The following is a 72,089-nucleotide window of genomic DNA, read 5'->3' on the forward strand; positions in this document are numbered from 1 at the left end:
GTAGTGATATAAAATTTCCCTAAATTGATATACAGATTTAACACAATTCTTGTCAAAATAGGTGCAAGATTTTTGTCACTATGGATAATATTATCCTAAAATTTATATGGAAAGGCAAAGTAGCTAGAATAGCTAAAATAGTTTTTTTTTTTTTTTTTTTAAAGAATAAAGCTGAAGAATGAGTCTTCTAAGTCCAAGACTTATTATATGGTTATAATAATCAAGCCTGTTTGGTATTGTCAGAGGTTTAGAATCATTGGTAAAATGAACAAACTATAAAACCCAGAAATAGATCATACAAATATGACCATGTGATTTTTAATACAACTTTATCGATATAAAATTCACATACCATACAACTCACTCATTTAAAATTCACAATTCAATGAATTTTAGTACTTTCACCCTCTTGCTAGTGCACTTCAATAAACTTTAGAATATCTCCCTCACTCCAAAAAGAAATCTCCTATCTGTCCGTAATCACCCCTTGTCTTGCCCTATCATTCCCAGCCCTAGGCAACCGCTAATCTATTTTCTGTCTCCATGGATTTTCCTCTTCTTGACATTTTAGTTAAAATGAATCATACAAAATATGATCTTCTCTCACTGCTTTATTTTATTCAGCATATTGTTTTTTAATTGCAACCAGCTTGTAGCAGATAATAAAATTTCATTCTTTTTTATTGCCCAATAATATTCCATCTTACAGCTATACCACATTTTATTTATCCATTCATCAGTCGATGGACATTTGGGTTTTTTCCACTGTTTGGCTATAATGAACCACACTGCTATGAACATTCGTGTACAACTTTTTGTGTGAACATATGTACATTTGTACATATGTACATATGTACATATGTACACAAAAGAACATTTCTTTTGTGTCTAGACTTAGGAATTGCTGGGTTATCTGGTAAATCTGCATTTAGACGTTAGGGAAATGGAAAGTAAAACCACAATGAATTATTAGTACACACCTATGAGAATGGTTAAAATTTAAGAAAAAAATAGTGAAACAAATGCTGGCAAGGATGCAGAGAAACTGGATCACTCCTATATTGTAGATGGAAATGTTAAATGGGACAGCCATTCTGGAAAACAGACAAGTTCTTATAAAGCAAAAATGTAGCTACCATATAACCCAACAATTGTACTCCTGAGTATTTATCCCAGAGAAATGAAAACTTACGTTCACATAAAAACCATTGCAAAATGCCTATAGCAGCTCTATTCATAATTGCCAAATGATGGGAACAACCCAGATGTCCTTCAATGAGTGAACGGTTAAACAAATGGCAGTATATCCATACCATGGAATACTATACCTCGTCAATCAAAACAAACTGTTGATGTAGGCAACAACTTGGATGAATTTCCAGATAATTATGCTGAGTGAAAAAGCCAGTCTCCAAAGATTTCATACTACATGATTCCATTTATATTACATTGTTTAAATGATAAAATTATTGAAATAGCTAATAGATTAGTGGTTACCAGGATATAGGACCAAGGGAGTCCAGTGGGAGTGGTAGGGAAGTGACTGTGCCTATAAAAAGAAAATTTGAGAGATCCTTGTGTTGACAGAAATCTTCTGTATCTTGAATGTCTCAATGTGAATATCATGACTATGTATTGTTTTACAAGATGTCACTTTGGAGAAAACTGGATAAAGGATACACAGGATCTCTCTGCATTGCCTACAACTACATGTAATGTTAAAATTTCCTTAAAATTTAAAAAGTTTAATGACAAAAATGTAGATTGTGTATCCTTCTGTGTTTGAGTAGAGTGCCTATAAGTATAATTTTGATGAGGTTGATTGGTGTTATTTAATTTTTGACTTTCCCTACGATTTCCAACTCACTTGCTCAATCAATTACTGAGCATGAAGTGTTGAATTTACTACATTTGTAGATTTCTTCATATCTCTTTCAAATATACCAATTTTTGAAAAACGTGTTTTGAACCTCTATTGTTACTCAATGCCCCTTGAGATAGTCTCTGTTCTGAAATATATTTTGCCTGATATCAATATATACTCTTCAATTTTTCTTTGTTAGTGTTGTATGATATATCTTTGTCTATTCTTTCATATTTATGCTACCTCGATCTTCGAGTATAGAGAGCATAGGGGTAGATTTTGTTTTTATCCAATCTGATAATCTCTGACTTTTAGTTCGTGTATTTCGACTGTTCATTTTTAATGTGATTATTTAAATGTTTGAGTGAATAGCTACCAATTGCTAGAAAGTTGTTTCTGGCAGTTTCCTACTTGTTACTTCTGTTTTGTTTTTCTTTTTTCCTTGTTTTCCACCATGTTTTGTGTTTCATTCATCATTTTTTAATGAATTCATGGAATCTTCATTATTGAAGCATTATTAAAATATTTTTCTTAATATTTACAATATATACATAACTTCCATTACTCATAATCTATTTTCAAATAATACCACTTCATGCATAGCATAAGAACCTTATATCATACTCCTAACTCTTCCCTCCCATTCTTCATGCTTTTTTGTCACACATTTTTTTATGTTATCAAAATACAATATATTGACAATATGTTTTCTTTCTTCAATAACTTATCTTTTAGGATAGTATCGGCAAACTATAGCCTATAGGCCAAAATCAGCTCACCACCTGTTTTTGTGAGTAAAGTTTTATTGGAACACAGACGCAGTCGTTTGGTTTTATATAATATATGGTTGTTTTTACGTTACAGTGGTAGAATTGAATAGTTGCAACAAAAAACATATGACTGGCAAAGCTTAAAATAATTTTTATTTTGCCCTTTATAATAAGTTTACTGAACTTTGTTTTAGATAAATTGAAAATAGGAAAATAAGGAATTTTAAGTTTATTCATTCTATTCATTTTGTTACTAAACATCAAGATCTAGAGGCTCTATTTATCTGCTCCAGTAGAGGTACCAAGTCTGGCAAGGCAGCTGCAATTACATCTACCATCTGTTCAATTTTATGGTGACTCTGTAACAAACACCCACAATAAAAATCATTTTTTGTGAGGAAGGACAACTGGTGAATTGAATGTGACTATTAGAGGCAATTATACTTCGGAACTGGAAAAATAACCATGAAACTCCTTGTGAAAAAGCATTAGACCTATTCTGAGGCATGCTTGACCCAAAATGCCAATTTTCAACTGGTTTTTTAGGCCTTTTTGTAACGGGAGAGTCACTATATAATTCTGCTTTTTGAGTACTTAGTATTTTTCATCTCAGAAGCTTTACCTAACAGTTCTTGAAAGTCTGAGTGTTTTTCTTTTCCCAGGGAACATTTATTTTGGCATATATTCTAAAGCAGCCTGTAGGCTACTTTAGAGAAAAATTGGGAAAACACTTACTAAATAGGCTCATGGCGATATGCCAATGTCATTCTGCAGAAAGAAGCAGACTCTTCTTTAACCAATAGATACTGTGTTCATGTACTAGGTGAGTGACTAAGATTTTTTATTTTTCATCTGACATCATCTTTCTGCTTGAAATTCCTACAAAATCATCATCATTATCATTATTATAATTATTTATCATAATCATTATCTACATCACTGTTACACGTGTCGAGCACTGCAATACTTGCCTATGGATTTATCCGCTAATGGTTACACCATCATCGTCTAGCTTTTATCACAGATTCTTATTGATCAAAACATTACGATTTCTACTCCAGGCTTGCTCAATATTTTAGCAATTACGTTGAGCTTACCTCTGATTCTGTAGATCCTACCACTGATTACAAAATGCAGCATTTTGTCATCTGTCCTTTAGGAATCACATCATCCTCCTTGATGCTGCGAATCCTAGTTTCATGGCAACATCTTCCATTGTCAACTCCCATCTCAGAGGTGAGATTCCACATAGCTATTCAGTGATGAAAGTGCCCTCCTCAACATTTCTTAACAGATACCTCAGTAAACAGAATATCTCATAGGCCCTCAAAAGGAACAGAATCATATGGTGGTTCTAATTCCTACATAGTAAATTTTTTCTAGCATAAACACCTCCCTAAAACATCTAACTCTTCTCTAAATATCAAACCAAGAAAAATCTGCAACTCCATCTAATTTCTAAGGCCTTGATATGTACAGTTTTTCAGGAACCATTAAAATAGATTATTAGGATTGAATCTCAGTACACTTTATTTAGTTATTTTTTACTTTTTTATTGAAGCATAATTGACATACAATGTCTTATTTGTTTCAAATGTACATCATAATATACATGTTTAAGTACATTTATATCATTATAAATATATATAATTTTATACTTATATATTTTAATTTATATTTATATGTAATTTACATATATAACTTATATTATTATATATTTTAATAATATATAAATATATATAATTACACATATATAACATATATTTATATACACTACAGAATGATCACCACAATAAGTCTAGTTACCATCTGTCCTCGTATAAAATTGTTACAGTATTATTGACTGTATTCCCTATGCTGTACATTACATTTCCATTACATTTATTTTATAACTAGAAGTTTTAATCCCTTTTGCATTTTTATGCCACTCTCCATCCCCATTGCACTCTGGTAACCACCAGTTTGTCTCCTATATCTATGAGTCTCTTCCTGTTAGGTTTTGTCTGTTCATTTGTTTGTTTTTTAGATTCTATATATATGTGAAATCATGTGACATTTGTTTTTTTTCTGTCTGACTTATTTCACTTAGCATAATACCCTCTAGGGTCATCCATGTTGTCCCAAATGGCAAGATTGTATTCTTTTTTTACAGCTGAGTAATATTCCGTTGTATATATACCACAATTTCTTTATCCATTCATCTATTGAAGGTTACTCAGGTTGCTTTCCTATCATGGCTATTGTAACTAACACCCACAGATCATAGGGTTACATATATCTCTTCAAAATAGTGTTTTTGTTTTCTTCAGATAGATACCCAGAAGAAGAATTACTAGATCATATTGTAGTTCTATTTTCAATTTTTTGAGGAATCTCCATAGTGTTTTTGATAGTGGCTGCACCAGTTAACATCCCCACCAACAATGTACAAGGATTCCCTTTTCTCCACATCCTTGTCAACACTTTTATTTATTGTCTTTTTGATAATAACCATTCTTACAGGTGTGAGGTGTTATTTCATTGTGGTTTTGCTTTGCGTTTCCCTGATCATTAGTGATGTTGAGCATCTTTTCATGTGCCTGTTGGCCATATGTATGTCTTCATTGGAAAAATGTCTATTCAAGTTCTCTGCCCATTTTTAATCAGTTTGTTTGTTTTTTTTTGATAAGTTGTGTTAGTTTTTCATATATTTTGGATATTAGCAACTTATTAGATGTATGATTTGCAAATATCTTCTCCTATTGAATAGGTTTCCTTTTTGTTTTGTTGATGGTTTCCCTCACTATGCAAAATATTTTTAGTTTGATATAACCCCATTTGTTTATTTTTGCTTTTGATGTCATTGCCTGAGGATACCAGTTCAAAAAAATATTGCTAAGAGCGATATCAAAGAGCTGACTGCCTATGTCATTTTCTAGGAGTTGTGTGGTTTCAGGTCTTACATTCAAATCTGTAATCCCATGACACTTTATCTATAACTGGCCAGATACTACATAGAATGAGTTACCAAATGTTAACTATCCCATATTCAGTCTTCCATTTCATGTAACTTGCATGACACCCTCAAGATTAGCATATACGTTCTTGGATCCTTTCAGTAAACAGTAACTTGATGTGAAATTCTTTTGTGTTTAACTCTTTTATCCCAAAGCAGACATGATACTTCCTCATTTGTGCTGTGCTGAGGTTCAAGGGATGGATCTTTGTAATCTGCTAACTTGTTCTCACAAATTGCCTTGAATTGGCTGTTAATTTTCCCTGTTTAATCATGCTGTTCATAATACCTTCTAATGCAGTTTAAAGAAAGTAAACCATTTCACAATGATTATAATTTTTATTACTTACATTCACTTCAAGTAACAACTATTGTACATTCCAATGCCTCATTTTTAACCCACACCGCCTCTCAATTAACACAGGGAAATCTTTAGCAAATATTATACTATTGCAGGCCAGTGTTTATCAATATCCTACTTACCACCAGCAATAGGCTCCTTGCTGCTAAAAGCAAAACCTCTTTCTGAGTACTGGCTTTCTAGGGCCACTATGGTTCCGTTTGTCTTCGTATAAATTCTCCGTAAAACAAAGCCTGACTCAGTAAAATCCCATGGAGTAAAATCCCAGGAAGCAGGAGTGAGGGACAAGGGAGAGATAAATGGAAGGAGGAGAGTCGATTTGAGGGTACGTTCTCTAGTTCATGGGTTGTTTAATGTAACTGCTCATTTTATCTTGTAGTAACATCCCCAAGATGCCACATAATCTACACCTCAGAAATGTAAAGACTAAAGATCTATCCACTCGTCATTTTTCTCGTTTATAATATATATTCTTTATCATAAATTTTATATTTAAGTACTTCCAGGAATTGAGGCCCGATTCAGCAACTTTTCCTGAATTGGAAAGGGTATCTCAATATGTTAAGATCATTGGATCTCCAAGAAATTTCACCAATGTGTTAGGCTCCTGAATGATCAAGGGATTTATTTAAAACCCGCTAACATGAAAGTGTTTAATCAAGTGTCTAGATACATTATTCCTTCTTGTTCACCAGATCCCGTCAGCATAATGTTCTAAGGAATGACAGGGAATCAGAATCCCTGAGGACCACATTAGAACTAACGCATGGAAAGTTGATGAAGCCTTGAAGCAGAACAGTGTATTACTATCCTTGCCAGCTGAAAAGACACAACTTCTCATGGCCCTTACTGACAAGATGGAATAAACAGCATTTGTCAAATCAATAGCTACATGCAAAATATTAGGAAATATGTTAATTTTATCCAGCGTTGAAGAACACATGGAAAAGCAACAGCAATTGGACACCACTTGATTAAGTTTGTGATGATAGAGTCACTACTCAAGATCAATCTGTCTTTCACAAAGCTAAAAGAGGCAAGTTCAATGAAGATGTTGTAGGAATAAACATTTTAATGTCTTAATGGTAGAACTAATCCCTGCAATTTGTTCATGAATATGATATTGCTTTCTGTGATAAGTTAAGAGACCATATGGGCCCACCATGTGATGGACACAACTCAAATCTTCATTGATTCCATGACTTTCATAAGCTCCTACACTGACTAGTGAACCACAGTGGCATTTTTCCTCTCCAGATATTAATGTAGGTTCAGGACAAGTGTCCAGTAATCTCCCAAGACTCTACCTATTCCCCTTCCCAATGCACAGTATGGATGGCAAATTATCACATGTCCCTTCAGGAAGACCAGTATGTATTTGGCTGTTTAGCAGGATCCTTCCTTAAGAAGACACAGCCTCCACTTCAAGGGCTCTAGTTTACAGAATTGTCTCAAGATTGAATTCAGGAAACACGGTTTGACAGCAAAAGTTCCTGATGTCATTCTGACATACAAAGAATAGCCAAAACAGATCTTTTCCTGGTTTCCTAGGTTCTCCTCATGAATATATTTATCATAGTCATTATGAAGAGAACATTTTCTAGTTCTTCTGAGGGTGCAGTTAGGGGCTAGTGGAGCAGGTATTCCATGATAAAGCCACTCTAACATTCTATGCTCCCTGAAGCCATTAGAAACTCTCCTTTACATTTTTTTCAATGAAATTGCGGCATTTCAGTTTCATTTACTGAAGGCCGTCTTTGAGTCCCGTTTCAGTCAACCAACCAAACAAACTGTTGGAGCCACTGTCAAACACATTGAGTCCAAAATCTCTATTTAATGTCCTCATATTACAATTCAACCTCATGCAATGTCATGAGGTTTCTTCTTTCCAGATCCAGTACTCTTATATGTGTTCTCCAGGTTGCATAAAGGCATAAAGTGGCAAATGCTTGCAACTTTTTGGTTAGTATATTTTACTCTCTGGAGCCTGCTGGCATTTGTGCCCATCAATAGGTCTAGAATTGTGCTCTCTCTTAAAGTAGACAGTAGCCATATATGGCTATTGAAACGTGAAATGTGACAAACTCAACTGAGGAAATGAATTTTAATATTTATTTTAATTAATTTAAGTTTAAAATCTAAAGCAGTATAAAATATTTTTCAGATCAATAAAATGTTTTGCTTTGTTTTATAAGGCTGTATTTCATTTTAGCTATTGAAAATTTAGTGTACAAAATAAGATGTGTTTTAAGCGTAAAAGATTGGATTAAGAAGATTTACTTTGAAAATTTAAAGGGTGTAAAATATTTCATTGATTGATATTTTGTATAGATTTTCTGTTTAAATAATTTGTGGATATATTAAGTAAGATTAAATATTCTATTTAATTTCACTGTTATTTTTTAGCTTTTTAAATGTGGTTACTAGAAAATTTTAATTACACAGGTGACCCACATTTCATTTCTAATACACATTATCAATCTAGAAGCAATGAGGGAAGTAGGAGTCATTCATGGGATAGACCAGCAATCCACTTTAAGTCAGCTACCTTATGAGAGGCTATTACATTTTCTTCAGATAAGGGGAAACTATCAATCTCAGACAAGTTGATTTGGCAAAACTCAGGATTTGCTTCTTTGGGGTCTACTCACATAACGCCATTCAAATTTTAGAATTCTATTTCTTAATAAATGGCCTAGTAGGAGATGAATATTTCTGTAGCATGGTCCAAAATTCTTTCTGCTTCCTTATCTGGACTTTCCACTGGGAATTTAGCACACTGAGCTCATTATTTCCTTTCTTCAGGTCCTCTAGTTTGTTCATCACAAAAAGCCAAATCCATAATCTCTTTATCCATATTAAAATCTTTGGCAGAAACACTTGGACACTCAAAGTCTTGTTTTCTTTAAGCACCTGGCTACAGAGGTCTAAAGGTGATAATACACATAACTGTTTTGTCACTGCATTCCATGTGCCACCACGTCCCATTTACCAATAATAGCAGGGGCCTTAATGTCCTTAAGGCTAATCAGATAGGGAACCAACTCCAAATTCTCATTCTCAAGAATTTGTTGCCAAGGAACAACTTTTGTTACCTGTATTCATGTCAGTTAGAGTTCAGCGAAGGAAGCAGAAATTACTACTAGTATTAAGGAATAAAGAATTTATTTCAGGAATTAGCTAGAACTGTGGAAGGACCTAGAGAAGAAAAGATCTGAAAACAAATTTACTAACCAGATTAGGCATGTACGACTGACTTGGTGTTTGCAGAAAGCCAGGTACATTCAGCCTCTGGGATACATTATAAAGAACATGGGTGTAGTAATTTATAGAAAGTGGTTTCCTATTCACGGTTACTGACTCTGCGTATTTGCAATAAAATATCTGGTCAGGGATTCATGATCATTTTTGGTCACAAGGGCTGGCAACCATGGAGAGCTTGACATGGAGCTGAGGAAAGTGAGGAGAAATTAGAATCCTCTGGGATCACTGAGTTTATCACTGCCTGTGAATAAATATTGAACCACAGAAAATAACAGCTGCTGTTTCACATTTGCTCCCACAGTTGACGCATATTTCTTATGTGATTAAGTCTAAACTGGAAACTTATAGAGAGGGGAATTCTGGGGGACAAAATGTTAGCTTAGCTAAACAGTCACAGTACAAAATCATCAGGGAACATTTTATCATCTGTCCTTATCCAAGGGAGGAGATTAATTAGTTCTCCCTGAATAGTTTAAGAAATGGATACATACTTTAATTGATAGTAAATGAATCAAGGAATACATTAACTCAAAATTCCATCTGAGTATTTTTAACTATGGCAAAGTGACAGCATTTTTTTTTTTTTGCAAATTATTGAACAGAACAAAAAGAGAGTGAGAAAATTGTAGAAGGATAATCAGCTTTCAAATTTGTTAAAATATATTCTAATTCTGTAGTGATCAAAACATTTTATGATACTGGTGAAGAAAAAGCAGACTTGTATATATTGAAATTTAATTTGAGAAGGAATAAATATAAATTCTGAAGTGATGAATTATTAAGCAAACTATGTTATAAAAATAGGTTAGAAATAGTAACAGAAAAGTATTTAATTTTCTTACTTTACATTTTGCACCAAAATGAATTGCATTTAGATTTGAATTAAATGTGAAAAGGAACACAAACATACATACCAACAATTAAATAGATGTTGGAATGTTGATATATAATAAAGCTATGCAGGAGCCCTATGTATAGAAGTGCTGGAAGGCTGTGCCATAAATATTATTTTCAGGGTTGATTTCATTCAAAAATTTATTCTACCATATGAAAATAAACTTTAAATATAAAGACTTTATAGGAACGTGTTAATATGATTTGTACTCAAATAATTCACGCAATGAAATTTTAAGAAGCTAAGCAGAAAATCTGGGGAGGGGGGAAGAAAATTATAGTAAATAAAAAACACAATACAAAAAAGTAAGAACATGACTTATTTAATCAGTAACGTACCATGTAACATTCCATTTTTAAGTCTAGAAACTTTAGAAATGTTTAAAATATGCACAAAAACTTCATAAAGATGTCAACAGTGATTCTAAATTAAAAATAATTAAATGATTATGTATATTATCAAAGATTAAAGGAATATAAAATGCAAATGAAAGATTCTGCTACATTTAAAAGGGAAATAACTGTGTCCCATATGTGTCCACATAGATAGATCTCTAAATTTAATATTAAGTGAAATAATTTTCTGTGAAATGATACACAGTACACAGTGCATTATCATTTACATGAATCAAAAATTACAATTTCAAGCCCCCTCAAAATTATTAAATTTGAAGTGATAGACTCTAAGACAGAGAAAAAGAAAACATTTCGTAGTCCTGCCTGTCTCTGAGGATAAGAAAAAAACTAGAACTGGACTGCAGTTTTAGTCATAGGTCATTTTAACTCAAATGTCTCTTACGTCTGATTAAGATAATATTTAAGTTAAATAAATCATAATAATAATGTTTTTTAATCCCATGTTAAGAGAACAAACGTACCTGTTATATGTTTCCTTGTCTTTTGTTAAACCGAGGGAAAATAATAGAACTTAAAAGTTGGGGGAAAAAAGCAATGTTAACAAATGTAATGACAAAAAAGATCATGGCTTGAACTATTCATTCTCACTCAAAGTTTACTAATGCAAACAGTTCTTGCTTCCACAATAGGAATTGGTCCTTGAACTTGAAATATTATGAAGATTATTTAAATTATAGAATCAATAAGGAGTGAAGATCAAATCCCCTGGAATGTAATTCAGCAGAACTACATTTAGACAGAAAAATGTCTTCCTGGCAATGACACACCAATTTTTCTTGCTGGATCATATACTTGGTAAACAAAGGACGTCAAAATTCCCATTTTTTAGTTAAGACACAGAGCACTTGCTCTCGTATCTGTTTGGTCCTCACCCCATAAATGACAGGGTTGAGCGAGGGTGGGATAACCAAATACAGGTTGGCAACAAGAATGTGAACATAGTGGGGTATGTTGTGTCCAAATCGGTGAGTAAGGAAAGAGAAGACTGAAGGGATGTAAAAAACACAGAGGACTGCAACATGGGAGCCACAGGTGCTTAGTGCTTTTAGTCGTGCATCCTGTGATGGGAGGCAGAAGACAGCACGGAGAATGGAAACGTAGGAGATGCCAATAAGGATTAGGATCAGAAGAAAGACAGAGACTACAAAGAGCCCATAGATAGCATTGATGCGGATGTTTCCACAGGACAATTTTGCAATGCCCATGTGCTCACAGTAGGAATGAGATATTATATGAGCCTGACAAAAGGGTAGGCGGTAGATGAGATAGATCATGGGAAGTGTGAGAAGGATGGGAAAAATTACAATGTATAAACTGATGCCCATTAACACCCAGGATGTCAAGATGGTCGTGTAGTGGAGTGGAGCACAGATTGCCACATAGCGATCAAAGGCCATGGCCATCAGGACCACAGCCTCCATGCCAGTGAAGGCATGGATCAAAAACATCTGGGTGACACAAGCTCCAAAGTTAATTTCATGGGTGTCAAACCAAAAGATACCCAGCATACGGGGCACAGAGGTTGTAGAAAGGGCCAAATCAATTGTAGAAAGGATGGCTAGAAAGTAGAACATGGGCTCCCGGAGGGTCTGTTCCGTCTTGATGACTAGCAGAATTGTGGCATTGCCCAGTAAAGCCACAAGGTAAACAGAGCAGAAAGGCAGGGAGATCCAAGCATGGACCTCTTCCAGACCTGGGATTCCAATGAGGAAAAATGTGGCTGGGTGAAAAATGCTGCTGTTGGGATAAAACATCTTTCCAAACAACAGAGTAGGAGAAGTTGTCACTCCTAGAAGGAGAAAAAAAAATTCTGATAAAAAGTGGTTCTGAAAATGATAAGCTTAATGCTTCAATATGTAGTGAAGATGAAAAGAATTGTAATTTGGAAGGGCTTATTAACATAATTTTTTATTCTACATTGAGCCATACTCATTTGAATGTGCCGATCTCAAGGAATTTAATTCTTATTCATTTTAATCCTAATTTTTTTTTAACATGTAAGGGTCATCAGCAAGCCCATGGCAGAGTTATAAGACATAAAACTTGATATTCAGTATGGAATAATTTAATATGCCCCATAACTTTGTGAAGTCCCTGTCTGAAGAGAGACATGTGAAAAGTCAAGGATACATATGGAAATGCAAAAATAAATCCCAAAGGAGACAGGCAGATAAGAAAGTAAAGTTACAGGCACAAATGTATAAGGCACTTCCATAATTAGAAAATGCAGACATTATCTAATGCTTCAGTCATCATTTATGGACGTAGAGACAATACCAAGATCAAGCCTAATATTCTGTCAAAATGATAGAAACAGTATATCAGAGATATACAGTATCACAAACAAAAGCACATTCACTCTGGGATGCCTGCCGAGGAGCACACACCGACTGAGTCATACCCCTGTATACTTGAGAGACTGCAGAAAGAAAGATAATAATAAACCTTTTGTAGATCTTCATTGATGTCTCTATTTTCCCAAGACCGTGACATTTCATAGTGGCTCATTTTTGTGTTATGGTAGTCATGGTTTCTAGTGGTAATTGAAAGCTTCTTCGTTCATGCTTCAGTCCACATCAGTACCTCTGAGAAATCCTGCTAATTTTACTACTGCTACAGACTAGCCTGCACTGGGTTCACTCCCTCTGCCTGATTAAGTCACTGGAAAGGTGAGTAGAGGACAACCTAGAAGGCTTCAGGTGGTTATAGACCTGACGAAGGCAATTCTGAGTAGCACAAAAATGTATGGCATAAGAAAATCTAATTGGAGAGAGAATTACTTAAGTAATTACTCTATTACCTAAAGGAAATAGAGAAGGGTGCTTTCTCAATGGCTTCAAAATGATGAATAAGCAATCAGGCACTCATAAACTCAAATGATGAAAAAAAGGGACTTTCCTGGGTCTCCAACTTGAGGCAGAGTGGTTCAAGCTCAGCACAAAGTAGCACATACTCCTGTTTTTATCCTTTATATAGCTCCGTATTTCTGTGGGTAATATATCAGGGTAAAAAAAAAATAAAATAAATGTTATATCCAGCTAAGATTAGATGAAATAAAGAGACAGAGAGAAAGAGAGAGAAAGAGAAGAGATGTATTTTGCAATGCCTCCTTTATTTCTGTGTTTTAAAAGCTGAAACTTCCAGGTAATGGCTGTGGCCCAGTGGCAGGATATTGGCCAAGAACAAGCCTTCTAGACACCCTGATGCCCACCTTGGGTTCATCTCTGGAAATAAACTCTCAGTAATATGCCAATGCTCACCTCAGACTTTCATCAAGCTTCCCAAGTCCTTTTCATTCCCTATAATCCATAGCTGAAGCAGAAATTGTACTTTATCAACCAACTACACAATCATTTGGTAGAAAGATTTTAAATGCCTTGGATCTTCTAGATATTTTCAAGGATACCCAATGTCCATTTAAAAGTTGCAGGTTTTTCCCTCTGTTAGATTCAGAAATTAGACTACATGATGTATACCATGTTAAGACCAGCAGTTCTTAGCTACCTTTGATCGTCTCTCTTTCATTTAACTGCAATACATACCTAAATCAAAAGAAAATTCACCTGTGATGCTTCATTCTTCCACAAAAATAGAGAAACGAGGAAAAAAATCAAGCAGCAAAGCTCTATGGCCCTTTTTTTTATACTATCTATGGAAAGTAATTTTATGCTAAGGTTGCAGCTGCTTATGACATCGGAGAAAGTGAGTTAATTCAGTTTTATATTGTAACGGTGCCCTGGGATTGAAACCTCTGAGATTGCTGATGAAACTCATAAACTATGATTTAGAAAAACAGAATCCCAAGAAAAAGTGACAGGGGTAGGGATTTATATAGAAAAAATTACAAATGTGGAGCAAAACCACACAGATATTATCATTTATATATGGCATAAAGACAGATACATTTCATCTCCTTCTAAGTTATATTTTGTACCCAAACTCTATGGGTTGTTGTTTCTAGCTAAATAATATGTAATCCATATTCTAAACTCAAACATAATTACCAGGCAGATGTTGACTATTTTAATTTATCTTGCACTGATTTAGATCTCATTTTTCTTAATCCAAATTCAATAAAGTATTATATTATTTAGCTTGAACCTCAGGTATATAATGGAGTGCTTTCTTCAAAGTTATGTTACTTACCTGTAGATAAACATTTTATTTTAAGACAAATAAAAGATATAGGCTCAGGTATAGACAAGATGGCATAGACTAATTTTACCTTGCTCCTTTCATCTAAACACTCTGACCATGGCACAAGAGACAAACAAAGGAGAACTCTGCAAGATGGCAAGATGAGGTGAGTCGGTTTGAGACTCTAAGACCAGAGGAACAGCACACTTGCAGGGCATGTCGTATTCCCCCATCCAACTGAAGAAGACCACCCAGACCCACTGTTTCCTGACTCCTGAATTAGAATAGAATGCAGCCTATGTAGGCTCATTCCTTCTCAAATAGCTAGAGTTGTTTCTAGGTATGTATTTAAATTTATCTATTTTCTATTTTGACTTTTTAATATACCTTTCATGACTTTTTACCTGTGTTACCATCTGGGATCATTTTTCTTATCCTGAAGACCTGTTGTTATTATTTCCTTTAATACAGTTCTGCTGGCATAGAAGGATCTCAGCTATTGTGTATTTGACATTGTTTTTATTTTAAATTTAGTTTTTTTATTTTAATTTTTTAAAATTATGATAGCTTTTAAGAGGTATAATTGACATATAAGACATTTTTCAACCTTGAATTGTACAGTTTGAGAAGTTGTGACATATTTATACACCGGTGCAACCATCACTACACAATTAAGGTGATACATCCCATACAAACATATTTTGATGTCACTTTGTAATCCTTCCATCCTGTCTGTCTCTGGCCCATTCCCAGGTCACTCATCTGCTTTCTGTCATTATATGTTAGTTTAGATTTTCTATAATTTATCTGAATAAAATAACACAGTATGTATTGTTATTAAAATGACGGCTTTATTGAGATATAATTTATATACAATGAAATTCACCCTTTTAAAGTGTACAATTCAGTGATTTTTAGCATATTCACAGAGCTGTAAAACCATTACTCTATCTAGCTTTAAAATGTTTTCATCACCTCAAAAGAAACACTATATCCCCTTTGGTAGTTGTTCCCTAGTGTACCGTCCCCAGAGCTAATGATAGCCATTAATCTATATTCTGCCACTTTTGATTTTCCTATTCTGAACATATCATACAAATGGAATCATACAATATGTGACTTTTTCTTATGCACAGCATAATGTATCAAGATTCATTCATTTTGTAGTATGTGTCAGTATCTAACCCCTTTTATGCCCAAATAATATTCCATTCTATGGATATAATGCATTTTGCTTACCCATTCATCAGTTAATGGGCATTTGGGTTGTTCCCACTTTTGGGCTATTATGAATAATGCTGCTATGAACATTCATGTACATGTCTTTTTGTGGACATATGTTTTAAATTTTCTTGGGTACATTCCTTGGAGTGGAAATGCTGAATCATATGGTAAGTCTACATTTAACATTTTGATGAACAGCTGAACTATTTTCCAAATTGGCTGAACCATTTTACAATCCCACCACAAATGTTTAAGGATTTTAGCTTTTCACGTCCTTACCAACGCTTGTTATTATCTGCTTTTTAAAAAGTTTAGCCACCCTAGTGTTTCTGCATTGTTATCTCACTGTGATTTTTATTCACAATCCTCTAATGACTAATGATGTTGAACATAATTTTGTACGCCTTTGTGCCATTTTATATCTTCTTTGCAGAAATATCTGTTCAAGTCCTTTGCCCATTTTAATTGGATTATTTGTCTTTCGGGTATTTAGTTGAAAATGTCCTTGACATATTCTTATATAAGTCCCTTATCAGATGCATGACTTGCAAATATTTTCTCCCATTATATGGGCTGTATTTTCAATATCATGATGATTTTCTTGATGCACAACATTTTTTTAATTAAAAAAAGTTCAATTTATCAAAGTTTTTCTTTTACTACTTTGGCTTCTATGTCATATCTAAAAACAAAACAAAACAAATGCAAAACACCTTTTGGCCTATTCCCAAATCATGAAGATTGCTCCTTTGTCATTTTCTAGACATAGACATAGACGTAGCTCAAAGGTTTCACAATTTAGTTCTTATTTTGAGCTCTAAAATCAATTTTGAATTAACTTTTGTGTATGATATAAGGGTCCAAATTTATTCTTTTACACATGGATATTTAGTTGTCTCAGCACCATTTGCTGAAAAGACTATTCTTTTCCCATTGAATTGTCTTAACACACTTGTCAAAAATCGATTGGCCATAAACATGAGGATTTATTTCTAGAATGTCAATTATTTTACACTTTAGCTATGACTATCCGTATGGCAGTAGAGCAGTCTTAATATTGCAGCTTTGTATTAAGTTTTAAAATCAGAAAGTAAGTCTTCCAACTTTATTATTTTTCAACATTTTTTGGCTACTCTGAGTTCCCTGCATTTTGATACTGATTTTAGAATTAGCTTGTTAATTTACACACACATGTACACACACACACACACAAAGAGCAGGCCAAATTGCATTGAATCTGTGGATCAATTTAGTGAGTATTTCAATCTTAACAATATTAAGCCTTCATATCCATGAACATGGAATGTCTTTCCATTTATTTAAATCCTTTTATGTTTTTTTCAATGCTTTGTAGTTTTCAGTGTGAAATTTTTAAATTTATTTACTTAAATTTAGTCCTAAATATTTTATTGCTTTTATTCTATTGTAAATGGAATTCCTTTGTTAAATTTAATTTTCAGATCTTTAACTGATATTGTATAGAAATGCAATTCATTTTTATATATTGATATTATAGCTTGTAACCTGCTGAAGTCATTTATTAGTTGTAATATTTTTATTGTGGGCTCTTTAGGTTATTCTATGTACAAAACCATGTCATACTCTAATGAAAATATTTATACATATTCCTCTCTAGTATGATTGCTTTTCATTTTGTTTTCTTACCTATTGCCCTACCTACAATGTGGAGTAGAAGTGGTAAGAGCAAGAGCATGCATCCTTGTCTTGCTCCTTATCTTAGGGGGAAAAAATTCAATCTTCACCCATCAAATGTGGTGTTAGTTTGGGATTTTTGTAGATAATCTTTATCAGGTTGAGGAAGTCCCCTTCTGTTTTTCATTCTGAGTTTTTATCATGAAAGTGTTTAGATTTTGTCAAAATCTTTTTCTGTATCTATGGAGATGATCACATGGTTTAATCCTTTATAATACATGGATTGATTTTACCATATTAAATCAATATTGAATTCCTGCTATAAATTTCACTTAATTATGTTTTAACACCCTATGATATGTTGCTGGATTAAGTTTGCTGGCATTAGGCTGAGTATTTTTTGTGTCTGTATTTATAAGAGGCATTGCTCTGTAGTTTTCTTTCTTGCAATATCTTTGTCTGGTTTAGGTATCAGGGTAATAATGGCCTCATAGAATGAATTGGGAAGTATTTTCTATTCATACGATTTAGAAGAGTTTGTGCAGTATATTGAGATATTAGTTCCTCCTTAAGCATAAAGTTAAATTCATGGTGGAGATATCTCGTCCTGGGATTTTCATTGTGGCAAATGCTTAATTACTAATTCAATTTGTTCACATTTTAAATGGCTATTCAGACTTTACTTTTCTTCTTGAGTTATCTATAAAAATATTTTGAGATAAACAAAAACCAACTGATTTCTTTGCTAGCCAACCTATACAACAAAATATACTACAGGACTACTACCAACTGATGGAAAATAACAAAAATTTTTTAATTGGTCTAAAGAAAGAAATGAAGATCATTATAAATGTCGAATATTTGTATTATCTTTTTCAAACACTGAATGAGATTTGTGCACAAAAATTTTTATTATACTGTTTTGAATGATTGCAAAAACAAAATAAATACTTAAATGGAGAAAATAGTATGCTCAATCAAAGACATTATTATGTTTCCACTAAAATAAAAATGCATTAGAGATCTACACATAATGTACACACGTTTATTTATAAGTATACATGAAATACAACAATATATGATATAATTCCAATAAAAAGTCAATCCTACAGAAGAATGTATTGCAATAGCATCACAATATCAAAACGTTTTTGGGTCACTCCAATATAGATAACATTATTTCCTGTCATTCTAATTTATGGAGTTTAAAATGTTTAAATAATGACCATATAACAGGTGAACAATGCAAACTATCATAAATAAATATTTATCAATAAAAATTCACTTCACTCAGTCCTGTTGTCAAATCAGTTATGATACAAAATTTGGTTTCCCATGCTTTTAACAAATGTGACTGTCTCTGTCATAAAGTTGGCATTTTGTGTAGCTATTGTCTTTCCTGAGGAAAAGCTCTAGATAGACAAAAAACAAATGATTCATATATATGACTTCAAAATCTATAGGACAATTATTAAAGGGCAAGTGTAAGCAGCCTAGCATATATCTGCAAACACAAGGGGTAGTTGTATGTCAAAGGATGGATATGCACGTCTCTCTATGTCTTGAGGTTTTCCAGCCAGAGGCAAGAAGAAACGATGGGCAAATTCTCCAAGAATTAGGGGGAGTTGCACAGTAGTGTGACCACTACATAAAAATCTATACTCTAGTTGGGTTTTGTGGTGGACACCAAGGTGTGGTATCTGTAACCCCCTTTCAGATCTGAAGTACTCATTCCTCCAATACTGGGAATGTGACTGAGAGCCCTTAGCTGAGTCCCTCTTTGGTTCTTCTCTTGCCTAGTGAGAACTTCCTGACCCAAAATCAAATCCCCCTCCCAGGAGAGCCCTCATCATGCCTGGTTGATGAACAAGTATAAAAGCTCACTTTTTTCACCCCAATTCAGGACAGCTGTGAAGGGCCACTCCAGCTTCAGAGATTCCTGTATAAACATCTGGCTGATGCTTTGTTTCCACTTCATCACAAATCATTTTCTCCTTCTTTCCTCATCCACCTCACCCAACTTTGAGAGCAAAGCGTTAGTTTTCTAATGCTGCTGTAACAAAGTACCAGAAATTTAGTACCTTAAATCAACAAGAATGTATTATCTTGCAGTTTTGTTATTAGAAAGCTAATGTATTTCTCACTGGGCTAAAATCAAACTGTCAGCAGGTCTGCACTCCTTTCTGGAGACACTAGGGCAGAATATGTTTTGTTGCTTTTTTTCCACCTTCTATAGGCTGCCCACATTCCTTAATTCATAGCTCTCTTCTCCATTTTCAAAGCCAGCAGTGAAGAGCTGAACCCTTCTCATATGGTATTACTCTGACTTTGCTTTTTTCATCACATCTCGTCCCCTGATTCTAATTCTTCTGCTTCCATTGTCCCCTTTTAAGGACGCTGGTATTACATTAGTCCCACCTGGGTAGTCCTGGATACTCTCTCTATCTTAAAGTCAACTGATGGATAACCTTAACTGCATCTGACACCTTAATTTTTCTTTGTCATGAAACTTAACATATTCCGAAATTCTGAAGATTGGGACATGGGTATCTGTAAGGGGGCATTGTTCTGCCTATCACAACACCTGAGTAAGCTTCCTACATGCAAATCTCCATCTCAGAGTATCCTTTCTAAGAAATCCAACCTGCAACGTCTTTGAAGAGTCTAGCATGCAATCACAACGGCAAAGAAAAACTTACAGTAAATAGTCCCCAAACATTCAAAGATTATTTATAAAATTTAAAAAAATAGTTACAAGATAGTAAGAAACTGGGTGAAATAGAATTAAAAATAAACCACTTCAAAACTTTAAAATACATGTAGTTAGCAGCCTGAAAGAGATGAGAAATGAGAAAGCTTGAGAGAGAGAGAGAGAATTACAATCATGAAAAAAGCATTGGTTTTTATGGAAAGGAATAAACAGAAAATTTAAAGGTTAAAAAATAATTATGTCGAGGAACTGAAGAATAGAATGAAAACTATTGAAAGTAAAAATACGTGATTCTCATGTTTGTGTAATCCTTGCCTTCTCTACACCAGCCCTCTTTTCCTTTATGACAGCTCACTTTGGTCAAATTGTCACCCACTATACCCATATACTCGTGCCCAATCTTTATGTTGTAGTGCCACAAGTGCTCAACTCTGTCCTATACGAAGTCAGACCTTAGCAGATCTATGACTGTGTGAAGAAAATATTACTACAGAAACAAGGAAAGAAAAAAGAATGACACAATATATATGAGGTTCACTATGCAATTTTGTGAAACTTAATTCAGTGAAATGTCTTCTCATGAAAATTATGTTAAAATATATATCTATATTGGCTCTCTTCTGTAAGTATTTAAATTAATTTAATTGTCCTCTGCTTTTCAGACCACTGTTCACAATATCTACTGCTGCCTATAATTTCATTTAGCAGGTTATATCATTTTTCTCTATTCTTTTCAATATCTGGTCGATATTTTTATTTCAAAAATTTTAAATTCATCCATTGTTGCTAGATTAATTGATGTTTTAAGGAGCTTCTTTCTTCTCCCAATATAATTATAATCGTTTTCTTAATGCCTAGTTTCGTAACTGTAGGATGCTGGAAATAAAATGATGACTATACCACTTTTCCCGGCTTTGTGGAATTTACAGAGTTTAAATTAGGCAGTAAACTCAACTCATAAATATCCATCCTTTTTTCTTCAGCCTTTAATATCTTGAATTAAATTTGTCTGAACTTACAAATGTCAAAGAATTTATATTTAAAGCAATCTGACAATTTTAATATTTTAAATACACTACTAATTTCATGCACATTTAACATAATTATTGTTATTTTTCTATTAAATTTGCTATCTTATCTTTACTATCATTTTCATCAACCTAAGCTATAGATCTTTCACAACAAAAATTTTCTTATTTTAATTATTTTTTTATTATTACTGTAAGTCCCATTTGCTTTACTTTTACACATAATTTTACAATTACTTTAGCCATTGCCATAAAGATGCCCATGCAACTTATCATATTTTAATATAAATTGGCAGTCTTACTGCATTCTGTTAACGAAGGATCTTAGAAAAATGTTAGTCCATTTATTTAATTTCTGACATATAATACTACTGGTTTAATTTAGTTCTTATAAATTTTTAAACTTACACACATATGGTTATTTTTTTGAACAGCCAAAATTAATTTGAATATTCCCAAATATTTACTTTTTTATCGCTATGCCTTCCTCCTTACATCTTCAAAATTCCATTTGTAATGATTTTACTCACGTCTGAAGAATAAACTTAAATATTTCCTTGATGCAATATTGCTCGTGATGAATTTCCTGGGTTTTTTTTTGTCTAAAATAACTTTATTTTTTTTTTAAGATAATTTAGACGGTATGGAATTCTAAATTACTTGTTTTTTTTCCAGCTTTATGAAAGCATGATTGACAAATAAAAATTGCCTATAGTTAGCTTTTACACTGTGATTTTTTAAAAGTGTACACGTGATGATGCATATGTTATGAAATGATAGCCATAATCAAGTTAATTAACACAACCATTAGCTCACCTAGTTACATTTTGTTTTTTGTAGTAAGAACACAAGATCTAATCTCTTTAGCAGATTTCAAGTATACAATACAGTACTGTTAACTATGATCACCATGCTGTACAAAGATCCCCAGAACTCATTTATCTTATAATTGAAATTTTGTACCCTTTACCAATATCTCCCCATTTTCCCCACTCCCTAGCTACCATTCTGCTCTCTGGTTCTATGAGTTCCACTTTTTTAGATTCCACATAAAAGTGAGGTCTTCCAGTATTTGTTTTTCTGTATCTGGTTTACTTCACTTAGCATAATGTCCACTAGCAAAGATTTCCTCCTTTTTATGACTGAATCATACTCCATTGTTTATAATACCACATTTTATTTATGCATTCATTTGACAATGGACACTTGAGTTGTTTCCATGTCTGAGTTCCTGTGAATAATAATGCAATGAACATGAGGGTGCACATATTTCTTCAAGCTCCTGATTTTATTTCCTTTGCATGTATACCAAGAAGTGGGATTGCTGGATCATAGGGTAGTTCTATTTTAAAATTTTTGAAGATACTCCATACTGTTTTCTATAGTGTCTGTACCAATTTACATTCCAACAAATGTTATACAAGTTTTCCCTTTTCCCTTCACCCTTGCCAATACTTGCTAATGCTTGTCTTTTTGATAGTAGCCATCCTAACAGGTGTGGGTCATAGCTCATTGTGGTTTGATTTGCATTTACCTGATGATTAGTGATGTTGAGCACCTTTTTATATACTAGTGGGATATTTCTACATTTTCTTTGGAAAATTGTCTATTCAGGTCCTTTACACATTTTTAAATTAGATTCGTGTTTTTGCTCTTGAGTTATACGAACCCATTATATATTTTGGATATTAACCCTTCATCAGATATATGGTTTGCAAATAATTTCTCCCTTTCTATTGGTTATATTTTCATTTTTAAAAAAATTTTCCTTTGTTGTACACAAGCTTTTGAGTTTGATATAGTCCTACTTGCTTATATTTGCTTTTGTTGCCTGTGCTGGCATATCCAAAAAATCATTCCTAAGACCAGTATCAAGGGGATTTTCCCCTATGTTTTCTTCTAGAAGTTTTACAGTTTCTGGTATTACATTTACACATTTAATCCATTTTGAGTTAATTTTTTGTGAGTGGTTTCACTCTCTGACTGGTCTAAAACACCATGAGGAGGAATTCAAAGAAATTTCCTATGTTTTGACTCTAGATAATCAAGCATGTTAAATGATTATTGCCTACGCAATTTTAGATTGGTTATAATAAGCAAAAGTTGAAGTTTCTCACGTGCTGCTTATTTCTGAATGAATATTTTCAGCACCGTTTCAAGAATTTGCTTGGTCTGAATTCCATAGACAATAGGAATAATTTACATGTAGCAAAATCCATAGAACTTTTGTGTACAAATTAATTAATTTTGACAAATAAATGTACTCATGTAGCCAGCATGTAAATCTGAGTATGCATCCTTCTATTACCCCAGGAAGTTTTCTCACACAACTGGCCCTGTCTCCCAAGACAGGCAAACACAATTCTGATTTTTATCACTGTAGAGTTTTCTCACTTGTTCTTGAGATTTAGATATATTGAAGCATATAGTATGTGTAGGTTTTCCTGTAGCTTATTTTCCTCAAAAAAACATTTTTTCTATTTATCATGTTGTAATGTGTATAGTAGTTCTTTCCTTTTCTATTGCTGAGTAATATTTCATCATATTAATATACCCCAATGTGTTTATCTGTTGTCCTGTTGAAGTGCGTTGGGGTATTTCTCCTTTGGCAGTATTGTGAATAAAGTCGCCATGATTTCCAATATTGGCTTAGTTCCATTTCTCTTGACTAAATGCCTAAAAGTGGAATTTTTAGTTCACAGGAAAGGTATAGCATAATGTACATTTAACACCATATTATTTTTCATCTGCACCATCAAATTATTAGATTTTCAGTTGTTCCCTATTTGTGTTGTCACCACTTTATATTATCAATTTTTTGTTTTAAGGTGCCAATCTAGTGGGCATGAAAAGGCATTTTATTAAAGAGTTAATTTGCATTTTTCTTGAGATTAAACTTTCTGGGCACGTTTTCTTCGTTTATTGGAGATTACCTATCTTTTTTATGAGTACATGTTCGAGTTCTTTGCCCACATTTTCATATTTTTTTTAATCTCTTAATAATTGAATTATAGACTATCTTTATAGAATCTACTTACATGACCTTTGTCAGAATTATGTATTATAAACATTTTCCCCCTGTCTATGGTTTGCCCTTTCCTTTTTTAAAAGTTTCTCAATGGAATAATATATTTTAATTTTGATAAAATCCAAAGTATCTTCCTTCATGTGCCTTGCTTAAAAAATATTTTCCTACCAGAAGGTCTCAAATATATTGTCTTATTATTTTCTCTAGAGATCTTATAATTTGAATTTAGTAATTAGATTAAGTGCTTGGATTTATCTCAACAAATGTTCAGTTTTTATTTATCTCAAGAAATGCTGGGGCTGGCCCCGCGGTGTAGCAGTTAAGTATGCACGCTCCGCTGCTGGTGGCCCAGGTTTGGATCCTGGGCATGCACCTACACACTGCTTGTCAGGCCATGCTGTGGTGGCGTCCCATATAAAATGGAGGCATATAAGCACAGATGTTAGCCCAGGGCCAGTCTTCCTCAACAACAAAGAGAAGGATTGGCATGGATGTTAGCTCAGGGTTGATCTTCTTCACATAAAAAACAATTAAAAAAAAGAAAAGAAATGCTCAAAACCTACATATAATTTGAAGGCAGAGCAAATGCAATTACTGATGGTGTTGGTGTGGCTTGTGGGACAAAGAAAGGGATCAAGTATGAGTCCATGGTTTATTTTCCTTAGGACATTAGAAACGGAATAGTAATGATCAATAATTAAGATGCGAAATATAGGAGTGTTATGTGTATTTACGAACATTAACAATAATAGGCTTTCATTTATAAGTGAGGTTAAAAAATGCCTCAGAAAAATGTGGAGTAGAAGAATTGATTAAATAGTAAATATGCAATTTTACTTTCTTTTAAACTTGTTCCTTTATTTATTCATGGCTTAATAGTATTTTATAATAATAAAAATTATATATGTTCAACACCAAACATTTTATACAATTAACAAAATTTCTAAAAAAATAAATTCTCTTGTCTAGGAATAAAACTTAATGTCTTGTAAATTTATTGTGAAAATAATATTTTCTTGATATTTTGTATATGCTATACAATTTTATAACTTGAATTTTTTCACTTAAATCATGAAAAAATTCCAATGCAAGTAAAATATCTTAAAATAATTTATTAAAAATGATAGAGATTATTACATTGTTACATAGTTGTAAAAATTAAATTGTGGAATCACGTTGGGTGGTTTGGAATCCAGGCTCTATGTCTTATTAGCTGTGTGACTTTGGGCAAAGTACTTTATGTCCGCATGTCTCATTTTCCTTAACTATCAAATGGAAATAAAAATAACACCTAAACCACAGGATTGCTGTGATAATAAAATGAAATAAAATATGTAAAGTGTTCAAAACTGTTCCTGATACACAAGAGCTCTAAAAGCGTTAGCTATTCTATGATTTTGAATATTTTTTTATTATTAATTGCACATTTACGGTCATATTGATTTCAAATATACTATGTTTTGAGACCATCTCTAAATTTGTGGGCCCCTCTCTCTTACTCTTGACCAATAGTCTTCAGAATGCATCATGTACTTCGAGCATATTAGAGTGTCTGCTTATTTATAGTTTTAACCAAAAATACAGCAGGAATAGATTTTCCAATTAAATTTGAGAATAATGTAAAAGCAATAATGGTCAATCAGCTCCAAAAATAGCAGTGGTCTCTGAAACAATTAAATTAATAAAAGCATCTTACAATTTTAGTCAGTATGTGTCACATGCGGTGTTAACCTTACGTTCATATTATTTATTTTCTCATAAAAATATAATTTGCCTCCCACTTACACATGAGAGAACACCCCAATTTATAGACCTAGTTATTATAATTCTTTGACATAGAAAATAGGTGGTACATGATCTGATCTAAACCTTCCCTACCAGCTTTGGTCCCCACTTCAATCTCTGTATTAACTACCTGCTCTACCTTATATCTGAATTTGCAAAAATAAGGTTTTATCAAATCTGTCTGATCACCCTCATGTTGTTTTCTCTTCTTGAAATGCCTTTGTGTACCTAATAGAAAAGTAGCCTTGAGAGCCCATACCAGTCACTAACTTATGATACCTGAGCATGTATTCACTCCCTGAATAGAAATAATCTCTTCCTATCCAGAGACTTGGGAGTGTTTTGTAGATCTTTATGATTCAGTCTCAACAGATTTTATAGCAGAGAGTCTCTGTTTTCTTAACAAACACATACCCAATTTTTGTGAAACAAATTACTTTTACAGCCAAAGTGTATAAATAACATCAGGCGATTAATAACTTGTTTTTTGTTTGTTTGTTTGTTTTTTGTGAGGAAGATCAGCTCTGAGCTAACATCCGTGCCAATCTTCTTCTTTTTGCTGAGGAAGACTGGCCCTGAGCTAACATCCGTGCCCACCTTCCTCCACTTTATGTGGAACGCCACCACAGCATGGCCTGACAAGCCGTGTGTCTGTGCCCGCCCGGGATCCGAACTCAGGCCGCCAGCAGCAGTGCACGGGCACTTAACAGCTACGCCCCAATAACTTGTTCTTAAAAGGAGGAGAGAGAGATATTTGATGCAACAACAGTGTATCCATCATTGGCTGCCAGACGAACAGTGCTTCTATAAACCGGTGTTTTTAGTGAGATAATTATGTACTAAATTTTAAGCATAGTGGATTTCTAGTATCTGTAAGAATGCATTTTAGTTCTGCTTAGTCCCCTGTCCCCCTGTCTTTAATTATACTTCCTGTTTATAATTCCTGCACTAATTCATTAAATCAACTACATGATAAAATGAATAAGAACAAAACTGTTTATACTTTGAGAGTAAATGGAATGGAGTACTAAACTAGTGTGGAGGGGCAGGAGAGGGAGAGAAAGCTATATGGTAAGACACATTGAAGCACGCTGACAGGGAGAAATTTGGAGGAGAGAGAAAAAGCAAGAAAAAGAATAACAGAAGAAGAAGGAGGAGGAAAAGGAAGAGGAGAAAAGGGGAAGAGAAGGTGAAGGATAGATGGAGGAAAAGAAAGAGAAGGACAAGGAAGAAGGAGTATCCGGTGCCCATAGTGGGTGTGGAGAATTGTCTTGTGTAACTTGACCACTTCAATCTCTGGGAATCATGAACATATCTTATATTCATGTTCAAAACAATCATATATAATTGTTAGCTATTCACCTTGATATTTAGAATTCAAAGCTTCCCTTCTTGCTACATGAATGAGTTAAATGAACAAAAAAAGACACTGTTTCGATTAAGTAATCATGACCTTACCTCACTTACCATTTTCAAGGCCTCTCCTCATTGCTCAGATTCATACATGTCAATATTCAATCCTTTGGACAAAAACTGGGGGTCTTCATCCACTATTTATTTCTGGATGAATATTCTGAGCACCCTTTCAAGGATCTACTTGGTCATAACTCCATAAATGACAGGGTTGAGCACTGGGGGAATAACCAAATAGATATTGACCAGAAGGATATGGATGTGGCAGGGAACATTTCGACTAATGCAGTGTGTCATAAAAGGGAAGGGGGATGGAGTGTAAAAGGCCAATATTACACAGACGTGGGAACCACAGGTGCTGAGAGACTTGAGCCTGGCCTCATGGGAGAGGAGACGAAAAACAGCATGAAAAATTTGGACATAGGACAGACCAATGGCCATGAAGTCAAAACCCAGAATAGCTGTGGTCCCCAGACCATATATGATGTTAATTTGATACTTTCACAGGCCAGATGAGCAAAACCCATGTGCCCACTATACGAGTAGGGGATAACATGGTGTCCACACAAAGGCAATCACAAGATGAGGAATACAAAGGGGAATACACAGGAGAAAGATCTCCCAACAACACCAAAACCAATGAGAGCTAATATCTTGTTAGTAAGGATTATTCTATAATGGAGAGGGTTACAATTAGCTACGTGATGGTCACAAGCCATTGGAAGAAGGACTATTGACTCCATGTCAGTAAAGGTGTGAATGAAAAACATCTGAGTGAGGCAGGTACCAAAAATTATCTCCCTGTGGCTAAACCGAAACATGCCCAGCATTTTAGGGATGGTGGCTGTGGACAGTCCCAGATCAATGGTAGCCAGCATAGCCAGGAAGTAGAACATGGGCTCAGTCTGGATGACAAACAAGATGGTGAAGCTTCCTAGGAATGCAATCAGATACACAGCACAAAAGGGAAAGCCAATCCAGATGTGGATGTTTTCTAGTCCTGGGATTCCCAGCAGTAGGAAGGAGGAGGGGTAGAGCTGGGTGTCATTGGAAAGGGATATCTTGCTTGTGATTTCATATGAATGTGTTCATTGCAGATGTGTGCTGACCCATATTGGAATGTATCAGTCTGTTATCAGGATGTTTTATGGTACTGGAAAAATTCAGGTGTCTTATCTATTTACACCATTTTCAAAAACCTCATCAACAGTATTTTTTCCAGAATAATTGAAAGCCTCTATCCTAGTAAAACTTTTGTAATTAAAACTTAGTTATAGAATACTGGATTAATTTTACTACCCTAAATCTTTGTTTCATAATGCCTTTCTGTTTATTCTGTGCAAGGCCATCTTTTCCTATATGTATTTATTTGTGTATCTCCTTGTTTACTTATATATATTCCTATAAATACATATATACATACATATTGACACACATATATGAAGAGAGCAATGAGTAAATAAATGAATGAATGAACAGAATAATATTTACACACACACATACGTATACGTGTATATATACAGACACACTCACTAACCTCTTCATCAGCTTGTCTCTACTCCTTTTCCACATAACTGAGATTATAAACCAGGATCATGAATTCTTAGTGCTAACTAACCCTCTCTTTTAGCTTTCGTCATATATACCAATGACAACTGATGCCTGAGGGTGAATTAAAAATCCTTTCCAGAATAAACATAACACACTAACACATACACACACAGGCACAAGTTATTGTTTCCTTTCTGTGATTGTATTTAAAATTGCCAATAAAGCTTTAGAGATTTGAAAAACCACATCTGGGAGGAAAATGTTTATATTCATCATTTTGAATTATGATCTTCAGAGGTTTTAATGTACCAATCTCCAAAGTGGGATACATGCAAATTCAGATGGTAAACATGATGTTAATAACATGTCATTTTCCTCATTTATACATGTTAGTGACCAGAGGCTCAAAAATACTAATCAATTAACCAAAGTATCAAGAATGGACACAACACAAATTACAATGGACTATGAAGAATATTCTATGTCTCACAATGACCTTCTCACTTGAAGCTAGTGAAATGTCCCAAATCGTAAGGGAGACTTCATAGTACTCCCCCATTATAGTGGAAAATCAGGGAAAGCAAATGTCCTCTCATCCAGCGTTTGATGATTTACAATTCCATTATGTTTAAGGAAAAGTAGATGTGATAGAATTTGTTGGGATGGATAAATGTTGGCCTGGTATTGAAAGTTAGGAATTCCTCGCCAAAAAGGGTAAAGAGTATCCATGTCAATAGAAAGATTTGACTTAGATGCTTAAATGTGAAAGCCTTGAGTGTTTTGAGGAATGTTTTACTCCAGATATATAGAGAGAAGGAGAGGGGGGGAAGGAGAAAGAAACTAGAAGGTAGGATATTATGTGATGTTAAAAGTGATTCTCAAGGAACTTTTTCATTGTATCACATCACTAAGCTTATCCCATGGCTTCAAAGTGTGTGCTTTCTGCCAAGAACATGCAGAAGTGGAGAGGAGGCTAAAGAACTAAAAGTGTAATCCCTGTTGGGCAACAAAATTACACACGTGGCTGCCAAAAGCTGTTTCTTATCAAATAACTCTTTGGCTTAATCTCAAATATCTTCTTTATACCTTCATAAGTGTTTACACAGAAGTTATGTGATGTTGGGAACTGTAATATATATATGATATATGTGACATATATACGAAAGCTGTGGTCACAGTTTGTTTACTTTTTGCAAATGGTAAAATTAATATAAGTAGTTGTTACACACATTATTGTTAGGGGATTTTTTTCTGGTCTTTAAGGAGAATCTAAATTATTCTAAGCTCTGGGGGATAATAAACAACTGCAAAAATGGATCTCCCATCTCTTACAGATATATTCTAGAGTGGCTGACAATGATTAGATAAAAAAGTAAGAGAAAAGCCATACATAAAGACTCAGAGGTAAAGTTAGGTAGATAGTAAAAGAGAGGAAGTAAATATCTTGCAAATTTGGAAAGACAGGAATAAATGGTGACAGGATAATCTCTCCCCTACATACTTATTATCTTTGGAATAGCATTATTCCATTTCAAATACGAAATTATTTGAAATTATCTTCATCTGCTGTTTTAATCATGTTGATTAATGTTAATTAGTGAAAATTATGTTATTCATAATGCCTTCTAATGCAGTTGAAAGAAAGTGGACCATTTCACAATCATTATAATTTTTATTGCTGGAATTCACTTGAGGTAACAACGTCTCATTTCTAACCTACATCTCCTCCCAATTAACCACAGGAAAATCTCTAGGAAGTATTATACTATTGCAGACCAGTGTTTATCGCTGTCCTACTTACAACCAGCAATAGGGTGCTTGCTGCTAAAAGCAAAACCACGTTTTGAGTGCTTCCTTACTAGGCCACTATGGTTCCATTTGTCTTAGTAAAAATTCTCCAGGAAACAAAGACTGAGTCAGTAAAATCCCGTGGAGTGAAATCCCAGGAAGCAGGAGTGAGGGACAAGGGACAGAAAGAGGAAAGGAGGACACTAAATTTGAGGATATGTTCTCTAGTCTGCCATTGTTTAATACAACTGCTCACTTGATCTTGTAGCAACATCCCCAAGACATCGTATAAACTACATCTCAGAAATGTACATTTAAAGGGAAGAAAAGGCCAAATATTTATCCACTGGTTCTTTTACTCATTTATCCTAAGTATTCTTCATGATAAATTTTATGTCTAAGTCCCTTCAGGAATTTTTCTAACCCCCTGCAGTTTAGATGGCATAATTCCTGTACATGTGTTAATAGAATCGCAAGCATATCTTTGTAAAAGCATTTATTGCCAAGCAAAAATTACTTTTTTTATCTCCTCATTAAACTGTATACTCAATTTTTATATAAACTTTTTCATTTAAGGTTCAATGTGGAAGGCAGAACCACTATGACTAGTATAAAATAAAAAATGCATTCTAGAAATTATGCCTTATACAATTGAGTTAAGGTTGAGAGGAAGGAGGTAAGGTGTCAGGACTGGGGAACTTGGACATCTCTGCCATTCCTCATCCACCTTCCTTGTGAATAAAGACCTCCATGGGCTTGATCTGATACACAATACTTGTAATTCATGAAGAAGTTATTCTGTGATTTACTTCACTGTGTAATGAATGAGTCAGAGAACATGCTGCTGATGATAGGCAACACAGTTTGCATGGTAACGTTTTGGCTTGTGGTCAAGTGTATAGTCTACTAGGACCAGGTAGCAAGCTAGATGCTCTTTTGTGAAAAAGGAAACCAGGGGAAAAAAAGGAGAAGAGAAGTGTATAATTTTTATTCCAAAATCATAAATATTTACATTGTGAGTTATTATCTAGGCCAGCCCAAATCTGTTTATATATATATATATATATATATATATATATTTTGCGTGTGTGTGAGGAAGATCAGCCCTCAGCTAACATCTGTGCTAATCCTTTTTTTGCTGAGGAAGACTGGCTCTGAGCTAACATCCATTGCCAATCTTCCTCCTTTTTTTTTCCCCAAAGCCCCCCAGTAGATAGTTGTACGTCATAGTTGCACATCCTTCTAGTTGCTGCATGTGGGACACGGCCTCAGCATGGCCGGAGAAGAGGTGCGTCGGTGTGTGCCCGGGATCCGAACCCGGGACGCCAGTAGTGGAGTGCGCATTTAACCACCAAGCCACGGGGCCGGCCCCGATTCCAGCCCAAATCTTCCAATCAGCTATAGATACTTCAAGCACTATTGGATCTGCTGGATCATATGTCACAAACGGTAGATCAACTTCCTTGGCATTGTAGAAATGTTGCTGAGCCTTCTCTCTTATTGGCATCCTTTCCAACTATTTAGAAAATGGATTGGTATAGCGTATTTAAATGTGATATATTTTGCCTACAAAATCAAAAAAGGCCAACTGGATTTGTGTCTAGTTTTTCATGGTGAGTAGGGCCAGATCCAGCAACTTTTCCTTGACCTTGGAAAGGGTATCTCAATATGTCAAGATCATTGTACCTCCAAGAAATTTCACTAATGTGTCAGGCTCCTGAATTATTAAGGGACTTATTTACAACCTGTTAACATGCAAGTTGTTTAGTCAAGTGTCTAGATAAATTATTCCTTCTTGTTCACAAGATCCAGTCAGCAAGATGCTCTAAGGAATAAAAAAGGATCAAAATCCCTGAAGACCACATTAGGACCAACAAATAGAAAGTTGATAAAGCCTTGAAACAGAACAGTGTGTTACTCTCCTTGCCAGCTGAAAGCAAACAACTTATTAAGGTCTTTACTAACAAGATGGAACAGACAGCTTTTTTGAAATCAACAACTGCATATCAAATGTTATGGAGTGTGTTAATCTGAAACAACACTAAAGAACATCTGACAAAGCGGCAATTGGAAACACCAGTTCATTAAGTTTATGATGATATAATCACCACTCAAGATCAATTTGTCTTTCTCATAGTTAAAAGAAGCAGGTTCAATGGAGATGTTGTAGGAATAAACATTTTAATTTCTTCATGGTAGAACTAATCCCTGCAATTTATTCATGAATGTTATATTGATTTCTGTGATAAGTTAAGAGAACTTATGGGCCCACCATGTGATGGATACAAGTTAAAACTCCATTGATTCCATGACTTTCATAAGCTCCTACACTGACTAGTGAACCACAATGGCATTTTGCTTCTTCAGGTATTAACGTAGGTTCAGGGCAAGTGTCCAGTAATCCCCCAGGACTCTAGCTATTCCCCTTCCCAATGCATAGTATGAATGACAAATGATTGCATGTCACTTTCAGGAAGACCCGTATGTATTTGGTTGTTTAGCAAGATCCTTCCTCAAGGTGATACAGCCTCCACTTCAACGGCTGTGGGTTTCAGAATTGTCTGAAAACCAAATTCAGGAAACACAGTTTGACAGCAAAAGTTCCTGATATCATTCCTGATCTACAAAGAATAGTCAAAACAGATCCTTTCCTGGTTTCCTAGATTCTCCTCATGAATATATTTATCACAGCCATGATGAAGAGATTGTTTTCTAGGTCTTCTGAGGATAGAGTTAGGAACTGATCAAGCAAGTATTACATGATAAATCCACTCTAACATTCTGTACTCCCTGAAGTCTTTGGAAACTCTCCTTTATAGTCTTTTCCAGGAAATTATTGCATTTTGGTTTCATTTAGTAAAGACCATCTTTGAGTCCAGGTTTCAGTCAACCAATGAGACAAGCTGTTGGAGCCACTCTCAAACACGTTAAGGCCAGAATCTCTATTTAATGTCCTCATACTACAATTCAGCCTTATGCAATGTCATATTTCTTCTACTCAGATCCAATACTCTTACACATGTTCCCCATGTCTCTATCTACATAAAGTGACAAAATATTTCAATTTTTTTTGGTTAGTATAGAGCCTGTTGGCATTTGAGTCCAGTTATAGGTCTAGAATTGTGCTTTCTGGTAGATTAGACAATAGCCATGTATGGCTATTGAACATCTAAAATGTGGCAAATGCAACTGAGAAGCTGATTTTTAATATTTATTTATTTTAAGTAATGTAAGTGGAAAATCTGAAGCAATGTAACGTATTTTTCAGTTGAGTACAGTGTTTTGTTTTGTTTTTGTAAGGCTGCATTTCATTTTCGCAATTGAAAATATAGTGTACAAAATAAGATGTGATTTAAGCCTAAAATACTGGAGTAAGAAGACTTACTTTGAAAATTTAAATGATATAAAATATTTCAAGGATATTTTATATTGATTTTATGCATAAATAATCTTTGGTTATATTAAGCAGATTAGATATTCTATTTAGTCTCACTGTTTCTTTTTTTCAGCTTTTGTAACCTGGTTACTAGAAAATTTTAATTACACAGGTGACTCGCATTTCTTTTCTAATAGATACCATCAGCCTAGAAGCAACAAGGAGAGTAGGAGTCATTCATGGGACAGATCAACAATCCACTTTAAGTCTGCTACCTTAGGAGAGGGTGTTATGTTTTCTTCAGACAAGGGGTAGTTATCTACCTCAGACAAGAGAAGAAAAGCTGCTTCTAACGGTAAAGGAGGTTTGGCAAAACTCAGGATTTGCTTCACTGGTGTCTACACACAACGCCATTCCAATTTTTAGAATTCTACTTGTTCTCAATAAATGGCCTAATAAAAGATGAATATTTCTTTAGGATAGTCAAAAATGCTTTACATATACTTACCTGGACCTTGCACTTGGAGTTTAGCACACTGAGCTCATTATTTCCTTTATTTAGGTTCTCCAGCTTGTTCATCACAAAAAGCCAAATCCATAATCTCTTTATCCTTATTAAAATCCTTGGCAGAAATACTTGGACACTCAAAGCCTTGCCTTCTTTAAGCACCTGGCTACAGAGGTCTGAAGGTGACAATACACGTTAACAGTGTTGTCACTGCATTCCATACACCATGAATGTCCCCTTTACCAATAACAGCAGTGGCCTTAATGTCCTTAAGGCTAATCGGATAAGGAACCAACTCCAAATTCTCATTCTTAAGAATTTGTTGCCAAGGAATCACTTTTGTTATCTATATTTATGTCAGTTAGAGTTCAATGAAAGAAGCAGAACTACTATGAGTATTGAGAAATAAAGAATTTGTTTCAGGAATTAGCTAGCACTGTGGAAGGAGCTAGAGAAGAAAAGATTTGAAAACAAATTTACCAACTACATTAGGCATGTATGACTGAGTGTACAGAAAGCTAGGTAGACGCAGCCTCTAGGCTGGATTATAAAGGGCAAGCATGCAGTAATTTATAGAAAGTGGTTTACTGTTCATGCCTATTGCCTCTGCATATTTGCAGTAAAATATCTGATCATAGATTCATGATTGTTTTTGGTCACCAGGGCTGGTACTGATGGAAAGCTGGACATGGAGCTAAGGAAAGTGAGGAGAAATTAGAATCCTCTGGTATCACTGTGTTTATCTGAAACCACCTGTGAACAATGTTGAACCATGGAAAATAATGGCTGCTGTTTCACATTTGCTCTCACTTCTTATGCATATTTCTCATTTCAACTCTAAACATGGAAGAGAATTCTGGGGAACAGAGTGTTAGCTTAGCTAAGTCATCACAGTACAAAATCACCAGGGAACTTTTTATCAACTGTGCTTATCCAAATGAGAAGCATAATTAATTCCCCCTGAACAGTTTAAGAAATGGATAGATTCTTTAAGTAATTGATATTAAACGAATCAATGAATAAATTAACTCAAAATTCTATCCGGGTATTTTTAACTATGGCAAAACGACAGCATGTTTTTTTTTGCAAATTACTGTGAAGAACAAAGGGAGAGAAAGTAAATTATAGAAGGATAATCCACTATAAAAGTTACTAAAATATAATTCTGTAGTGATCAAAACATTGTGATTGTGGTCGAAGAATATACAGACAAGCAGACTATATTAATAAACTGCAGACTTATACATATTGAAATTTAATATGAAGAAGGAATAAAGACACATCAGTTCTGAAATGCTGAATTATTAAGCAAATTATTTTATAAATACAGGATAGAAAAAGAAACAGAAAGGTATTTAATTCTCTTACTGTACATTTTTCACCAAAATGAATTGCAATTAGATAAGAATTAAAATAAATTTTAACACACATACACATTCACACATACATACAAACACCAATAATAAAATAGATGTTGGGATGCTGATATTTATTAAAGCTATGCAGAAGCCTTAAGTATAAAAATGACAGAAGGCTGTGCCATAGGTAGTATAATCAGTGTTGATTTCATTTGAAAATTTATCCTAGCATATGAAAATAAAACTTTAAGTATAAAGACTTTATAACAAAGTGTTAATATGTCTGAACTCAAATAATTCATGCAATGATACTTTTAAGAAGCTAGGCAGAAAATCTGGGGAGGGGGAAAGAAAATTACAGTAAATAAGAAACCCAATATGAGAAACCAAGAACTCAATCTATTTAATCAGTAACCTACCATCTAACAATAGGTAGAACTTTCAGAAATTTTAAAAATATGCCCAAAATTATTTATAAATATGTTACCATATTGATTCTCAATTCAAAATAACTAAACTATTATACATATCATCAAAAGTTGAAGGTATAAATAAAATACAAATGAAAGATTCTGCTACATTTAAAAAGAAAATAACCATATTCCATATGTGTCAACATAGATAGATATCTAAATTAAGTGAAACAATTGTCTGTGAAATAATATACGATGCATTACCATTAACGTGAATTAAAAATTACAATTTCAACCCCTCTCCCCCAAAATTACTGAATTTGAAATGATAAATTTAGACTTAAGGGAAGATGAAAAAGCCTGTGGTATTCATTCCTGTCTTTGAGGATAAGAAAAAATTGGACCTGGACTATGGTGGTAGTCACGGTTCATTTCAACTTAAATGTCTATATGTTTCATTTAGTATAACATTTAAGATAAATACATCATAGTAATAATGTTTTTTAATTCCATGTTGTGGGAACAACAGTATTTGTTATAAGTTTCTTTGTTTTTTATTAAACTGAGAGAAAATATAGAGCTTAAAAATTGGAGGAAAAGAGCAATGCTAACAAAGGTAATGAAAGGAAACGTCATTGCTTAGGCTATTCACTCTCACTTAAAGTGGAATAATGTCCAAGTTCTGGCTTCCATAATAGGAATTGGTTCTTGAACTTGAAATATTATGAAGATTATTTAAATTATAGAATTAATAAGAACCAAGATCAAATGCTCAGAAATGTAATTTGGTAGAACTGAAATTAGATGGAGAAGTCTTTCTGACAATAACAGGTTAGTTTTCCTTGATGGATCAAGATGCTTGGCAAACAAAGGAGGTAGAGGTCCCTACTTTTTATTATAGACACGGAACACTCGCTCTCATATCTGTTTGGTCCTTACACCATAAATGATGGGGTTGAGTGAGGGTGGGATAACCAAATAAAGGTTGGCAACAAGAATGTGAATATAGTGGGGTATGTTGTGTCCAAATCGGTGAGTAAGGAAAGACAAGATTGAAGGCATATAAAAAACACAGATGACCCCAACAGGAGAACCACATGTGCTTAGTGCTTTTAGCCTTGCATCATGTGAACAGAGGCAGAAGACAGCACAGAGAATGTAAACGTAGGAGATGCCAATAAGTACCAGGTTCAGAAGAAAGAGAGAGAATACAGAGCCCATAGATAGCATTGATACGGATGTTTCCACAGGACAGTTTTGCAATGCCCATGTGCTCACAGTAGGAATGAGATATTATATAAGCCTGACAAAAGGGTAGGTGGTAGATGAGATAGATGATTGGAAGTGTAACCTGAACTGGACGAAGGACAACGCGAATGCTGATGCCCACCACTACCCCTGATGTTAAAATGGTCTTGTAATGGAGTGGAGCACAGATTGCCACATAACAGTCAAAGGCCATGGCCAGTAAGACCTCAGCCTCCATGCCAGTGAAGGCATGGATCAAAAACATCTGGGCCACACAGGTTCCAAAGTTAATCTCATGAGCACCAAACCAGAAGATACCCAGCATGCGGGGCACAGAGGTTGTAGAAAGGGCCAAATCAATTGTAGAAAGGATGTCTAGAAAGTAGAACATGGGCTCCCAGAGGGTCTACTCTATCTTGATGACTAGTAGAATTGTGGCATTGCCCAGTAAAGGCTCAAGATAAACAGAGCAGAAAGCCAGGGAGATCCAGGCATGGACCTCTTCCAGACCTGGGATTCCAAAGAGGAAAAATGTGGCTGGGTGAAAAGTGCTGCTGTTGGGCTAAAACATCCTTCCAAATGAGAGAGTAGGAGAAGTTGCCACTTCTAGAGGGATGAGAAAAAAGAAGTTTGAATAAGAATTGGTTCTGAAAATGATAAGCTTAGTGCTTCAATATGTAATTAAGATGAAGTTTCCAATTTGGAAGGGCCTATTAATGCAATTTTTTATTCTAAATTGAGCCATACTCATTAGAACGCACCAGTCTCATAGAACTTAGACTTTATACAGATTTAATACTAATTTTTTAGCATGTAAGGCTTATCAGAAAGACCATGGCAAAGTTATAAGGCATACAACTTGATATTAAGTATGGAGTAATTTAATATGCCCCCTACCTTTGTGAAGTCCCTGTCTGAAGAGGGACACATGAAAAAACAAGCATGCATATATGGAAATACAAACATAAATCTAAAAGGAGACAGGCAGATAAGAATGTAATGGCACAGGCACAAATGTACAAGATGCTTCCATAATTAGAACATGCAGAAATTCTCAAATGATTCAGTCATTTATTGACATAGAAAAAATACCAAGAAAAAGCCTAATATCCCCTCAAAAAGATAGAAACAGAATACCAGAGATACATGTTGTTACAAACAAAAACTCAAATACTCTGGGACGCCTGCCCAGCAGCTTGTACAGGCTGGGTCACATATCTGCATACTTGAGAGACTGCAGAAAGAAAGATAAGAATCAACCTTTTATAGATTTCCATCGGTGCCTCTATTTTCCCAGGACCATATCATGTTATAGCAGCTCATTTTAGAGTGTTGTGCTGATGATGTTTTCTAGCGGTATTTGAAAGCTTCTTCATTCACTCTCCACCCCACATCACCATCTCTGAAAAAACCTGTTAATTTTACCACTGCTACAGAACTAGCATCCTTCTGCCTGATTAAGTCACTGGAAATGTGGGTAAAGGACAACCTAGAAGGCTCCAGGTTGTTATTAGGCTTGAAGACCTAATAATCTAGCTTATTAGTTTAGAAGCCTTCAGGGATCTGAGAAGACATTTCTGAGCAGCACAAAAATATCTGGAATAACAAAGTCTAATCGGAGAGCGAATTCCTTTCTGTAATTGTCCAAAGGAAATAGAGAGAAAAGTGCTTTTGGAATGCCTTCAAAATGGTGGATAAGCAACCAGGCTGCCATAAACTCAAATGATGAAATAAAAGGACTTTCCTGGGTCTCCAACGTGAGGCAGAGTGGTTCATGATCAAGATAAAATAGCACAGACTCCGGTTTTTATCCTTTATATAGCTCCATATTTCTGTGGAAAATATATCAAGGTGAAAAAATAAAATAAATGCTACATCCAATCTAAGATTATAAGAGATAGAGAGAAAGAGAGCGAGCGAGAGAGAAGCTGTATTTTGCAATGCCTCCCTTGTTTGTGTTTTATAAGAACTGAAACATCTAAGTGACGGCTGTTACCCAGTGGTAGGGTGTTGGCCAAGAACAAGCCTCCGAGACACCCTGATGCCCACGTTGGGTTCATCTCTGGAAATAAACTCTAACTGATATGTCACTGCTCACTGTCAGAGTTTCATCAGGCATCCGAAGTCCATCATTCCCAATAACTCGCAGCAGAAGCAGACATTATGATTTATTAACCAACTATATAATCACTTGGTAGAAAGATTTTAAAGGACTTGGATCTTCTAGATATTTTCAAGGATACCTAATCTCCATTTAAAAAGTGCAAGTTTTTTTCCCCTTGTTAGATTCATAAATTGGACTACATGATGTATATCATATCAGGACCAGCAGTTCTCAGCCACCGTTGATCATTTCTCTTTCATTCGACTGCAGCATGTAAATAAATCAAAAGAGAATTCTCCTGCGATACTTCATTCTTCCACAAGAATAGAGACATAATGAAAAATCAAGCACCAAAACTCTATCTCCCTTTTTCATACAGACCAGGGGAAGTGGTTTTATGTTAATGCTCCAGCTACTTATGACATTGGAAAAACTGAGTTAATTCAGTTTTCAACTATGATGGTGCCCTGGGATTGAATCCTCTGAGATTGCTGACAAAACTCGTACACTATGATTTAGAAAAACAGAAGGAATTTCTATAGAGAAAATCACAACTGTGGGGCAAAATCACACAGATATTATCATTTATAAATATTGATACATTTCATCTCCCTCTGTGTGATATTTTGCAGCCAAATTCTATGAGTTGTTTCTAGATAAAATAATATTTAATCCATATTCTGAGTTCAAATTTAATAACCTCGCATAGGAGACTCCTTTTTCAGCCTTAGCTCTCATTTTCCCTCTTCACTGACCGTGTATTCTAGGTTCATTGAAATCTTACCTTTAGGCATTCGGATCTGTGAGTCTCTGGTCTCATCATTCTTTGCCCATGATTGTTCCTCTCACTCTTGGCCCTTTACAATTTTCCTTATGTATGTCACAGAGGTCCAAGAGATAAGGGGTAAAAATATCCAATCCTGGAATTTGTCTGAATCAGTTCTCATACTGTATTTCCACGTACTAGCTAGGTCATCTTGAGTGATTTAGTAATCATCTCTATCTCTCAGTTTCTTCAAGTGGAAAATTAACGAAGATAATATTACCAATAGCATATGGTATTTTGAGGAATAAATTAAGTAATGAATATCACGTCCTTAGTACAAAACCTGTCACATTTTAATGAGTTAATTAAAATAGAATTTAACTCACAATACCACTTTCATAAACTTCGGATCTATATAAGCCAGAATGAGAAAGCTCTCATGCCACTAAGTCTATATAGCACTTGCTCTGAAAGTTCTCACTTATGTTAAACATTTTCCCTCATTTTTCAGTCAAATGTATATATATTTCTCATTCTCACTAGAATGAAATTATTTTGAGTGAAGAATTATATCTCTTTACTACACACTTGAGCAGACATCTTAAACAATACTTAAGAAAGGGCATGATCAGGATGAAGATCTAAAGAACAGACAACAAAGCATGAAGTTAAATCCTTTTGACTCTTTCGTCTTTCCAGTTATATCACACCAAACTTAAAATTGAATGTCTGAAAATTCTAAATTTCATAGATATACGTACATACATTTGCATATGGCATTTTCTTGGAGATTGTGTGCATGCAACTGATAAGTTCAATTAGAGTTAATTTTAAGAAACATTAAGCAAGAAATATTAGGCAAGCTCATACCCCTTTTTCTGCTGGTTGTAAAGGAAGAAGTAGCTGTTCTTGATTTTCTGCTGAGAGAAGTTTCCAACCATGACAAGATCCAGCCTTAGGATAAAGGGGAGTCTCAGAATGTCAACTCTGAAATACTGAAAGAAAATTATTCCTTGGTGATGAAAAATCAGACCAGCTTCTTGGTGACAAGGAGCTTAGACCAATGTTTCTACTTTGTTTTAAAGTGATACAAAATTTCCTTTAATGTTTAAGTAAGTTAAGTAAGATCAAGTTTCTTTTACTTATAATTTAAAGCATTCTAAAGATACACACTTAACCCCTTTTTTCCTATGAGGCCTTCCTACCAGAAGTCTTTAGCTTATGGTTCCAGTAAGGACAATTTTAATTTAATGTGTTATTAAGTATAAGCATTAAAAGGTATATGCAGGGTATGTTCAAAGTACTTTTTACATGTTAATCTCTTTAATCTTCAAAACGGCCCTGTGATGTAGATAATATGCTTATTTCCATTGTATTGATGGAAAACTTGAGCTATAGAAAAATTTCAAAAGCCATACATCTGGAAAGTAACAAAGATGGAATTTGAAGCCAAATGTCTGATTCCAAAATCTATGTTGTTAATCAATATATGATACTGCTTCCTTTCTCTGTTTTTGGATCTTGAGCCTATTTTATGTTTCACCAAGCCTGTTAAAGGTTCCAGAAGGCTGTTGTAAGGTTCACTTACAATACACACACATGAAACTACATACACATCTGAAAATATACAGAGTGGAGTTGGCAATACCTCTTCTGAATGTGTACTAAGGCGACTCAAACCTGCCCTTCACATCATGGAGTGGATCTCTCTAAATATATAAATCACCCTGGTTTCCAAATTTCAGAGATAGCTAGGGTGCTGAAGGATGCTGATATCCACAGAATCAATTAGTCTGCTTGATTCTGCTTGAATCTATAATCCCATTCATGATGTTAATAATGTCTCATTTTCATGTTCCCATCTATTGGGTGCAGAAGACAATCCTAGGCTTATCCCAATACTACCTGAAGTCAACCCAAGTTGTTCTGTACTATAACCACTTATTCTTATTTTTATTTATTTATTTACCTTTCTGCTGAATAAGATTTGCCCTGGGCAAATATCATCAAGCTTGAATATAAGATATGAGCTAACATCTGTTGCCAATCTTCCTCTTTTTGCTTGAGGAAGATTCACGCTGAGCTAACATCTGTGCTTCTTCTATTTTGTATGTGGGTCACTGCCACAGCATGGCAGCTGACAAGTGCTGTAGATCCACGCCTGGGAACCAAACTGGGGCTGCAGAAGTGGAGTGCACCAAACTTAACCACTAGGACATGGGGCCAACTTCATCACTTATTCTTATTTAGAAGAGGAACCCCAGGACTTCTGGCAAAGGGTTAGGGAAAAATAGATGGGAATTACTTCCTCAGAGGAAATAAAAATTGTCCCATACTGGCCTGCCACATGGCCGAGTGGTTAAGGTCCGGCAGCCTGGGTTCATGGGTTTGGAGCCCCGCTGCGGACCTACTCTGCTTATCAGCCATGGTGTGAAGGCATCCCACTTACAAAATAGAGCAAGATTGGCACAGGTATTAGCTCAGGGCTAACCTTTCTCAAGTAAAAAAGAAAAAACAGAGAAAGATTGTCAATGGATGTTAGCTCAGGGCAAATCTTCCTCACCGAAAAAAAAAAAAATTGTCTCATATGAAGAAATTGATGGAACGTCCTAGTTAAGTAACATATTGTTTTATCAGCCAGGCCAAGCCCTTAGGTTCTCCATCCTGAGATCAAGTGCTGAACCCGAAACAACTATGCCTCAGGGTCAGGAGAGGAATTCCAGGCAGGCCTATACACTTTGCCCAAGCACTTGTTTGACAGTTTCTGAATATCATACAACAACGTATCTGCCATGACTTTTTTCTTAAATGAATTATAAAGAAACATTTTTTTATACTAGTGACTAGAATTATGGGAGTTTTTTTGTTGTTCGTTTTGTTTGTTTTCTTGTCTCATTTTCTAACAATGCTACAGGGAAACAGTTAACCCACGTAGGCTTGAAGGACAGATAATAACTTTAAATAAAATTTCTGAAATGACAAGAGACTAGGTATTGTAAACACAGTTCTGTGGTCTTAGTAGGTGAATTTATGTGGGAGAAATAATCAGTAAGTAAAGTTTAAGATGCTTGTGCATTTCATTCTTGTTGATTCAGTGATGCGAGATTGTCTCATTACCAGGCATATTTTGATTATTTTCATTTATTTCACACTGACTTAGACCTCATTTTTCTTAATCCACAGTCCATAAAGTATTATAATATTTAGTTTGAACCTAAGGTATGTAATGGAGTGCTTTCTTCAAAGTTATATTATTAACTTATGGATAAATATTTTATTTTAAAACAAATAAAAGATTGTGTCTTCAAGTGTAGACAAGATGGCATAGACCAATTTTTCCTTGCTTCTTTCACCTAAGCGTCCTGACGATGGCACAAGAGACAACCAAAGGAAAACTCTCCAAGGTGGCAAGATGTGGTGAGTTGGTTTGGGAGCCTAAGACTGGAGGAACCGCACACTTGCAGGGTGTGTTTTGTCCCCCCATCCAACTGAAGAAGACCACCCAAACCCAACCTTCCTGACTCCTGAATTAGAAACAGAATGAAGCCTAGGTAGGCTCGTTCCTTCTCAAATGGTTAGCATTGTTTCTAGTTATGTATTTTAATTTACCTGTTTTCTATTTTGACTTTTTAAATGCCCTTCTTCATTTTTCACAGTCCTGTTGTTTCCATCTGGGACCATTGTTCTTATCCTGAAGACCTGTTGTTAATATTTGCTTTAACACAGCTCTGCTGGCCTAGAATGATCTCAGCTATTGTGTATTTGACATTGTTTTTATTTTGAATTCATTTTTACTTTTTTTAAATTCTAATAGCTTTTAAGAGGTATAATTGACATATAATATTATTTTTCAAATTTTAGTTGTATAATTTGAGAAGTTTTGACATATATATACATCTGTGCAACCATCACTACACAATTAAGATGACATATCACACACAAACATATTCTGATGTCACTTTGTAATCCTACCCTCGTGTCCATCTCTGGCCCATTACCAGGTCACTTATCTGCTTTCTGTCATTATATGTTAGTTTAGATTTTCTATAATTTATCTGAATAAAATCATACAGTATGTCATTTTTAAAATAACAGCTTTATTGAGATATAACTCATACAATGAATTTCACCCCTCTAAAGTGTACATTTCAGTGATTTTTACCAAATTCACAGAGCTGTGAAACCATTACTATAAAATTTTGAAATGTTTTCATCACCCCAAAAAGAAACCCTATACGTTTTGGCAGTCATTCCCCAGTGTTCCATCCTTACAGCCAATGACAATCATTAATCTATGTTCTATCACTGTGGATTTGCCTATTTGGACATATCATACAAATGGGATTACACAATATGCTGCTTTTGGTGTCTGGTTTCTTTCACATAGCAAGATGTATCATGGTCCATTCATTTTGTAGTATATATCAGTACTTAACCCCTTTTATGCCCAAATAGTAGCCCTTTGTATGGATATAATGCAGTTTTTTATCCATTCAAGGGTTAATGGGCAGTTGGGCTGTTCTCACTTTTGGGCTATTATGAATGATGCTGTTATGAACATTCATGTACAATTTTTTTTGTGGACATATGTTTTAAATTCTCTTAAATACCTTAGAGTGGAAATGCTGAATCATCTGCTAAGTCTATGTTTAACATTTTGAGGAACAGCTGGACTATTTTCCAAAGTGGCTGAACCAATTTACAGCTCCACCACAAAAATTTGAGAATGCTAGTTTTTCACATCCTTACCAATACTTGTTATTACCTGCTTTTTAAAAATTTTATCCATCCTAGTGTTTTTGAACTGTTAATTTAACATGATTTTTATTTGCAATCCTCTAATGCCTAATGATGCTGAACTTATTTTCATTTTCAATCCCCTAATGACTAATAATGATGAATATATTTTCATATGCTTTATATCATTTTATATCTTCTTTGGAGAAATTTGTATTCAAATCCTTTGCCCTTCTTAATTGGGTTAATTTTCTTTTAATTGTTGAGTTAAAAATAATCTTTATATATGCTTATACAAATCCCTTATCAGATACACAATTTGCAAATATTTTCTCTCATTATGTGAGTTATATTTTCAATGTCACGGTGGTTTTCTTGAAAGCATATTTTTTTTTAATTTAGAAAAAGTACAATTTCTCAATTTTTTTCTTTTATTACTTGTGCTTTCTGTGCCATGTATAAAAACAATGAACAAAGCAAAAACATATTTTGGCCTACTCTCATATCATGAAGATTGCTCCCTTGTCATTTTCTGAGGTTTCACAATTCTAGCTCTTACGTTGAGCTCTATAATCAATTTTGAACTAACTTTTGTATACGATGCAAGTGTCCAACTTTGTTGTCTTACCTGTAGATATTTAGTTGTCCCAGCACCATTTGCTAAAAATACTATTCTTTCCCCATTGAATTGCCTTGACATATTTGTCAAAAATCAGTTGACCATAAGTACGAGGATTTATTTCTGGAATGTCAATAATTTCACACCTTATCTATGACTTCTCTTATGCCAGTAGAAAACCGTATTGGTTATTTTAGCTTTGTATTGAATTTTGAAATCAGAAAGTGAGTCCCCTAACTTTATTGTTTGTCAACACTGTTCGGCTACTCTGAGTTTCCGGCATTTCCATATGGATTTTAGAACTAGCTTGTCAATTTTTACACACACACACACAAACACACACACACACAGAAATAGCAGGCAGGATTGCATTGAATCTGTGGCTCAATTTGATGAGTATTGTAACCTTAACAATAGTAGGCCTTCACATCCATGAGCGTGGAATGTCTTTCCACGTATTTAAATCCTTTTATGAGGCCGGTCCGGTGGCTTAGTGGTTAAGTGCGTGCGCTCCACTACTGGCTGCCCGGGTTCGGATCCCGGGGGCACGCCGATGCACTGCTTCTCCGGCCATGCTGAGGCTGCGTCCCGCATACAGCAACTAGAAGGATGTGCAACTATGACGTACAATTATCTACTGGGGCTTTGGGGAAGAAAAAAAGGAGGAGGATTGGCAATAGATGTTAGCTCAGAGCCAGTCTTCCTCAGCAAAAAGAGGAGGATTAGCACGGATGTTAGCTCAAGGCTGATCTCCCTCCCAAAAAATAAATAAATAAATAAATAAAATCTTTTACATTTCTTTCAATAATGCTCTGTAGTTTTCAGTGTGAATTTTTTAAAATTTACTTATTTAAATTTATTAATAAATATTTTATTTCTTTTATTCTATTGTAAATGGGATTGTTTTCTTAAATTTAATTTTCAGATCTTTCACTGACAGTGTATAGAAATACAATTCATTTTTATAAATTGATCTTATATCCTGTAGCATGCTGAAGTCATTTATTAGCTGTAATGTTTTTATTGTGGGCTGTTTAGGTTATTCTGCATACAAAATCATGTCATATGGTAATAAACATAATTATGCTTCTTCTTTTCTAATATGAATGCTTTTCATTTTGTTTCTTACCCGTTGCCCTGTCTATAACGTTGAGTAGAAGTGGCAAGAGCAAGAGCACATATCCTTGTCTCGTTCCTAACCTTGGGGGGAAAAACTCAGTCTTCAACCATCAAATGTGATGTTAATTGGGGATTTTTGTAGACAGTGTTTATCAGGTTGAGGAATCCCCTTCTATTTTTAGTTTCTGAGTTTTATTATGAAGAGTGTTAAATTTTGTCAAAAACTTTTTTTGTATCTACAAAGATGATCATATGGTTTAGCTGATTTTTTTTTTTTTTTTGGTCAATGTAGTATAATACACTGATTGATTTCACCACGTTAAATCAGTGTTGAATTTCTGGGATAAATTCCACTTATTTATGTTGTATAAACCTCTTTATATGTTGCTGGATTAAGTTTGACAGTATTATGTTGAGTATTTTTGTGTCTGAATTTATAAGGGGCATTGCTCTGTAGTCTGTTTTTTTTTTGCAATATCTTTGTCTGGTTTAGATATCAGGGTAATAATGGCCTCATGGAATGAATTGAGAAGTATTTCCTACTTCTTTAATTTGGAAGAGTTTGTGCAATATATTGAGCTATTAATTCCTCTTTAAACATATGGTAGAATTCAGCTGGGATTTCAACTGTTGGAAATATTTGATTACTAATTCTGGACCTGGGATTTCCATTGTTGGAAATATTTGATTACTAACTCAATTTCTTTACATTTTAAATGTCTACTCAGATTTTATTTTTCTTCTGGAGTTATGTATAAAGATATTTTGAGATAAACAAAAAACAACAGATTTCATTGCCAGCTGGCCTGTACAGCAAGAAATGGTAAATGTTTACTACCAGCTGGTGCAAAATGACAGAACTTTTTAAATGAGTCTAAATGAGGAAATCAAGATCACTGGAAATGTTAAATAATTATATTATCTATTTCAAACATAGAATGAGCTTTGTGCACAAAAACTTTTGTTATACTGTTTTGAATGATTGAAAAAAAAATAAATACTTAAAAGGACAAAAAAGTATATTCACTCAAAGATATTATTCTGCTTCCATTACAATAAAAATGCATTAGGAATCTACACAAAATGGACACATTTCTATTTATAAATAAACATGAAATATATAAAACAATATATGATATAATTCCAATAAAAGGTCAACCGTACAGAACAGTATGTTTTGAAATAGCATTGCAATGTTGAACTATTTTTAGGTCATTGCAATATAGATAACATTATTTCCCTCATTCTAATTTATGGAGTTTAAAATGTTTAAATAATGACCACACAAAAATTTATTAACGCAAACTATCGTAAATGCATATTTATTTAAAAAATCACTTCACTGACACCTGTTGTTAAATAAGATATGCTAAAATATTTTCCCATGTTTTCAAAAAATGCGACAGTCTCTTATGTCAAAATGGCAGCCTATGTAACTCTTTTCGTTCGCCCCAAAAATCTCTAGATATATTAAAATTGATAGTAAAAATAAGTGACTAATATATAACTTCAAAATCTATAGGAACAATTATTAAAGGACAAGCATAAACACCCTAGCATACATCTGCATACACAAGGGATAGTGGTATTTCAAAGGAGGGATATGAGTATTTCTCTATGTCTTGAGGTTTTCAAGCAGAAGGCAAGAAGGAACAAAGGATAAATTCCTAAAGAAGTAAGTGGAGTTGCACAGTAGTGTCTCCACTACACAAAATCCATACCCTAGTCTGGTTTTGTGGTGGATGCCACGGTGTGTCACCCATATCTTCCTTTCAGATCTGAAGTACTCATTCCTCCAATACTGGGAATGTGCCTGAGATCTCTTAGCTGAGTCCCTCTTTAGTTCTTCTCTTGCCTAATGAGAACTTCCTATCCCAAGATCAAATACCCCTCCCAGGAAAGCCCTCATTATGACTGGTTGATGAACTAGTGTAAAAGATTATTTAATTCATGTCAATTGAGGACAGATGTGAAGGGCCACTCCAGCTCCAGAGATCCCTGTATAAACATCTGGCTGATGTTTTGTTGCCACTTCATCACAAATCATTTTCTCCCTCTTTCTTCATCCACCTCACCCAACTTTGAAAGCAAAGCTATGTTAGTTTTCTAATGCTGCTGTAAAAAATTACCAGAAATGTAACGCCTTAAATCAACACAAATTTATTATCTTACATTTCTGTTTGTTAGAAAGCTGATCCCTTCCTCACTGGGCTAAAATCAAAGCGTCAGCAGGTCTGCATTCCTGTCTGGAGACACTAGAGGAGAATATGTTTTGTTTCTTTTTTGCACCTTCTATAGGCTGCCCACATTTCTTAAAAGTCTCTCTTATCCATTTTCAAAGCCAGCAATGAAGGAGTGAGCCCTTCTCATATGGCATTACTCTGACTTTGCTTTTGTCATCACATCTCTTTCTGACTCTAATTCTTCTGCTTGCATTGTCCACTTTTAAGGACCCTGGTGATTACATTGGGCCCACCTGGATAGTTTAGGCTACTCACCCTAACTTAAAGTCTGCTGATAAATAATCTTAATTCCATCTGCAAACTTATTTGCTCCTTGCCATGAAGTTTAACATACTCAGAAATTCTAGAGCTTAGGACATGGAAATCTTTAAGGGGACGTTGTTCTGCCTACCACAACAATGGAGTAAGCTTTCTACATGCAAATTTCCATCTCAGAATATCCTTTCTAAGAAACCCAACCTTCAAGGGATGCTTAGCTATAGTCTTTGAAGAGTCTAGCAAAATACCACGACGGCAAAGAAAAACTCATGGTAAATAGTTTCCAAACGTCCAGAGACATTTATTTATGACATTGAAAAAAAAAAAAAAAGAAACTAACACTATAGTAAGAAACTGTGAAATGGAATTAAAAGTAAACCACTTCAGGATTTTAAAATACATGTAATTAGCAGCCTTAAAGAGATGAGACACGAGAGAGAGGTTGAGAGAAAGAGAGAAAATTACAATCATGAAGAAAGCATCGGTTTTTACGAAAAGAATTGGACATAGAAAATCTAAGTGTTGAAAAATAATTATATTGAGGAACTGAAGAATAAAATAGAAACTGCTGAAAATAAAATTGCAAGTATTGAAAATAAGTGGATGGATTTTTAGGGCGACAGTAAAATAGATAAGGCCATGGAAAGAAAGTTAAAATACCTGGAAGAAGGATAAAGAGTTCCAGCTTTATTTTAAAGTATTTACAGAAGAATATGGAAAGAAAGTTGGGAAGAAAATACTTAAAGAAATACAGTTTGAAAAACTGCTAGAAGTATAGATACATAGTCTTAGAATGTAAGAGCTGACTGAATATTGAACCTCATTTTTTTAAATTATATATATACCCTCAATATAATGAAATTTAAGAACATCAAAATTAAAATGACTTCCAAAGAATTGAGAAAAAAAATCTTTTCAAAAGAATGAAAAAAATGATTGACCAACTCCCATTAACAACCATAGTTGCCAGGAAAAAAACAAAAGTAGAACAATAAATTCAAAAAGCTGGTGGAATAGAACTTTGTTCCAAGATTCTATACCTTTATGATCTATTATTCAAACATGAGGGCAAGTGAGGATGTATTTAGACACAAAAATATGGTTAATTATTACCAGAGCAGAGGAGGTTGTGGCTGGCAGCAGGAGTGGCTAGGAAATGATATATACACTCTCCATGAACATGTTCATGGAGATTTATTGCAGAAATAAATTATTAAAAATATATATTATTAGGAGCAGGTCCAGCGGCCTAGTGATTAAGTTTGGCGTGCTCCAATATGGCAGCCCAGGTTCCCTTCCCAGGTACAGACTTACACCACTTGTCAGCAGCCATGCCGTGGTGGTGACCCACATACAAAGTTGGGGAAGATTGGCACAGATGTTAGCTCAGGGAATATCTTTCTCAGGAAAAAAAATATACATGTATGTATAAATATATATATATATATATATATATGATTAAACAAAGATGGTCATTTAAAAAGTTTTTTTTTTTAAATCTGGAAACAAAATTCCAGACAATTCTAACATGAGAGATATAGAGGCACCCTACAAGAAAAACAGGAAAAGGCAAAAAATGACTAAAGTTTTGTTTCGTTCAGAGTAGGGTAGTTACAAATTAGTTTAATTAGAAAACTAATGTTTAACGAATGTTAGAAAACAAGGTTAAATTAGGGAAGTATGAAGTTCAGAAAAAGGAAAATTATTGGAGCATATTAAATATTTTTAAAAAGTGATCAAAACCAAACAACTAGAAAGCATAAATATGTTCTAATTGATTACGGTCTTGCTCCCCAATAATTCTACCTCAAAGTATAAAACTTGTATTAATTATCTAAAAATATACAAAGTTGGGCCGGCCCCGTGGCTTAGCGGTTAAGTGCGTGCGCTCCGATGCAGGCTGCCCGGGTTCGGATCCCGGGCGCGCACAGACGCACTGCTTCTCCGGCCATGCTGAGGCCGCGTCCTACATACAGCAACTAGAAGAATGTGCAACTATGACTTACAACTATCGCTTGGGGCTTTAGGGGAAAAATAAATAAATTAAAAAAATAAATAAATAAAAAAATAAAAAAAATAAAAAAAATAAAAATATACAAAGAAATGAATTCAGGAATCTGTAGCATATATCCTAATTTAAAAATATATAAATATTTATTAATATATGAATACATAAATAAAATCAATGTTATAAAACAAAACAAAAATATTTTAATCTGTATAAATTAATAACAAATTATCTAAGTAAATAATTATGATTGGTTGGAAAACTAAAATATTTTGTTGGGGGAGGGCAAAGGGGTAAAGGGGCACATATGTAAGGTGACGGATAAAAATTAGATTGTTTGTGGAGAACATGATGCAGTCTAAACAGAAACTGATATATAATAATGTACACCTGAAATTTACACAATGCCATAGGCCAATATGATCGCACTAAAATAATTTAAAAAAAGGAATACTAAAAATTTTTTACTGTGAGCTCAGAAAAACACATGATAGATTTTGCCTCTGGAAAAATAGGAGAGACTGTAGGGGCCAGTCTTCAAGGTAATTTCAACTTTAATTAGGTAAATATATTGTTGAGCATTATCTTTGAGAAGAGTGTAACATTAAAAGTTGTTAACTTTTTTGAGTTGTACGAACAAAGATTTTTTTACATTTTTAGTTTCTTTTTTGAAAAGTCTGAAAAAGAGAAAATAAATGTTACTTTTTAAAAATGTAAACCAACATGACAAGTTTGTTGATGCAAAAGGTCATTGCTTGGTCTTTGGGAAATTTTATTATTGAATCAATCCAAAGCCCTCAGCCTCATGTGAAAAAATAGCTATTCATCGGTTGGGTTGACAGCTTGTACATTAAAGGCACTGGGGAAACTAGAGATAGATCATGTGTCTAGGAAGAGAGCCTTGGATTTGAGGATGGAATATTTTAGGGTCAAATGTTGACAGAGAGAACAAAACTGAATAAAGCGATAGGCAAACTCTAGAATGCATCACATGGATGGAGAGCAATACTAAATGTTATTTGATTTCAAGACCACACTTTATGCTTATGCTATGGGCCTGAATGCAGAAAGGCAATCAATAATGTTGGTATTAGTGAGAAATAGTTTTGAAATTGTGTTTGTTTGGCTATCATTCCACTGAGTCTTACATATTTGGCAGTTCTGTTCCAATTTAAGCTACAGAATTGGCAGCGATTTTTTTCTTTTCTTTTTTTTTTTTTTTGGCGAGGAAGATTAGCCTTAAGCTGACATCCGTTGCCAATCCTCCTCTTTTTTGAGAAGATTGGCTCTGGGCTAACATCTGTACCATCTTCCTCTACTTCATATGTGGGACCCCTGCCACAGCATGGCTTGATAAGCAGTGCATAGGTCTGCGCCTGGGATCTGAACCTGCAAAGCCCGGGCCACTGAAGCAGAGTGCAGGAACTTAGCTACTACGTCACCAGGCTGGCCCAGCAATGAATTTTTTGAACCCATGAATTTGGCTTCTCTTTTAAGAGCACAATAGAATGCAAGCTCCACAGGCCATATATTTGTGTTAGTCGGTTCATTAATTTATCCCTAGCAATTAGAATGATTCAAGACATAAACACAAAGTGAATATAAATTAAGTGAATAATCAAATGAATGCATGGATGAAAGACTGAATGAATGAATGAAAGAAGTAAGATACAGGGTCAAATTTCCAGCACCATGTTACTCTATTTACTACAGAGCACCAAAGACCCAATATAATACATTCTTTCCTCAGAAAAGAAGTAGCCTTATTACTATCAAGGACTCTGCAGGAAGACATGCAGACAGAGGCCACGCAGCTCCCTTCTAGGATAGCCCATTAGCCTTTGAACTGGAAATGCAATGAAGTTTCTACAAGCCTTAGAATACATGAGTAAGAAGATAGGAAGAATCAACTTTTATTGAAGCCTGCCAGCAGTAGTTTAGGAACAGGAGATATCTGTTAAGGACACACAAGTCTTCCTAGATGGATCAAAATCCTTAGTAAAAGAATGTGGTAGGAGTCTTACTTATTAGTAAAGACATGGAGCACTCACTCTCGTATCTATTTGGTCTTTACACCATAAATGATGGGGTTGAGCAAGGGTGGGAAAACCAAATACAGGTTGGCAACAAGAATGTGAATATAACGGGGTATGTTGTGTCCGAATTGGTGAGTGAGGAAAGAGAAGACTGAAGGGATATAAAAAACACAGATGACCCCAACATGAGAACCACATGTGCTTAGTGCTTTTAGCCGTGCATCCTGTGATGGGAGGCGGAAGACAGCACGGAGAATGTAAATGTAGGAGATGCCAATAAGGACTAGGGTCAGAAGAAGGACAGAGACTACAAAGAGCCCATAGATAACATTTATACGGATGTTTCCACGGGACAATTTTGCAATGCCCAGGTGCTCACAATAGGAATGAGATATTATACGAACCTGACAAAAGGGTAGGCGGTAGATGAGATAGATCATGGGAAGTGTAAGCAGGACTAGATGAAGTAAAATGCACATACTGAGGCCCATCAGTACCCGGGATGTCAAGATGGTCGTGTAGTGGAGTGGAGCACAGATTGCCACATAACGGTCAAAGGCCATGGCCAGTAAGACCTCAGCCTCCATGCCAGTGAAGGCATGGATCAAAAACATCTGGGTCACACAAGCTCCAAAGTTAATATCATGAGCATCACACCAGAAGGTATCCAGCATGTGGGGCACAGAGGTTGTAGAAAGGGTCAAATCAATTGTTGAAAGGATGGCTAGAAGGTAGAACATGGGCTCCCGGAGAGTCTGCTCCATCTTGATGACTAGCAGAATTGTGGCATTGCCCAGTAAAGCCACAAGGTAAGCAAAGCAAAATGGCAGGGAGATCCAGGCATGGACCCCTTCCAGACCTGGGATTCCAATGAGGAAAAATGTGGCTGGGTGAAAAATGCTGCTGTTGGGATAAAACATCCTTCCAAATGACACAGTAGGATAAGTTGTCACTCCTAGAGGGAGAAAAAAAAATTTTGAACAGGAAGTGGTTATGAAAATGATAAATTAGTGCTTAAGTATATAATGAAGATGAAAAGTTTTCAAATCTGGAAAGGCCTATTAATGTAATTTTTTTTTTTTCTAAATTGAGCCATACTCATTTGAATGGGCCAGTCTCAAAGAACTTAATGCTTATACAGATTTAATACTACTTCGTTTTATCATATAAGGCTTATCAGAAAGCCCATGGAAGAATTATAAGACATAGAACTTGATATTAAGTATGGAATAATTTAATATACCCCATACCTTTGTGAAGTCCCTATCTGAAGAGGGACACAAGAAAATCAAGGATAAGCATATGGAAAAGCAGAAATAATTCCAAAAGGAGACAGGCAGACAAGAACGTAAAGTCACGGGCCCAACTGTACAAGACACTTCAGTAATTAGAAAATGCAGAAATATTCTAACGATTTAGTCATCATTTATTGACATAGGGACAGTACCAAGATCAAGCCTAATATCCCATCAAAAAGACAGAAACAGAATACCGGAGATATACATTCTTATAAACAAACACACAGATGCTCTGGGATGCCTGCCCAGGAGCGCACACAGGCTGGGTCATATATCTGCATACTTGAGAGACCCCAGAAAGAAAGATAACAATAAGTCTTTTGTAGCTTTTCATTGATGTCTCTATTTTCCCAAGACCATTCCATTTCATAGTGGCTCATTTTAGTGTTATGATGGTGATGGTTTCTAGTGGTACTTGAAAGCTTCTTCATTCACTCTCCATTCTACATCAGTACCTCTGAGAAATCCTGCAAATTTTTCTACTGCTACAGAACTAGCATGTACTGTGTTCACTCCTTCTGCCTGGTTAATCACTGAAAATGTGAGTAGAGGACAACCTAGAAGATGTCAGGTGGTTATCGACCTGGGGAAGGCAATACTGAGAAGTACAAAACTCTCTGGAATAACAAAGCATATTTGGAGAGAGAATTACTTTCTATAATTGCCTAAAGGAAATAGAGAAGGGTGATTTTGCAATGCCTTTAAAATGTTGGATAAGCAACCAGGACCTCGTAAACTCAAATGATGAAATAAAGGGACTTTCCTGGGTCTCCAAACTTGAGGCAGAGTGGTTCAAGTTCAGGATAAGGTAGCACACACTCCTGTTTTTATCCTTTGTCTGGCTACATATTTCTGTGGGAAATATATCAAGGTAAAAAAATAAAATAAATGTTATATCCAGTCTAAAATTAGATGAGAGAAAGAGAAAAAGACAGAAAGAGAGAGAGAAGAGATGTATTTCGCAATGCCTCCCTTATTTGTTTTTTTTAAGAACTGAAAGATCCAGGTAACAGCCGTTGCCTACTGGTAGGATATTGGCGAAGAACAAGCCATCTAGACACCCTGATGCCTACCTTGGGTTCATCTCTGGAAATAAACTCTCAGTAACATGCCAATGCTCACCTCAGACTTTCGTCAAGCTTCCAAAGTCTATTTCCTTCCCTATAACCCACAGCATAACCAGAATTATTCTTTATCAACCAACTACACAATCAATTGGTATAAAGATTTTAAATGCTTTGGATCTTCTAGATATTTTCAAGTATACTAAATGTCCATTTAAATGTTGCAAGTTTTAAATTGCAAAAATCTAACCCTGCTGGTTTCAGAAATTGGACAACATGACGTATATCATAACGGGTCCCGCAGTTCTCAGCCATCTTTGATCATCTCTCTCTCATTTGACTGCAGTACGTACCTAAATCAAAAGAAAAGTCACCTGTGATGCTTCATTCTTCCACAAGAATAGATATGCGTGGGAAAAATCAGGCAACAAAGTTCTATTTCCCGATTTTATACAGTCCACGGAGAGTAGCTTTATATTAAGCTTCAAGTGATTACGACATAAGAAAAATTGAGTTAAATCAGTTTTCTACTGCAATGGTGCCCTGGGATTGAATCCTCTGAGGTTGCTGACAAAACTCATCAACTATAATTTAGAAAAACAGGCTCCCAAGAAAAAGTGGCATGGATAGGGGTTTCTATAGAGAAAATTACAAATGTGGAGCAAAACCACACAGATATTATCATTTACATATAGCATAAAGAGAGATGCATTTCATCTCCCTCTAAGTAATATTTTGATGCCAAATTCTATGAGTTGTTTCTAGGTAAAATAATAATTAAACCATATTCTGAGTTCAAACATAATAACCTTCCATAGGAGACTCCATTTTCAGCCTTAACTCGCACTTTCCCCTTCATTGACCATGTGTTTGGGGTGCATTGAATACTTAACTCTAGGAATTCAGATCTGTGAGCCTTTGGTCTCGTCGTCTTTTGTCCATGATTGTTCTACTTACTCTTCCCACTTAAAATTTTCCTTATCTATGTCACAGAGGCCATAGAGATAAGTGGTAAAATATCTAATCCTGGAATTGGTCTGAATCAGTTCTCATACCGTATTTCCATGTACTAGCTGGGTCTCCCTGAGTGATTTACTAATCTTCTCTATGTCTCAGTTTCCTCAAATGAAAAATTAGGGATGATAATGTTAGTAACAGCGTATAGTATTCTGAGGAATAAATGAAGTATTGAATATCAGGCACTTAGTACAAAACCTGGCACATTTTAATTGGTTAATTAAAATAGGATTTAGCTAACAGCACCACTTGCATATACTTGAATCTATGTAAGCCCAATTGAGAAATCTCTCATGCCACTAAGTCTATATAGAATTTGGTCTGAAAGTTCTCTCTTATCTTAAACATTTTCCCTCATTTTTCACTCCAATGTATACGTATTTCTAATTCTCACTAGAATGAAATCATTTTGAGTGAAGAATTATATCTCTTTACTACACAGTTGAGCAGACCTCTTAGACAATACTTAACAAAAAGCATGATCAGGGTGAAGAGCTAAACAGCAGACTACAAAGCATGAAGTTAAATCCTTCTTTTGACTCTTGTCTTTCCATTTATCACACCAACATTAAAATTGAATATCTGAAAATTCTAAATTTCATAGATATATATACATACATTTGCATATGGCATTTTCTTGGAGATTGTGTGCATGCAACTGATAAGTTCAATCAGAGTTAATTTTAAAAAACATTAAGCAAGAAACATTAGGCAAGCTCATACCCAATTTTCTGCTAGTTGTGAAGGAAGAAGCATCTATTCCTGGTTTCTGCTGATAGAAATCTCAGGACCATGACAACAGCCAGACTTAGGATCAAGAAGAGTCTCAGGATGTCAGCTCTGAAATATTGAAAGAAACTTAATCCTTAGTGATGAAAAATCAGACCAACTTCTTGATGACAAGGAGCTTAGACCAATGTTTCTACTTTGTTCTAAAGTGAGACAAAATTTATTTTAATATTTAACTAGGCTAAGAAAGATCAGAGTTTTTTTTCACGTTTAATTTAAAGCACTCTAAAGATATACACTTAACCCCTCTTTTTCCCGTGAGAGCTTCCTATCAGCGGTCTTTAGCCTATTCCAGTAAGGACTGTTTTCATTTAATGTCTTATTAAATATAAGCATTAAGAGTTGTATGCAGGGTATGTTCAAAGTGCTTTTTACATATTAATCTCTTTAATCTTCAAAACAGCTCTATAACATAGATAATATGCTTATTTCCATTGTACAGATGGAAAACTTGTACTACAGTAAAATGTAACTAATTTCCAAAGGTTGTGTATCTAGAAAGTAACAAAAATGGAATTTGGAATCAAATGTCTGATTCCAAAATCTATGCTATCAATCAATATATTATACTCTCTCCTTTTTTGGGCAGGGGTGAATCTTGAGCCTATTTTATGTTTAAACAGCCTGTTGAAGGTTTCAGAAGCCTGCTGTAAGGTCTTCACTTGCAATACACACACATGTAACTACATACACATCTGAAAATACACAAATGTGGAGTTGGCATGGCTTCTTCTGAACGTCTACTAAAGCATCTCAGACCTGCCGTTCGCTTCACTGAGTGGGTCTCTCTAACGATAGAAATGGTTCTGGTTTCCTATTTTCAGAGATAGCTGGGATGCTGAGGGATGGTGATATCCACAGAATCAATGACTCTGCCTGATTCTGCTTGATTCCACAATCCCACCCATGAGGTGTAATAGTGTCTCTTTTTCATGTTCCCATTTTTGGGGTGCATAAGACAATCCTAGGCTTATCCTGATACTACCTGTAGTCAACCCAAGTTGTTATGTACTGTATCACTTATTCCTGTTTAGAAGAGGAAACCCAGGAATTATTGCAAAGTGTTAGGGAAAAATGAGTGGAGATTACTTCTAACGAGGAAATAAAAATTGTCGCATATGAAGAAACTGATGGAATGTCCTACTTAAGTGACACATTGATTTATCAGCCAGGTCAAGCCCTTTGATTCTCCCTCCTGAGGTCAAATGCTGGACCTGAAACAACTATGTCCCTGGGTCAGAAAAGGAATTCCAGGGAGGCCTATACACTTTGTCCAAACAGCTGTTTGACAATTTCCAAATATCACACAGCAACATATCTGCCACATCCTTTTTATTAAATGAATTATAAAGAAACACTCTTTTATCCTAGTGACTAAAATTATGGTTATTTTTTGTTGTAGTTTGTTTTGTTTTCTAACAACGCTAAAGGGAAAGAGCTAACCCACATGGGCTTGAGGAACAACTAATTTTAAATAAAACCTCTGACATGACAAGACATGGTATCTTAAACACAGCTCTGTTGTATTATTAGGTGAATTTATGTAGGAGAAAGAATTAGGCAATGAAGATTCTTGTTTATTTCATTCTTGTTAACTCAGTAATGTGGAACTGTCTCATTACCAGGCATATGTTGGTTATTTTAGTTTATCTTTCGCTGACTTAGACCTCATTTTTCTTAATCCAAATTCAATAAAGTATAATAATACTTAGATTGAACCTAAGATATATAATGGAGTGCTTTCTTCAAAGTTATATTACTTACTTTTAGATAAACATTTTATTTTAAAACAAATAAAAAACTTAGGCTTCAAGTATAGACAAGATGGCATAGACCAATTTTTCCTTGCTCCTTTCACCTAAGCATCCTGACAGTGGCACAACAGACAACCAAAGGAAAACTCTCCAAGGTGGCAAGATAAGGTGAATTGGTTTGGGACCCTAAGACTGGAAGAACAGCACACTTTCAGGGCGTGTTGTTTCCCCCCATCCAACTGAAGAAGACCACCCAGACCCAATGTTTCCTGACTCCTGACTTAGAAATAGAATGCAGCCTATGTAGGCTCATTCCTTTTCAAATAGCTAAGATTGTTTCTAGGTATGTATTTTAATTTACCTGTTTTCTGTTTTGACTTTTTAAAATACCCTTACTCACTTTTTACAGTCCTGTGTTTCCATCTGGGATCATTTTTCTGATCCTGAAGACGTGTTGTTAATATTTCCTTTAACACAGCTCTGCGGGCATAGAATGATCTCAGCTATTGTGTATTTGACATTGTTTATATTGGATTCGTTTTCTTTAATTTTTATTTTTTTTAAAAGTTCTAATAGCTTTTAAGAGGTATAATTGACATATAATAATTTTTTTTCAAATTTTAATTGTACAATTTGAGAAGTTTTGACAAATTTATATACCTGTGCAGCCATCACTACACAATTAAGATGACGTATTACACACAAACATATTCTGATGTCACTTTGTAATCCTTCCCTCCTGTCCATCTCCGGCCCATTCCTAGGTAAGTCATCTGTTTTCTGTCATTATACATTAGTTTAGATTTTCTATAATTTATCTGAATAAAATCATACAGTATATGATTTGTTAAAATAACATTTTTATTGAGATATAATTCATATACAATGAAATGCACCCTTCTAAAGTGTACCTATCAGTGATTTTTAGCAAATTGGCAGAGCTGTGAAACCATTACACTACATAATTTTGAAATATTTTCATCACCCCGAAAAGAAACTCTATAGGCTTTGGTAGTCATTCCCTAGCGTCTGATCCCCACTGCTGATGACAGACATTAGACTACATTCTGTCACTGTGGATTTTCCTAGTCTGGACATACCATACAAATGGAAACATAGAATACGTGGCTTTTGGTGTCTGATTTCTTTCACGTAGCATAATGTATCATGGTCCATTCATTTTGTAGTATGCATCAGTGCTTAACCCTTTTATGCCCAAATAATATCCCTTTGTATGAGTGCAAACTGGTGCAGCCACTATGGAAAACAGTATGGAGATTCCTCAAAAAATCAACGATAGAACTACCATATGATCCAGCTATTCCACTGTTGGGTATTTATCCAAAGAACTTGAAAACACCAATTTGCAAAGGTACATGCACCCCTGTGTTCATTGCAGCCTTATTCACGATAGCCAAGACTTGGAAGCAACCTAAGTGCCCATCAAGGGACGAATGGATAAAGAAGCTGTGGTATATATACACAATGGAATACTACTCAGCCATAAGAAACGACGAAATCCAGCCATTTGTGACAACATGGATGGACATTGAGGGTATAATGCAAAGTGAAATAAGTCAGAGGGAGAAGGTCAAATACCATGATTTCCTTCATTAAGTAGTAGATAATAACAACAATAAACAAACACATAGGGACAGAGATTGGATTGGTGGTTACCAGAGGGAAGGGGAGGAGGAGGGTGAAAGGGATAATTGGGTACATGTGTGTGGTGATGGGTTGTAATTAGTATTTTGGTGGTGAACATGATGTAGTCCATGCAGAAATAGAAGTACAATGATGTACACCTGAAATTTTTACAATGTTATAAACCAATGTTACTGCAATAAACAAAAAATTAAAAAAAAAAAAAAATATCCCTTTGTATGGATATAATGCATTTTGTTTACCCATTCATGAGTTAATGGGCATTTGGGTTGTTCCCACATTGGGGCTATTATGAATAATGCTGTTATGAACATTCATGTACAATGTTTTTGTGGACATATGTTTTAAACTGTCTTGGGTACATACCTCAGAGTGGAAATGCTGAATCGTATGCTAAGTCTATGTTTAACATTTTGAGGAACAGCTGAACTGTTTTTCAAAGTGGCTGAACTATTTTACAACCCCACCACAAATGTTTGAGGATTCTATTTCTTCAAACTCTCACCAACACTTGTTATTGCTTGCTTTTTAAAATTTTTAGCCTTCCTAGTGTTTTTGAAATGTTAATTTATTGTGATTTTTGTTTGCAGTCCTCTAATGCCTAATGATGTTGACCTTATTTTCATTTGCAATCCCTAAAGACTAATGATGCTAAACATATTTTCATATGCTTTAGTATCATTTTATATCTTCTATGGAGAAATTTTTGTTCAAGTCCTTTGCCTGTTTTAATTGGATTATTTGTCTTTTCATTGTTGAGTTGAAAATATTCTTCATATTTTCTTTTTTTTCAATTATTTTATTGAGATCATAATGGTTTATAACATTGAGAAATTTCAGGTGTATATTATTATTTTTCAATTTCTATATAGACTGTATCATGCTCACCACCAGTAGTCTATTTTTTATCTGTCACCATACATATGTGCCCCTTGACCCCTTTTGCCAAGCCCACAGCCCCCATCCCCTCTGGTAACCACTAATCAGTTCTCTTTGTCCATGTATTTGTTTATCTTCCACAAATAAGTGAAATCATGCAGTATTTGTCTTTCTCTGTCTGTCTTATTTCTCTTAACATTATACCCTCAAGGTCCATCCATGTTGTTGCAAATGGGACAATTTTGTCTTTTTTACAGCTGAGTAGTATTCCATTGTACATATATATGCCACATCTTCTTTATCCACTCATCGATAGAAAAGCACTTGGATTGCGTCCACGTCTTCCTTATCGTGAATAATGCTGCAATGAACATTTTGTCTTTTTTATGGCTGAGTACTATTCCATTGTATATTTATACCACATCCTCTTTATCCATTCATCCACAGAAGAGCATTTTGAGTTGTTTATATGTCTTGGCTATTATATATAACACTGCAATGAACATCAGGGTGCAGAAATCTCTTTGGATTGTTGATTTAAAGTTCTTTGGATAAATACCCAGTAGTGGGATAGCTGGATCATATAGTATTTGTATTTTTAATTTTTTGAGAAATCTCCATACTGCTTTCCACAGTGGCTGCACCAGTTTGCATTCCCACCAGCAATTCCTGAGGGTTCCCTTTTCTCCACATCCTCTTCTTTTTTTTTTTTTTGTCTTTGTAATTATAGCCATTCTGACAGGTGTAAGGTGATATCTCATTGTAGTTTTGATTTGCATTTAACTAATAATTAGTGATGTTGAACATCTTTTCATGTGTCTGTTGGCCATCTGTATATCTTTTTTGGAAAAAAGTCTGTTCAAATCCTCTGCCCATTTTTGATCAGATTGTTCGTTTTTTTGTTGGTGAGTTGTATGAGTTATTTACTAACCCCTTAATTAACTCCTTGTCTAATATATGATTTGCAAATATTTTCTCCCAGTTGGTGGGTTGTCTTTTCATTTAGTTCTTTGTTTCCTTTGCCTTGCAGAAACTTTTTTATTCTGATGTAGTCGTATTTGTTAATTTTTTCTTTTGTTTCCCTTGCCTGAGTAGACTTGGTATTTAAAAAGTTGCTGCTATGAGCAAAGTCAAAGAGCGTACTACCTATATTGTCTTTTAGGAGTTTTATGCTTTTGGGTATTACATTCAAGTCTTTAATCCACTTTGAGTTAATTTTTGTGTATGGTGCAAGATAATGGTCTACATTCATTCTTTTGCATGTGGCTGTCCAGTTTTCCCAACACCATTTACTGAAGAGAGTTTCCTTTCTCCTTTGTATGTTCTTGGCTCCTCTGTCAAAGAGTAACTATTCATAGAAGTGTGGTTTTATTTCTGGGCTTTCAATTCTGTTCCATTGATCTCTGTGTCTGTTTTTCTGCTAGTGCCATGCTGATTTGATTACTATAGCTTTGTGTATATTTTGAAGTCAGGGATTGTGAGGCCTCCAACTTTGTTCCTTTTTTTCAGGATTGCTTTGTCTATTTGGTGTCTTTTGTTGTTCCGTATAAATTTTAGAACTCTGTTCTGTTTCTTTGAAGAATGTCATTGGGATTCTGAATGGGATTGCCTTGAATCTGTAGATTGTTTTAGGTAATATGGGCAATTTAACTATGTTTGTTCTTCCAATCCATGAGCATGGAATATCTTTCCATTTCTTTATATCTTATTCAATTTCTTTCAATAACATCTTATAGTTTTCAGTGTATAGGTCTTTCACCTCTTGGTTAAATTTATTCTTAGATATTTTATTCTTTTTGTTGAGATTGTAAATGGGATTGTATTCTTGACTTCTCTTTCTGCTAGTTCGTTATTAGTGCATAGAAATGCAACTTATTTTTGTAAGTTGATTTTGTACTCTGCGATGTGCTATAGTTTTTACAGTGTGGATTCCTTTTATTTCTTTTACTTGCCTAATTGATCTGGCTAAAACCCCCAATACTACATTGAAAAGGAACAGTGAGAGTTGGCACCTTGTCTTGTTCCTGTTCTCAGAGGGATGGCTTTTAGTTTTTCACCGCTAAGTTTGATGTTGGGTGTGGGTTTGTCGTATATGGCCTTTATTATGTTGAGATACTTTCCTTCTATACCAATTTTATTGAGAGCTTTTATCATAAATGGATGTTGGATCTTGTCAAATGATTTCTTTACATCTATGGAGATGATCATGTGATTTTTATTCCTCATTTTGTTAATGTGGTGTATCACACTGATTGATTTGCAGATGTTGAACCATTCTTGCATCCCTGGAAAAAAATCCCACTTGATCATGATGTATGATCCTTTTAATGTATTGCTGCATTTGGTTTGCCAATATTTTGTTGAGGATTTTTGCATCTATGTTCCTAAGTGATAATTTTCCTTCTTTGCATTGTCCTTGTCTGGTTTTGGTAGAAGGGTAATGTTGGCCTCACAGAATGAGTTAGGAAACGTTCTGTCTTCTTCAATTTTTGGAATAGTTTGAGAAGGAAAAGTATTAAATTTTCTTTAGAAGTTTGGTAGAATTCTCCAGAGAAGCCATCTGGTCTTGGACTTCTGTTTTTTGGGAGGTTTTTGATTACTGTTTCGATCTCTTTACTTGTGATTGGTATATTCACATTCTCTACTTCTTCTTGATTCACTTTTGAGAAGTAGTATGAGTCTAAGAATTCATCCATTTCTTCTAGGTTATCCAATTTGGTGGTGTATAGCTATTCATAGTATTCTCTTATAATCCTTTGTATTTCTGTGGTATCCGTTATAATTTCTCCTCTTTCATTTCTAACTTTATTTGAGCATTCTCTCTTTTTTTCTTAGGGAGTTTGGCAAGAGTTTGTCAATTTGTTTGTCTTCTCAAAGAACCAGCTCTTAGATTCATTGATCCTTACAACTGTTTTATTTAGTCTTTATTTCATTTATTTCTGCTCTAACTTCTATTATTTCCCTCCTTGTTTGACTTTGTGCTTTGTTTGTTCTTCTTCTTCTCATTCCGTTATTTGTAGTGTAAGATTATTTCTTTGAGATCTTTCTTCTTTGTTGAGGTGGGCTTGTATCGCCAGGAATTTCCCTTTTATGACAACTTTTGCTGCATCCCATAAGAGTCGCTATGTTGTATTTTCATTTTTCCCCAGGTATTTTTTAATTTCTCTTATGATTTCCTCATTAACCCAACGGTTGTTCAGTAGCATGTTCTTTAGTCTCCACATATTTGTGACTTTCCCAGCGTTTTTCTTGTAGTTGATTTCTAGTTTCATAACATTGTGGTTGGAAAAGATGCTTGATATGATTTCAATCTTCTTAAATTTATTGAAGGTTACCTTGTTTCCCAACATATGAAATTGTTCCATGTGCACTTGAGAAGAATGTGTATTCTACTGTTTTTGGATGGAATGCTTTCTATATATCTATTCTATTAAGTCCATCAGATCAAGAATTTAGTTTAAATCTACCATTTCCTTGTTGACTTTCTGTCTGGATGATCTACCCATTGATCTAAGTGGGGTGTTGTAGTCACCTACTATTATTGTGTTGCTATCAATTTCTCCCTTTAGTTCTGTTAATAGTAGCTTTACATACTTTGGTGCTCCACTGTTAGGTGCATATACTTTCATAAGTGTTATGTCCTCTTGGTGGGAAGTCCCTTTTATCATTATGTACTGCCCCTCTTTGTCTCTCACTGTCTTTTTTTGTCTTGAAGTCTGCTTTGCCTGATATAAGTATGGCAATACTTGTTTTCTTTTTTTTTGCCATTTGCTGGGAGTATTGTATTGTATCCCTTCACTCTGAGCCCATGTTTGTTTTCAGTGCTGAGATGTATTTCCTGGGGGCAGCATATTGTTGGGTCTTATTTGTTAATCCATCCAGCTACTCTGTTGCTTGTGATTGGTGAATTCAATCCATTTCCATTTAGAGTGATTATTGATATATAAGGGCTTAATACTGCCATTTTATCTCATGTTTTCTGGTTGTTCTATATTTCCATTATTTCTCTCCTTTTGTATTTCTGACTCCCATTTCATTTTGCTTTTTTTCTGTGGTGTTCTCAGGTTTCTCTTTTTTTATGAATTGTGGCTCTAGTCTGATTTTTTGTTTAGTGGTTACCACTAGGTTTGTATAAAAGATCTCATAGATGAGATAGTCCATTTTGTGATAGCCTCTTATCTCCATTAGCCTAAGCTGATTCCATCCTTTTCCTCTTCTCCTTCTGAGTTAGTATTGTCACAAATTATTCTGTTTTGTGTTGAGAGTTTGTGACTAAGTTGAGGTGTTGAGTTACTTACTATGCTTTCCTTCCCTTTATCTTCTAAGGTATAATTAAGTATTTGCTACCTGGTTCTGAAAGAGAGCAGAAGTTTTCTGATTTTGTTTGTCTATTTTTCTCCTTGGTCAAAGCTTTGTAGAACTTTGCCTTTTTGGTTCAGTTATGAAGTCATCCTTGATCATTTCTTGTAGGGGAGGTCTAGTGGCTATGAACTCCCTCAGCTTTTATTTATCTAGGAAAGTTTTTATTTCTCCATTGTATCTGAAGAATAGTTTTGCTGAATGGAGTATTCTTGTCCAAAAGTTTCTGTCTTTCAGTATTTTAAATATATCATTCCATTCTCTCCTAGCCTGTAATTTTTCTGCTGAGAAATCTGCTGAAAGCTGGATAGAGTTTCCTTTGTAGGTTATTTTCTTCTGCCTTTCTTCCCTTAATATTTTTTGTTTGTCATTGACTTGCCAGTTTTACTATTATATGCCTTGGAGAAGGTCTTTTAGCATTGATGTAATTAGGAGTTCTATTGGCTTCACGTATTTGTAAGTCTGGTTTCTTTCCCAGATTTAAAAAGTTCTCAGCTATTATTTCTTTGAACAAGGTCTCTGCTCCTTTATTCCTCTCTCCTCCCTGTGGAATACCTATAATCCTTATGTTGCTTTTTCTAATTGATTTGGGTATTTCTTGAAGAATTCCTTCATTTTTTAAAAAGTTTAGTTCTCTCTCCTCCTCCACCGGAAGCATTTCTATATTTCTATCCTTTAAATCACTAATTCTTTCCTCCGTAATGTCAGCTTTACTTTTGAAGGGTTCTAGATTATTTTTCATCTCATTAATTGTGCTCTTCATATTCAGAATTTCTGCTTGTTATTTTTAAATAGTTTCAATCTCTTAAGTGAAGCATTCCTTCTTCTCATTAATTTTATTCCTGAGCTCATTGAACTGTCTTCCTGAGTTTTCTTGTAACTCACTGAGTTTCTTTATGACAAATATTTTGAATTCTCTGTCATTTGTATTGTAAATTTCTGTGCCTTTAGGGTTGGTTTCTGGACACTTGTCATTTTCCTTCTGCTCTGAATTGTTGCTGTAATTTCTCATGATGTTTGATGAACTAATCCTTTGCCTGCGCATTTGTGGTAGTATCAGGTTGCAGATTCCACCTGCTACCACTGGGGGGAAGCAAGAGCTGTGTTTCTGATCCCACCCTGTCTGCTGGAAGGTGTAGTGGTATGGTGGGCATTCATTCCCGCAGGCCTGGAAAACATTCACATGCTGGCTCACGGCAGCTGCCGACTCTTCTTACAGTCATGTCAAGGTGTGTATCCACTTGTGGGGATGTAGCAGTACTATGGGCACTTCCATCAGCTGGGAAAGTGTTCGCACATGCACATAGATCTGCTGCCACCTGATCTCATGGTGGCACTGTCACTGTGCTTGGTGGGTAGGGCTTCTTCACAGGGTCCGAGCTGGCACCACTCATTGGGACTGCAGTGGCATGATGGGCTCCCCCTGACCAGGAAAGCATTCACATGCTGGCTGAGGACCGCTGTCATCTCTTCTTACAGTCATTCCAAGGTATGTTCCCACTTGCAGGACTGCAGTGGCACCATGGGCACTCCCACCACCTGAGAAGTCATTTGCACACGTGCACAAGGCTGCCAGGGAAGGGTTGGGGTGTGCTCACCTATCTCCACTGCTTCCTGAGGGCCCAGCCCAATCAGCTACAGATGTATAGCTGCATGGATATCTCAGGCGTCCTGTTGTGTTGTGTGGGTATCTTCCACTGGTCAATGAATATCCATTTAGTTGTATGTCAAAGAGGGAGCAATAAAAGGAACTGCTCACTCTGCCATTTTGCTTACATCACCTAATATATTCTTATATAAGTCCCTTATCAAATACATGACTTTTAAATCTTTTCTCTCCTTATGTGGGTTATATTTTCAATGTCATGGCAATTTCATTTAAAGCACAATTTTTTCAATTTAGAAAATGTTCAATTTATCAAAGTTTTTCTTTTATTACTTGTGCTTTCTGTGTCATATCTAAAAAAAAACAAAACAATGCAAAAACAGCTTTTGGCCTACTCCCATATCATGAAGATTGCTACTATGTCATTTTCTAGAGGTTTCACAATTTTAGCTCTTACACTGAGCTCTATAATTAATTTCAAAATAACTTTTCTATATAAGAGTCCAACTTTATTCTCTTATATGTGGATTTTCAGTTGTCCCAGCACCATTTGCTTTAAAGACTATTCTTTCCCATTGAATTGTCTTGACACACTTGTCAAAAATCAATTGGACATAAATATGAGGATTTCCTTCTGGAATGTCAATTATTTACAGTTTGTCTATGACAATTCTTATTTCAGTACAACACTCTCTTGGTTGTTGTAGCTTTGAATTAAGTTTTAGACCAGAAAGTGAGCCCCCAACTTTATTATTTTTCAACATTGTTTGGCTACTCTGAGTTTCTTGCATTTCTAGATGGGTTTTAGAATTAGCTTGTCAATTTTTACACACACACACATGCACACACAAATAGCAGGCATGATTGCATTAAATTTGTAGATCAATTTGGTGGGTATTGTAATCATAACAATAGTAAGCCCTCATATACGTGAACATGGAATGTCTTTCCACTTAAATCCTTTTACATTTCTTTCAAACATTTGTAATTTTCATGGTGAAATTTTTTAATTTATCTGAATTTATTCCTAAATATTTTATTTGTTTTGTTCTATTGTAAATGGAGTTGTTTTCTTAAATTTAATTTTCAGATTGTTCACTGACAGTGTATGGAAATACAATTCATTTTTATATATTGATCTTATATCTGTGTCCTGCTGAAGTCATTTATTAGTTGTAATAGTTTTGTTGTGGGTTATACACAAAATTATATCATAGGCTAATGGAAATAATTATACTTTTTCCTTTCTAATATGAGTGCTTTTCATTTTGTTTTATTACCTCAATGTTCTTGCTACAATGTTAAGTAGAAGTAGCAAGAGCAAGAGCGCATATCCTTGTCTTTCTCCTAATCTTAGGGGGAAGACATTCAGTCTTAAAACATCAAATGTGATGTTAGTTTTTGTACATGGTCTTTATCAGGTTGAAGAAATTCCTTTCTATTTTTAGCTTGTGAGTTGTTATTAAAAAGGGTGTTAGATTTTGTCAAAATCTTTTTCTGTATCTATGAAGATGATCACATTTTTTATCTCTTATTTTATTAATGTAGAATAATACATGGATTGATTTTACCATGCTAAATCAGTGTTGAATTCCTGGGATAAATTGCACTTAATTATGTTGTAAAACCTCTTTATATGTTGCTGGATTAAATTTTCTGGCATTAAGTTGACTACTTTTTTGCCTGTATTTGTAAGAGGCATTGCTCTGTAGTTTTCTTTCTTGCAAGATCTTTGTCTGGTTTAGAGATCAGGGTAATAATGGCCTCATAGAATGAATTGGAAAGTATTTCTTACTCCTATGATTTGGAAGAGTTTATGCAGTATTGTGATATAGTAATTCCTCTTTAAACATATAATGGAATTTACCATTGAAGATATCTAGCCCTAGGATTTTCATTGTGACATATATTGATTACCATTTCAAATTCTTTACATTTTAAATATCTATTTAGTTTTTATTTTTCTTATTGAGTTATCTATAAAGATATTTTAAGATAAACTAAAAGTGGCAGGTTTCATTGCCCACTGGCCTGTACAGCAAGAAATGCTAAAGGTTTGCTACCAGCCAATTGAAAATGACAGAACTTTTAAATGGGTCTAAATGAAGAAATCACGATCACTGGAAATGTTGAATATTTAGATGATCTATTTCAAATATAGAATGAGCTTTGTGCACAAAAATTTTTATTATACTGTTTTGAATGATTGCAAAAGAAAATAAATACTTAAATGGACAAAACAGTATATTCATTCAAAAATATTATTCTGCTTCCAAAAAATAAAAGTGCATAATGTACACACTTTTTCTTTACAAATATACATGAAATATATAAAACAATATATCATATTATATCAATAAAGAAGTCAATCATACAGAAAAGCATGTTTTGAAATAGCATCACAATGTCAAAATGTTTTTGGGTCATTCTAATATAGACAACATAATTTCCTCTCATTCTAACTTACAGAGTTTAAAATGTTTAAATAATGACCATACAACAATTTAACAAAGCAAACTATCATAAATAAATATTTATTTAAAAAATCACTTCATTCAGACCTATTGTCAAATAAGGTATGCCAAAAACATTTGGTTTCCTATGCTTTTAAAAAATGTGACAGTCTCTGTCATCAAGGTGGCAGTCTACGTACTATTGTCATCCCCCCCAAAAAGATCTAGGTATATTAAAATTGATATTAAAAATAAATGATCCATATATATAACTTCAAAATCTATAAGAACAGTTATTAAAGAACAATAGTAAGCAGCCTAGCGTATATCTGCAAGCACAAGTGGTAGTTATATTTCAGACGAGGGATATGAATGTTTCTCTATTTCTTGAGATTTCAAGCCAGAAGCAAGAAGGTACAAAGAGCAAATTCCAAAAGAAGTAGGTGGAGTTACACAGTAGTGTCTCCACTACACAAAATCCACACCCTGGTTGGGGATCCCCCTTTCAGATCTGAAGTACTCATTCCTCCAATACTGGGAAGGTGCCTGAGAGCCCATGGAAAAGTCTGTTGTTGGTTTTTCTCTTGCCTAATGAGAACTTCCTATCCCAAGATCAAATCCCCCTCCCAGGAGAGCCACCATTATGACTGGTTGATGAAGCAGTGTACAAGCTCATTCAATTCACCCCAACTGAGGACAACTGTGAAGGGCCCCTCCAGCTCCAGAGATCCCTGTATAACCATCTGGCTGATGCTTTTGTTGCCACTTCATCACGAATCATTTTCTCCCTCTTTCTTCATTCACCCCACCCACATTTGTGAGCAATGTTATATTAGTTTTCTAATGCTGCTGTAGTAAGGTAACAGAAATGTAGTGCCTTAAATCAACACAAATTTATTATAGTTCAGTTTGTTAGAAAGCTGACACATTTCTCACTGGGCTATAATCAAAGTGTGAGCAGGTCTGCATTCTTTTCTGGAGACACTAAAAGATAAGGTTTTATTGCTTTTTTTCAACAGTTATAGGCTGCCTACTTTCCTTAACTCACAGTTCTCTTCTCCATTTTCAAAGCCAGAAATGAAGGGTTGAGCCCTTCTCCTATGGTATCACTCTGACTTTGCTTTTGTCATCATATCTCATTCTCTGACTCTAATTTTTCTGCTTCCATTGTCCACTTTTAAGGACCCTGGTGATTACATTGGGCCCACCTGGTTAGTCGTGGATACTCTTTCTATCTTAAAGTCAGCTGATGAATAACCTTAATTCCATCTGCAACCTTAATTTCTCTTTGCCGTGAAACGTAACATACTCAGAAATTCTGGAGATTAGGAAATGGACATCTTCAAGGGGGCATTGTTCCGCCTACCACAACACTTGAGTAAGCTTCCTACATGCTAATATCCATCTCAGAAAGTGCTTTTTAAGAAACCCAACCTGCAATGGCTGCTTAGCCAGGGTCTTTGAAGAGGCTAGCAAGAAATCACAATGGCAAAAGGAAATTCACAGTTAATAGTCCCCAGATATTCAAGG

General features: G+C 34.8%; 2 protein-coding genes and 2 pseudogenes across 2 annotated transcripts; all 4 read right to left on the reverse strand.

The window, feature by feature from the left end:
• Positions 1-11,374: 11,374 nt before the first annotated feature.
• On the reverse strand, positions 11,375-12,319 carry LOC101391427 (olfactory receptor 52J3-like). Its single transcript, XM_004434122.2, has one exon. The coding sequence runs from the start codon at positions 12,317-12,319 to the stop codon at positions 11,375-11,377; it is 945 nt and encodes a 314-aa protein (XP_004434179.2).
• Positions 12,320-27,723: 15,404 nt separating this feature from the next.
• Positions 27,724-34,838, reverse strand: LOC101391672 (olfactory receptor 52E2-like; annotated as a pseudogene).
• Positions 34,839-37,422: 2,584 nt separating this feature from the next.
• On the reverse strand, positions 37,423-38,356 carry LOC147916619 (olfactory receptor 52J3-like; annotated as a pseudogene).
• Positions 38,357-53,659: 15,303 nt separating this feature from the next.
• LOC147916620 (olfactory receptor 52J3-like) lies at positions 53,660-54,595 on the reverse strand. The gene is given in 1 exon segment (XM_087434007.1): positions 53,660-54,595. A coding segment is annotated over 1 exon segment (936 nt).
• Positions 54,596-72,089: the final 17,494 nt, after the last annotated feature.

This window comes from Ceratotherium simum, chromosome 7, assembly GCF_057802395.1.
Source record: "Ceratotherium simum simum isolate JZ-2026a chromosome 7, ASM5780239v1, whole genome shotgun sequence".
In the NCBI taxonomy this organism is placed as follows: Eukaryota; Metazoa; Chordata; class Mammalia; order Perissodactyla; family Rhinocerotidae; genus Ceratotherium; species Ceratotherium simum.

Coding starts and splice junctions, on each gene's coding strand:
- LOC101391427 (XM_004434122.2), bottom strand. CDS start 12,319: ATGTTTTATCCCAACAGCAGCATTTTTCACCCAGCCACATTTTTCCTC.